General features: G+C 42.3%; 1 long non-coding RNA gene across 1 annotated transcript; it reads left to right on the top strand.

The window, feature by feature from the left end:
• Positions 1–32580: 32580 nt before the first annotated feature.
• LOC104080936 lies at positions 32581–36994 on the top strand. Its single transcript, XR_683568.1, has 3 exons — positions 32581–32772; positions 34266–34412; positions 36803–36994. It is a non-coding gene; the product is annotated as an uncharacterized LOC104080936 (long non-coding RNA).
• Positions 36995–54841: the final 17847 nt, after the last annotated feature.

Below are 54841 nucleotides of genomic sequence, written 5' to 3'. Positions count from 1 at the left end.
GGTGGGCGCCGGGCAGCCGCGATTTCCCAGCACCGGGGCCGCTGCGTGTGCGTGTGGTGCGCGCCCCACGCGAGCGCCGTCCCACCTAGGTCCTTCGTAGGCCCCCCGTCCAGCAGCGTAATTTTCGGGAAATAGAGGTGGAAGTGCTGGCTGCACATAATTAGCTGGTTGGTACAACGTGGAGAAGGTACTGAGTACTCGCTCAAAGTTTTCTGGTTAAAATGCAAGAGTTACGTCAAATCCACAGCTAGAAAGAGTCAGAATGAAAGTCTGGCTCATTATTTTGGCAGTGAAGACAAATAACCGTGAGAATACCTCACCTGGACACGGTGTACATCATCCACTGGCTGAGGTCTTCAAATCGGGATGGTTGTAAAACATGCTTTGGTATAACTAGTGGTTATTTGGTGTGAAGCAAAAATTAGAGCATGAGTGTTTATGAAAGTGATTATAAAAGAAGTTACGGTCACCACTTGCACTGATCATTTTGGCTTTAAAAACCTATGAATTGCTATTAAAGAATACTGGAACTTGAAAAAAATGATAGTGTGTGGATAAAGAAGACACCTGCCAAATTCATCTGTTACATGGAAGACTTTCTCTGGATTTCTGTTTCTTCTGCCCAGTTAGTCCCCTTTACGCATAAGTCCTAAAGCCATTGCTAGGGAAGGGTTTTCAAATTTCCATTTAACCGATGTATTTTTAAATACAGTACAAACCACTTGCCATCAAGCAGTCAGTGAGCCCATGTTACTTCATTTTGTTTAATACCTGAGCCCCCATTCTATGTATTATATTGTAGACTCCCAGATTTTAAGATAAAGGAATAATGAAGCCTGAACTGACTAATTCAGAATATGCTGGGCCAGGCTCTCAGCCAGTACAAATTGACGTTTCTTTGTTAATTTATCCCATCAGGAGGGCCTGGTCTTGAAGCATTACTTATTTTGTACCTATTGCCAAAGTAATCTTTACTAGGAGAAAAGTCTGGTCTGCAGTCCTTTCACTCCCCAAACTCCTACTGAAGTTTCTAATTTGAGCATCCTAAATTTCTGTCTCATGATCAGTAGCAAATGCATAGTTGGCTGTGCAAAGGCAAAACTCCTCTGAAGTCCGCTACAGAGTGCAGAGGATTGGGTCCGTAATTAGACATAGCAGACAATAAAAGTTCAAAAGCAAACATATCATTAGCAAAGAGATTTGTTTTTATTCTGATAAGAGCAATTAACAACAAGTTGCTTGTTCAGGTCCTACAAGAGAGATTAATATGTAGCTGAGTATAGACTAGCATACCAATAAATAAGAAGTTCTATGTATCTGCCAGCAATTACAGTTTGCTTAGGAAAAAAGTAAGATTAAGACAATAGTTCCAAAATATTTTGGCTGTGCGGGCCACCACCAACCCTTAAAACTTAGTACTGACAGTTGCGCACCTTTCTCATTGACCTTTTAACTGACGGAAATGAAGTATTATTTGCTATGGGTCCGTGAATGACCGGCAGACCATTTGCTATGACCCTGTGGACTACCAGTGAGCCACGGTCTAAATCTGGAAGTCGCTAGAATAAGCAAAGTGATAGAAAATTCTGCATTTGTAGCACAACTCCTACATTTGGGAGTAAAGCTATCAGTATGACTTAGTGGAACTGCAATTTGGATGTACAGCTACCGTGATGTGTATTATTGGTAGCCCATCAATATCTGACATTGGCAATTGCCTCCTGCCTTTTGCTGTAACGGCACGTTCGCGATACACGGCATTCGTTCATTCCTTCGGTCGTTCCTTCGGTCGCTCCTCCGTTGGTTGCTCTGTTGACGCGGGACTGCGGGTCTTCCAGCATTTGCTTCTGGTCACGGTCACGAGTGGAGGGTTCCACCCTGCAAACCCGCTGCCTCTCTGGCTTGGTTTGCATGCAACTACTTACGAACTCAAAATCCAGCAGATGCATAATAGCCCGTTTGAAAACATAGCTATATAAAATAAAACAAAACAGGAGAAAACTGACAAAACACAAACTGGTAAAATTACATCTTAATTTTTTTCATACCTTTGTGGAGGGTGTCATTCACATGGAGGTAAAATGTCAACAAGGAAATAGGAATTAGATTGTTAGTTAAAATAACACTGCATTTTGAAAGCAATTTTTTTAATAGTTCACCATCAATATATGTATTACTGATATCTATGTGTATGTTTAGGGCTGGCATGGCACAGATGGTAATACTGCACATTCTCTATATAACATAGGTGTTTTTACCAAGTTTTTTTAAAAGAAATAATTTAATATCTGAGTGCAATAATGTAAAGCAGAAGTTAGTCAAGCAAGCAGCCATCAAGTAAGCTGAATCTGTCCTTGGGCAGGATTAAATTATCCAGTGTTAGTTCTCTTTCAAAGTATTTGTATGCCGCTGATAACTTTTTTTTCTGTGATGTTTTCGCATTAGTATTGTCAGGGTAAATACTTTGCTGGTGACAAGTGCATCTTTTTTTGCAATGAAACTATATTTCTCATTTTTGGATGAGATCCTGTTTGTTTCAAAATAGACTGTAAAATTCCTACTGCAGTCATTAGAAACAAAAGCAGACGGAGAACTGTTTCGTCATGTTTTCATAAACTGTGAACGTATTTTGTAGAAGCGATATCTTAAACAATTAAATGTTAGAAAATCACTACCCATTGCTGCAAGCATTAGAAGTATTATAGGGATAGCCTGCTTGCGTTGGTTTTTTTATAACTCTATGTGCATGGAGATGTGTGCTTGAAGTATACCAGCTGCATGTGGAACGATATATGTTATTATCCTAAGAGAACTAAAGGACATTACAGACCAGTTCCCATTTCATACCTGGCATCTGAAAGGGTGATAATTTCGAATTTTGTTTCTTTCAGCTACTGAAGACATGCCTTACACTATTTAAAATTTATGTTAAACTGCAAATACATATATCACCGCAACGTCTCAAAGCCATTGACGTAGGATGGTATATCAGCAAATACATAAGAAGTCCTATTTCTCTTTGCAGGCAGAATAAAATATTGCTATTATTAATGAGATGGTTTTAGAGCTTGAACCTGCCTCCTTTGCTTTCAGTGGAGAAAGTCCCATGGACTGCACTGGAGCTGGAGAAGGCTCTTTTTCTGCAGGACCTCAGGAAACATTTTGAGTTTGGAAGAATTCCTGTGCTAGAGTACTTGCAAAATTGCATGATCCAAATATGTACGATACCTATATAGGAAAAAACAATGCTCTGTACCTTTCAAAACTGTAATATATAGCCTGCTTGGGAGGCAATATCTTCCTTAAGCATACAAAAAGAATAGCTATTTTACTGCTTTCACCTATTGAGCCAACTGAAGTCAAGAAAGTTAACTCTAAGATTAATTTCTTCTTTTAAGCTTTGTTATTAGCGTATCAAGCCTTTGCAAATCCCCGGTCTGCTGCTTCTTCTTGCTGCAAATTTTTCACTGAAGATAATGGAAGTTATGCCTAATAAAATCTGAGCTAGGACTTAAAAATCAGACTTACTCATTATCTCTTGCTTAGCATGCTCATTTTGCTTTCTGGTTAATAAAGCTAGTGTGCTGGCTCGACCACTGCTTTTTATCACTAACATTAATAAGCTGTCTACCATTTCATATTCAATCATTTAAAGACAGTGACTACTAGGAAAACTCATCCATTAAAACTATGGAGGTTCTTAAGAAGTTTTTTCCCCAACAGTAAATTGTCCCTTTTGCTCTTGAAATCAAATGAAAAGTTGCGAAAGCCTGGTGGAGGAGATACAAAAGCCAATAAAAAAATAATATTTTTGTCTCATTTCTAATTTTGGAGTCTGAACTATTCAAAATCACTTTGCCAATTTTTTACCAAAATAATGCAGAACAAAGCAATCTTATCAGATGACAAAAGGCAGCTGAAACCATGTACGTTTTTATACAAAAGTCTGTCTGTCTGCTATTACCACAAACAATGCCACAGATAAAAATATTCAGAGAATATTTATTCATGCAAAACATGTTATGGCTGTCAAAAAAAAAAAAGGACAGCTACAACTTTTTAATAAATAATTGAATAACTGAGCTTCTGGCGATGGCAGAATGATTACTTATTAGACGCTTTGTCATAATAAAATCCAACAGATTTTATTAATTATCACTTTAACCCTACTTTTGCTGTTAGCAGTGAGCAGTGTGATGAGCAACGCTACTTAAAAGGAAGGAACGATTGTACTACAGTTATAGGATAGCCGACTAATAAACAATTTTGTGTGTTTCGATTTCTAGATTATGAGCTATAGACCATGCATTTTAAAACGCTAGTGTTATTTACTTGTGTAATCAAAAATAGCACCCACTGAAGCAAAGGAGCCACAAAACTTATATCCCTCCAGTGCTGCTAGGGAAGAACTCAGCTATGGGGAGAGACATGAACTGGGAGAGACATGAACTGTGACGGCACTGAGCTCCCGCCTGCTCCGAGCAGCACCCCGGCATTGCGCCGATCCTTCAGCTCCACACAACAGAGTAATTAGGGGGAAGAACATAAAGAAATGCATATAGTGATACTTTTAAATGAAAGTAAAAGCCCGAACCACAGGTCTACACCAAGTTCTGGTAGCACACTGCTATAAACATTATCCTTTCAAGCTTCTTATTGTGTGTCAGTTTTATGTCCTGACACGTTTCATGTTTAAACTTGAAAGGTCCTAGATGGGATTTCAGACGTTTGATATTTCCTGCAGGGTAAAGCAGATTTTGGGGCACTGTAAAATAAAACGGGAGCTCATTGATGGGTGTCAGAATAGCAACGATGTGTGATTCCTGCGGCTTCCTGTAAAGTGCGAGGGCAGACACAGCAAGGCTCAGATCCAAGAACAGGACTTAGGTGCCTAAGGTGTGTCTGGGGCAGGATTTAAACACCTGAGTCCCTCACCTTCAAAGCCCTCACCTGCTTAATTGCCACCTCACCCTTGACGCACAGGCATTTCTCAGATGTTTTGTCATTTCAAATATGAGACTTCAGCTTTCTGACATTGAGCGTCCGCCTGGCATGGGAGACTTCCGAGCTCAGGTCCCTTCTGCAGAGACTAAGACTTTCTCTTAAAGAAACCCTGGGTAAACCAGGCAATAAATAAATCATAACAAATAATTAAAAAATAACATTACAAATTTCTTCGACAGGGAGCAAGGACTCTGCAGGCGATCGCTTACTGACACTGGAATATAGTCACGCAGATCCCTGCTCCCGCACCCGGGCCCCCCGAGCCCTTTCCTCTTCTGTGCTAACTAAAATGGTGCAAGAAAATGGGTGGAGATTACATGCAAATCCAGGTGATAAAAAGAGCAGATCAACACAGGCTACAGCCATGCTACATAGAAGAATTAATTTAACTTAGATTTTCAACTCCTGGCCGAATATTTTAGCTGCCAGGGTTTTGGATACATTAAGGGCAGCAAGGCTGCTGCTCCCTTCTTGATGTGTTTCAAAAGAAAAAGGTGAGGTCTCCTTTCTTTTGTTAAAGAATATATTGGCTTGCAGGCCTGCGTAACAGTGCCAGAGCACCCAAACCCCCCGGGCAGCCAGGATTTGAGACAGTTTCTGACCCCAGCATTTCCCCGTGACTAGGCTGAGAATCCCTTGTTCAGCGTCCTGGTTTTTGTCGATCCCTTTTGGAGGCGCCCAACTCTTCCCACCTACTGAAAGGCAACTCGGATGCCTCGCTCAGGGCTGCCAACTGTACTTTGATGGAGGCATTGATGGAGGGCATCGCTACACAAAGCAGGGATGTTCAGAATAGCATAAATCCTTTATCAAGCACCACCCCACTTCTCTCCAAATAACTCACCAGGTGCGCAGCTTCTCTGGTGGTAGTGTTTTGGTGGGAAGCTCTGCCAGTTAGGGCTTGAGCCCTTTTTCCTCATCTCCCCGATAAAGTGAGGTTCTGTTTCAAGGGGAAGGAAGAGAAGGCTCTCATGTGAACCAGAAACGTAGGAGCAACCAGCTGGTGGAACAAGATTTCCATTGCATTTCTCAACTAACATTTACAAATATCCACGTGAAGCACAGCTACTAAAACCTGACACTTTAATATGTTTACAAAGTTTATGTATGTTATCAGCACATGTAATACTCCCAACAGGATTTATTACAGGTTTCTTTAGCAACAACATTTTTTATTCATAACAGCTCAACTGGTCAGGGAGAGGAAAACAGCCAGTTTCTTCAGAGTGCGCCTCCCACGCACACTTGCCCAGCGTTATTGCATTGCTTATTTATGAAGATTACAAACACCAGCGTCGGCAAGTGTTTCATAACCTTGTTTCCTTTTCCTAGAATGTTCATAATTAATTTCACTTTTTTCTATGCCACTGAATAAGGAGTTGCTGGTTTTGTTTTACTTTATGTTACACTGCCGAGTGAAGAATTACCCCTCCAAAATAGAACCAAGTGGGACCAAAGGATATTTATCCAACATGGGAGTCAGAAGATGTTAAGTGCATGTATTTACCAAATACATGGAGATGGATGAAGATTCCAGAAAGTTTTAGTATAACACAGAACTGAAAATAATCAACTAAGATGAGACCTCCTTGTGCTGGGAACGATGGCCACAGAAGTCATAAAATCTAATAGACAAGATCTTGAAGGCAGGAAAGGTAAATAAATTACACGATTTGGTATTTTGCAAAAAACCAGCTTCTGTTTTGCAGTCCAAAATGAAGTCACATATTTGTCTTTTGTGTTTACGTTTTATGAAGAGTTGAGCAATTAGCGAGTTCCAGAGTTGAGGGTGTATTAAAAGTGAAAGTAGAATTCTGTACAAGAGTGTAGAACTTACAACTTGTGTTATGTCCTGGACAAGCATTTTTAAGCCCAAGGCCCTGGCTTTAGAAATGAAACAACTTAAATGTGCTATTTAAGCTACCCATCGAGGGGAAGCTTCAGTGGTGTAGGAATTTATCAGTAGGATTCAGTTGTGAGTGAATGTCAGCAAGAGGACATCCACATGGCTGCTTAGGTCATATATTATTTCATAAGAAGAGACCAAAGTAATTTTAAAGAACAGGTAAATATAAAAACAAGTTCCCCTGGACAGATTATGGACAAAAATATTTCCCTTTCTCTGTTGGCATAATTTATTTCTGCTAACAACCTACAAAATCAGTATGATTTGAGAATGCTTATTCTCTTCCATGACTGGGTACCACGAGCTTTCACCTGAGTAATTCACTGAGATACTAATGACACTTTAAACCCCCAGCTTCCTTCAAATGTGTGTCAGAACAAGTAAGCTGTTACATTACTAACTCTGAGTTCAGTATATTTCAGGAAATAATGTAACAAGTGGTGACATATATTATGGTTGTGGTCTCTTAGAGGTCAAAGTGGGCTCGGTCACTCCATGGACGTGAAAATTACGGAGGAGATTTCAAATAGGCTTTCTTTTACAATTTATCTATGTATTGTGGCTGGATACTCTGATGAACACAAGTCTTCCCAAGCTTTATGGAGGTTAGAAGCACTGGGTGGGGACTGACCGGAGTGGGGGGTCTTATTCCTATTTGCCAAGATCTAGCTGGCCACAAAGGAAACTGAAAACTGTACCCTTTCAAGAGGACAGGCTGCTATTCACCCCTTTCTGAAATCACATTATTTCCCAGCTACCCAGTAAGCGGAGAAGTTCATTTCTTCCTCAGTATAAATCATATCCGAGTCCAGATAAAATAGATTAATCAAAAGAGTAGTCTTCTCTTCCATTTCTATGCTTCATTGATTATGTAAAAAAGGATAGCTACCACTAAAAGACCACCAAGCATTATGAAAGTCAATCTATGATCCTTTCTGAAGCCTTGCATAATTTGTTGAAAAACAAGTTATTCATCTATGGAACTTGCTGGTTGAGCCTTCCTCCCTGGTTCCATGACTGACTGTGGTTACTGCTGTGTGCACCAAAAAGGGCCTGTGTTTTTCATCTGGAAGTATGCAGAGACCTTGGACTCGTCTTGTCCAAAAGAGATGAGCCACAGAAATTGTGGTACTGCATATAAGAGAGCTTATTCAGAAGAAGAATCTTCCATCTCATACTCTCTGAGTCCTATATAAGCCTTTCCCTGGAGCCCCCTAAGCCTACAGCTGTTGTCCTAGGAGTTGGAAAAACTCCTTTACACAGTCTATGCCCATGATCTGCTAACAAGACCTTTTTGACCATCAGCATTTATAACATTTGACAAAAGTGTCAGAAAACCGTAAACCTACAAAAAAGTGCAGGGTGGTGTTTAAAACCGTTCACAAAATATTGACAAAATTCATAATTTTGATGGAAAATAGAATAATACTTTATAAAATATAAAAACATAAATAACAAAAATGTAAATAATAAATAAAAATAATATAAATTCTCATACATTTAGTAATTTCTCCCTTCTCCCCTACATATGCATATCTATATCTGTATATACACATTCACATATATACACACAAATTCACATAGACACAAGCAAGAATTAAAAAGATCTTGATGTATTCTTAAAGTATTTTCACTTTGAAATTGTTTTAAAATATAGGTAAAAAGGATACTGATAACCCCAGACAGAAGTTTTGTTTCAAGCCACACAAAGCCCTTTGGTTTGTCTGAAGACTCCATCCCTTCTCTCACTGTTCTTACAGTCTGTTTGGTCACGGAAAACAAAAGAATTAGTTTTAAACAGGTTAAACCAAACACTAAATTTAAAAAAGAAAAATTGCAGTGGAAGCTTGGTAGGGGATCCTCTTCTCTTTCTGTTGACCTGGCATGCTTAAAACTATACCAGAAAGTTATATGGACTCTTCCCTTTTCGGTTGTGTACAGGTGAAACTTTTCTGGCTTTTCATATGACGTGTATGACTAGGCTGGAAATTTTACTCAGCCGCTGAGGAGGAAAATGATGTTCCTTAGGCTGGGCTCTGGGCAGGGGAAATTGGTGGTGCTAGAGAAGAAGAGTCTTTCCTTGCCCCCGTGACAAGCCAGCAGCACTACTGCTGACGTTCCGGGGGGGATGTCCACGCATATGGGTGGGTGTGTGTACCTGCATCTGTGCATGTGCGGAGCGAGCAGCGAGGAGAGTTAATATTCCTCTCTTTCGTCAGCAAACAGAAATGTCATGATCGTGAGGCACGTGTCAGACTAACAAGAGGTTTTCAACTAGAGTCTCTGCATTGTTTTTAATGGGAGTTGGTTTAGGCAGAATAAACATCTCATAAAGGTTAAGGGATTGATTCTGCTTCTAGTTACAACTCGTGTCAGGAAGCAAATAACTCACAGAGCTCTGCCAGCATAAAATTTGCATGTGCTCAGGATCCAGCCTGAATGTTTATACAGGCTATTAAAAAAAACACGATAGTTGGTGGGGGATTTTTGTTCTCACTCACCAAGAGAAGGAGCAGCAACGCAACCTGCACTTCTCTTTGCGAGGTGCTGGTAAAGGGCGTGAGGGTATTCCACCGTCTTTTGTCAGAGAGCAGCTGCAATTTGCCACTTGAAAGTGTGGGAGGGATACTCTTACTCTTTTCCCCATGCTGCACTTACTCACCCTGGCCAGCACTGTGTACTCATGAGCTTTCTCCTACTTTGCTGTCTGCTCAGTTACAGTTGTCAAGCTTCCCTCTTCCCTCTCTTCCTACAGGTATTGACCTCAGGCACTGTTTCTCAAAGTAGTGACCGAAGTAATTCGCAGAGTGAGAACACCACCAGAGTGAGATACACCAAACCAGACTAGCTAAATAAGGGAGCACAGGGATAGACCCCAAATGCTTCATTTTCTGAAGTGGCAAGTGGTAGAGGAACTCTACATCAGCTCCATTAGCCTGCCTGATTTAATACAGGCATGGTCCATGTCCTCTTCACTATCCATAACATGCCTGGATCCAACCCAAGCCCACTGGAAACAAGAACTAGCAGGTGAATGTAGTGAATCAGAGCAGACACACCAGAATTCACATGTGACAATGTTATGTAGCGTATATGATAATGTGCCCTTTGTCAAATGAATTTTTTAAATAATTTTTTTCTCACTGTCCTATCAATTCCTGTTCTTCCTTAGTGTCACCCCAAAGGAACACTCCCTTAGTGCTCCCTCTCCCTCACTCCCCTATTCGTACCTATAAGCAAGTTTCCTCCTTGGCTACTTTTCCCTTTCGATGCCAAGCCACAAGTTATTGCAACTTACAGTTCTGAGCCCAGGGTTTTGAGGAGAAATGGTGGAAAGAGAACGGATGCCCTTGAGCTGTGGTGTGATGACTTGATGATAGCAGCGGGCTTCTCGGTGAAAGAAAAGAAGCAGTGAACAGCTTCTCTGATTTACAAAGACAGATTGTAAAAACAAGCTATGAATGTTCGCATATACAAAAAGATGTGAATCCTTGGAGCCTTTGTCAGACATGGCCTGGTAGAAGTACGGAAGGAGCTGGAAAAGTTTGCATACTGTAATAGAGTATGTAGCCCTGAGGTCTCTCAAATACAAGAATATGAAGGGTGGAGTTTGGAAAGTGGTGAACTATTCTGAATGTGTCAGTTGACATCAAAGATGGCTATTGCTGTTTGACCAAGCACAGATACCAAAGTATTCACTCAGTTTGTCTACTGCTCTCCAAGCAGCAGTGCAGGACCCTTCAGAGACCAGTGGAAGAAGTTCACTGTTTGCAAAAATATTGGGGGGGAGGAAAGCCCCCTCCATAATGCTTTGCATTTCCCCACAACTTTGTCAGGGAACGTCACGATGGATGGCAGGGCAACCGGCCTCGATTTAGTACAACTTACAAACCCGTCCTCCTCAGCTGCAGAGCGAACTGCAATGCGCAGCACTGCTTGCTGCACTCTATAAGCAATTCCCAGCTTTTGTAATGCCTGACGGTCCTAACTTTCCCTATGCCAAGCCCTTTCTCCAACACATTTAATTCCTCAAAGCTCTGCACATCTCTATTCTCTCTTCTGACAGCAGTTGAATAATGTCTACAAATGGAAATATCTGCTCCTCCTCTTGGCTTGCTGTGGAGCCATAACCCCCTCCCCCAATATATTCAGTCTGAGTGGATTTACAGAGTTAGTCTGACAGTTTCTGAGACAGAAAACCTCTGGTTAACAGCAGAGCCCCAGCACTGCTCTTTCTATAGGCAGGCCAGTGCTTCTTGCTTCTTTTTAAGATGGACTCCCTCCAGTGACTGGGGGACGGAGGAGATACCACACCCCGTCCAGCCGACGGCCTCTTGCTGAGACAGCTATCACGACTGCCAGTTCTTTTTGAAGGCTTTACAATGCGTACAGTTTCAAACAAACATCAGATGAAAGCAATTTTGAGTCTAAACCAAGCACAGCCAGGTTTGCATTGGTGATTTATTGGTGAAAGTCATCAGCTCCTATTACCTATTTCTTGAGCCATCCAGTTCTTTGGCTTCCAGCCATTTCTAGGGCCCGATTCTGTTCCTATTGAAGTTAATGGGAGGTTTTGTCACTGATTTCAATAGGAGGCCATTAACTTTCCAACTTTCTGTCTATAGAGGCTTGAAGTGCTTCCAGGTTTCCATCATAGTCTGCGGTTCCCCTCTTTAAGTCAATTGGACATTAACGGATTGCCTGGGCCCACACCTTTGGATATAGGAAAGCTCTAGATCTGATTCAGCTCTCACTCACACACCAGCTTTATACCTCTGTGGAGTTCCTTCTGATTTATACTGGCAGGAGAGCAAGGTCCAATGTTACTTATGTCTGGGTCACTGCCAGCAGAACGCAGAGAGAATTCAAGTCACTTGTTATCCCCTTCCCTGCACCTCTCAATCACAGCATATACGTACGTATATATATGTGGATATATTAGAATCATCTGGACTCTTTTAAGTTATTCACCATCGAAACTGACTTCAAATTCAAGTTTTAAAGTTGAAATAACAAAGAAGGAAAAAAGAGCCAGAAGGGAGCCAGCTGCAAGGGTACTCACAATTTTCATCAGTCTACGGGACACTCCTAATAACATATTTTACTACTTTGTAGTGAACTTTCTTTGCTTCTGCCATAAATATATTCCCTATGCTGTAAATGAATAGCTTGCAAGCTCAGTAAAGTTAATATAGAAGAATAAATCTTAACTACCTAATGTCAGGTCAAAAATATAAATCTTATCTAATATGCCAGGTCAGAAGGAAAGAATACTCTTAGCTGAAAATAGCAAATACTTTCCAGTGCAGAGTAGGAACTTATTTTTCTCTTTAAAAAAATATGCTGTCCCTAATAAGATGAGTTGAACAGTCTCCTTTTAGAATCTCCAAAAGAAAAATAAACACATAGAGCAGAGTTAATTTATAAAATGCTCCAAAGTTTATCCTGGCAGAACAGTTTTAGGCAGTGAGATTTCTCTCCCTCTCGCACATGCATTCATACACATACACATTCACACACACACACACACGCATGCACGTGCACACACACACACACGTCTCAAAATTAGGACAGGCCCTTACAATAGCAAACACCGCAGAAAACTTCTATATCTGGATAAATTCACAGATCCTTATTCAGGCAGAGCTCTCATTTTCAAATCAATGGAAATTTTTCTAAAGCAAGACAATAATCCTTGAAGCTTTTTGTGTAAGTACAGGTCTGCTGTGTCACAGTGGGAGATAGTGAGCCACACGAGTGCCTCCTGTCTCGGGTCTCCTCCCATGCGTCGGCACTTCAGCCAGCTGTAAAGCAGCAATGCAGCTGCCGTCTCCTCCTCCTGCCTGCCCAGGGCCCCGCTTGTTGGGCACAGCTGGATAGCCTGGTGGGTGATTTGCCAGCCAGCTGCTGCGGGCACACAGGTCCCTCCCAGGAGCCACAGGCTCCCAATGCTGCCCATCCTCTTGTTCCTGCTCCACACCTCCTTCACACACATCTTGCACATGAGAGCCAAGGCAACTTCAGAGGCTGTGGAGGTGAAGCCCACCAAAGACTTTCTTTCAGCCTCACGGGCTTAGCTTTATTTTTTTTTGTAGTCCATATGCCTGCAATCAGCCTGTGCCGGGGAGCCGCAACAGGGGAATACTGCAGGCTCCAGATCTAACAGCCAAAAGACTGCCCCAGTGCAGGGTGCAATGCAGCCAACAGCAAACAGCACCGTGCCCTACGCTGACACCCCCAAACAGTTTGGAGCTCCTCCACCTCTTGCAGCAGCCACTGGCCTTTCAGACAGTTTATTTACCTCAGGGTCTGCAAAGCAAACAGTCACTGCCCTCAAGATTAGCAGGAATAGAAGCAGTTTACGTGGATGAAGCACAACTCGAGGCTGAGGCGCACACAGTTCTCTGGACCATCCTTGCTCAGTGCCACCAAGTTACAGAATGCAGACCCTGACTTACTAAAATCCCACAGAAGAATGCAAAAACACGCGGGTTCATTTTCTTTTCTCTTCTCTTCTCTTTCCTTTTTGGCTGCTGGGAAGTTGCCAGTAATTTCCAGCATTTGTTCTGACAACTGTTCTACTGTAAATATTTAGAAGAATCCATTAGAGATTAAACAAAGTGTAAGTAACTGCTCCTAAGTGATAGCTCTTATTAATGTTTGCAGCAATAGGCGCTTTACAAACGCGTCCTACCTCTAGGCTGCTTGTAGGAAAGGGTAAGATGATAGAAGGCAGCAGCCAGAACACAGTGTAATTTGAGCATCAGTGTGTTATCATTATAAATAATCAGTGCAGAGACAGCATTCTGTAATGTGTGCACCATGCTTGCAAATCTTCTAGACAGCAATGGGTAGAGTGCGCTGTCCTGACCAATGTATTTTAAATGATCTGTATCAGGTTGCAAAAGGACTTCTTTACCTTTCTCTGGTCTGCCCCAAAAATATTTAAAAAACCAAACAAACCAAAAACCCCCTCCCACCCCAAAATGTATCAAGAATTGTCAGGGGGGAAAGACAAGCACAGCTCTGGTGGAATTTGTAACTTTTATTATATTCTAAAATTATCCTGACTATACAGTGTCTGAAATGTTCACTGTGCAGTGTGATATTAGTAGCAGAGAAGGGATGAACACTAGCAGTGTTCTGGGGCTGATGATAAGACACTTAAGAAGTAATGCTGGCAGAGGTCACTTTCTAGTGGACTCAATTTTGAGGATAAAAAAGGCCGCATTTACAACAAACTGAGATGAATGAAGATATATAAATGCATCTACATTCTAGTCAATTTCTGTGCTGAAAAAGTATGTGATATTCTAGCAACACAGTGAACAGCAGATATATGTCTATGTATGCGCATATCATAGCAGAATTTTCTATCCCAACAAAGGTTAGTGATACTGATTTTTTTTTCATTTAAATTACATTATATATTGTCAGTTTGCAGTGAGTAGAGTGTGCTGGTTCCAACATAGAAGAGGTAAAAAATGGATCACAAGTCTTGGCTCCAGTGTCCACCTTGCGCTGGTTAGGTCCTGCAAACAAAAAGGCCTGGGGCTTACGCAGGCCACTCACGAGGCTTTCCTAGGGTGGTGTGTCTGATACTCAGAAGTAATGCATGTAAAGCATCGTTTCTAATTTTTTTAGCTGGCAGCCCCCTTCTACTTTCCTGTCCCCTACCTTAAAGAAAATGTCTAGATAGTCTCTAGGAGTTACCTGTGTTGTTCATCCTTTCATTTTAGTTCATAGCCACACCTGACTTTTCAAACTTAGAGTCACCACTTTCTGTATGCGAGTTTAGACCTTTAGTGAAGAAATAAATAAAAGCAAGCTGAGTAACTGGGAGAGTTGGGTGTGAGCTGCTGAGCAGGAACATGCTGACTTGGGTACTCCCATCAGTGATCGTGGTGGCTTATGGAGTTGCTGGATTCAGTGTCACAGCAGGGAAGAAGGATAAAACTTGTTCAGCTAAAGTCTGGTGCTGCAGGTTTCCCAGAGAAAGAAAAGGGGAAGATCCAACGCTTGTGATCACCTGAAGTAGGCCTCAGCAAGTTAAACAGAAAGGGTGGTGGCAAAAGAAGTTATTAACAGCCTCTTCACTAGTTCAGATGGTGTCAAGAGTGAAGAGGAGGGTAACATCTTGTCCAGCTTCTCCTCTGCATGATCAACTAGTACCCAGCACAAATGAAGTAAACCTGTTGTTATCACCGGTTCCCAAGCATGAGATGGACTCGAAGCACAGGCAGCGATGTGCCTGACTCCAGTGCATGCAGGTGCTGCTGAGACAGGGCCATCTCTGACGTTTGGCTGAAGTCAGTAGCCATCTGCCAGACAATGACTGCTACAGGCTGGGTCTGGCCTTGCACCACACATTGTTCATGTCCAAAAGCAGGAGACAGAAAGCCATGAAGTGTTCTTTAGGCCTTGGTCTTTCTGAACTTGTTTATAGGCTTCCAGGTGCCGACACTCTTCCACCTCCAGAGCCAGTAACCAGCTGGAGGAGAAGGTGAGGGAGCCATCCTGAGCATCTTGACAGTGGCAAGGATGATGAATGTCAGGTAGGATGTAAGGCAATCTATCTTCTTCTGTACCTCCATGTGTGCATACATGGGAGCTTCAGGAAGTCAGGCAGAAGAGATGCTCATGCTCTAGAAAAGCTACAGAGGTGCAGACTAGATGGTCTCTTCAAGGAAGAGGAACATTAGTAAGGAGTGTTTCTAAGTGGGCTTGGATAGCTGAGAGCAACTGGAGTTGTTCTGCACAAAACTCCCCTAAGTGACTGTATTCATCTTAAAATAGTAATAATAAGAAGCAGCGGCAAGAATGCACCTTTCAAAACCTGTACAAATAGCAGTTCATTGTTCATATTAATCCTCTTGACAGGTTTGCGAGAGGGCACTGTCATAATTTTTCAAAAAGCGAAAAGGAGGCGGATAAGTTGTCTTCTAAGACGAGCCAACAGCAGCGATCTCATTTTAAGACACACAGATTGCTTACTTGCAAATCTTGCTGGATTCCAGGCGGTCAGACCTCTTATGTACCTCAAGGAACAAATCTTCCACTGGATAATTTGGCAGGGCTCTGTTGATTTTTACAGGACAGTGACATTTGACCCAAATAAATAATTTGACCATATCCCTTGACTGCAGGCATTGAAAGTATAAACACCAACAACTGAGCTAGTCATTGGACATTACATGGCAATTCCCACACCATCTCATCCTTAGGCAGAGGTTTAAGATAGTTCAGATGGACTGAGCCCTAGAAGTGTCTGTTTGCCTCCAATGACTACAAAGGCTGGTGTCCCCACGCCCAGAAGATCTCCCCCTCTCTGTCCATAGAAGAATTAAACCCAACAAGACCTATGCTGATGCTTGAGGAGCCTGGACAGCTGGGTCAATTATGGACGTCCAAATCTTCAGTGCCTACAACCAGGGGTGATGAATCCCAGCATGGGTCCCTAAGTGCAGGCACCTTAATTTTTAGATAAAAATAGATAAAATAAATTCAATAAAAATATTTCAGAGATGCTAAAATGTAGTTGAAAGGGAACTGAACCTTCAGAGCGCTTAATTCCTACGCTGGAGCCATGCTTGAATGTTGAGGGGCAGCAGACACTTTAATTACACATCATTTCAGAGGGATTGCTGGGATATCATTTCCCCTCAAGTTTGTGATGCTGTGGGCCATTCCCATTTATATTACAATGTAATGATCACGGTGAATTGTTTCTCAATTGTTTCTCAAAATTTGCTATTCCATCGCTGTATGGTCGGTGGCAACATAAGCACATGCAATCTGAGTGTGAAACTGCTGATTAAGAATAGAAGCACTTCACAGCCACTTAGCCCAGATGTGAATGCGTACCCCGGGGTCAGCAGGATGGGGGATCCAGCCCTACACTTCCAGAGCAAGAGCCGCAGCGCAATGGGGATGAAAGAAAAGTGTAAAAAGAGAGGCTATAATAATAAAGGTGATTTTTCTTCTTTTGCTCACAGCCATGCTGGCTGAGGGAATATGCTGTTTAAGGTAATGGTGTCTCCAAGTTCAGTATAAGACAGCACCTTAAACACTCCTCCCAGATGCTAGTTTGAAGAAACAAAGTGGAATGTATGCTGTAGTTCAGAAAAGACAGGAGCAGTGAATAACTTGGCTTGTTATTCCTTCTGCTTTTTGAAAGAGGAGAAGCATTCCATCATTTCACTCCATTTTTACATGAAAAAACATTCCGTCTTTACATCCTTTTTAAAATACTAACTTATTAGTGCTTTCTTAATTTCCTCTGATATAAAGAATAAACAAACTGCGGAAGAGACCATATTGCTGAAGAATTTTAGATATGTGTTTAGGTTTTAAAAAATGAAAAGGTAGTGTTAATTTTCTTTTGTTTTGCCAGTAATTTCATATGAATGTTAAACTGTGTTAGACAAGCAGCTAAGACACAGAAAGAGAAAATTATGTGAAATCAAAAGGATACTTTCTTGAGATTCTCCCCTTCTCTATCCTGCACAAATATATCGTGGTAAAATCAACAAGTCTCCTACCATCTGTTTGCTTACACTGATGCCTCATCCAGCAGATATGCTACATTGAAACCTTATGAGACATAAACATCCAATTTTGTTCATAAGGCAACAATGTGGAGTTTGTTTTAAGGAAACTGAAGTTTATTTTATTTCTGAAAACTCCTGTGAAGCAAGTACTTCTCAAATCACAAAGAAAATATTGGATCATCACCCTATATGAAAAATATGGCATTTTTATTTGCTTTTATCCACAATTATTTCATTCTCTTTTTTTATGTCGTCAGAATCGGATTGATAAGCATAATACAACTCACTGCGAGTAAGAAAACGATGTTATTGCTGATGCTATCTTAAGGCAAAATGCTAACAAATGGCTGGCTGGCCAGCGCGTGCAGCCCCTAGCCAGGGGTGCAGTGGCAAGGGATGTCTGCAGGTGCCTAGCAAAAACTGTAGGACCCACTCAATGGTTGCTTTCTCGGGCACAATAATTTATGGTTAAACTACAGCATGCTTTCAGAAAGATGTCTGACCTCTTATTTGAAGCATACGTGCAACTGAGATGATACTGCCTCCCTGAGACTGCCGCAATGATTTAACTACCAAGGCTTTCTGAAATTTGTCTTGGATAATGCAGTTGAGACTCACTGATGCCCATTTCCAACCATTGATCTGTTGTATCTTCCAGTAGCAGATAGCTTTACAGCATCTGATATTTTAGGGGGAACACTTAACTACAGACTGACTTTTTTTTCCACTTAGAGAAAGAGGTGCTGTTGTAGAGTGCGCCTCAGGCCAGGCTGGTTTTGGAGAAAACACTCCACAAAGCTAGATGCAGTTTTTACCATGCTTTTTTATCTCTGAGAACAGGCATGACTGAGGCTTTAATGCATCTGATCTCAGCCCTGTTCTATGCCAGTGTAACTCTTTTGGTGTTAAACTTTCACGGAGCTGTTCTTCGCTGATAAAGTCATAACAGAAGAATTGGAGCAGGGTCTACAACAGTGCTGTTCCTATGTTGTGACCAAGCAACTGCGTTCCTGATGGAAGCGAAGACCATGTGCCACTTTCCCTCATGGCTGTGCCCCACCTGCCACCAGCAGCTCTCAGGCATTATGTAGCGTCAAGACACTTCAAAGCTTAGAGATCTTCAGAGGAAGAAAACAGCAGTGAGGTGATGCACTGACCCTTCTGAATCCCTAGTAGTGAACTATTGCTTCAGCATGGGCATTGGGATGGCTACGCCTCCTCCTTGCAATATAAAGCGGAATAAGGCCAATAGCAATCATGCTGGGTTTGCTGGTAAGAGCCACAACTTCAGCCCTGGAGGTTCCCCAAATGTCTCAGTTCAGACTAATAGCAACTATCAAACAGGCGGTGCATTCCCTTTCTTCTCCAAACATGTGTTGTTAAAGAGCTGCTGCAGTCACCTAAGAGAGAGGTGATATGACCCCTAAAGCATTTACTTACATCATGGAGCTGCATCTTAGTTGATTGTTATAAAGTGCCTTGAGGACCACAGGGTGAAAGGTCCTACAGAACTGCACATATATTTGGAGTCTTACTGTTACTGCTGCTGTTGCTATCTGATTATATCGTGTTCTCAAGGGTTTTTTAAGGATGGTTGAAATCACAATACAGTTTGCGATAATTATATTTATTCTCTTTTTCATATGCCCGTGAAAAACTTTGCAATCATTTTCCCTGATCATTTGGCCTCCTTTTCACTTGGCTTCCCTTTGAACACCTCTTTCTAATTTTCTGTGAGAACACCTTTGTTGTACTGGCTTTTTTCCATATGGAGTGTTACATATGATGTTGGTATGGAAAGTATTACATAGTAAACAGCAGACTTAAGCTGAAAAAGATACTTTAGAGATTAATGAACGGGCTTTGAGTCTCTCCTTTTATAGGACACCAGTTTGATTCTTACCAAAATCAAAGCAATCTGTTTTCCTTCCTATCAGGATATAGTTTAGTAGCCCCTTATAAAATTATTTAATAATCTTAAAGTTGAAAATCTTTATGTTAAAAAAGCAATGAAATAATCATCTGTTTTGGGTGTCCTGCTGAGACACAAAGAAACAGGGCTGCTAACTCCAAGCATTGTAGGAATCTTACTCCCAGATATAATGTCAGTGATTTAAAATGCATGAACATTAATTTTTAAAAGTTAATAAATTAAAGTAATAGTAGAAGCCTTTCATAAGCCTCTTGAATTCACATAGCTATGCTTTTCTCTGCAGAATTAGGGAAGAGAATTTATTTTTTTAATCTTTTAAAAAAGGAGAAAATAACAATGGTTTTGCTCTCTGGAACACCATGAAAACATAGTCATTATGTTGAAAATATTTGATATTTTATTTTCTCTACTACAAAATTACCTAAAAATATTGAAAAGTTAAAAAATGAAAAATAGTTTAAACGTTGAATTAGTTAACAGCTGAGAAGTTCAAGGCATTTTTTTCAAAGTTAGTATGTTAAGAGTTAGGCTTTTGCCTACTTCAGGAAGATATGTGTCTGCTCCAAGCACAAGAACCTCTATTCAAGAATGTGTCCTTAATTTTAATCAGGTATTTAAGTCTAATTGAAGTCAAGGGGTCTGTAACACATGTGTGAAGGTAACCATATGCTGATGTGCTTTTTCAAATGGGGAGGAATTCAAGCATGGGCTTACACAGTAATTGTTCGGGGTTTTTTTCAGTTGGGTCTGGGTATGCAGAAAGTAGCATAAAAGGGATCAACAAACATTGAAGCTTGTTAACTTGGTGCTCAGTATAGAGGAGAAAAAGGACCTTTTATTTCCCTGAAATTTCTGACCTTTTTTGTTATTTTTCTTCTCCCTGTTGCTCTTTGCTCGCCAACCACAGCTCTCGTTTGCTGTGGACAATTCCCAAAGGGAACATTCCTTGCTGGAGTAACTTACCCAGCTCTTTTCCTTAATTTACAGTAAGTACAGCACCTCTTGCAGAATGCATAGCAGACCCTTTGGCTGCAAGCCAGTGCTAATAGCATGTTTTCCAATAATCTAATCTCTTCAGTCACAGAGCAGAAATCAGAAAGTTAAAAGAACTGGCTTCTCAACTTGTCTCGGTCCGCCTTTGAAATCTGTGCATGGAAGGGTTGTGCGAGTGACTACTATAAATTGTTACAACACTTGCACCCATGACTCAGTAGTTGGGTTCATAACAATCATCTGATGTATGAGAGAATCCCGTATAAAGCAAGGTTTAATGCAGTGCCAGGAACAGAATCGCACATGAAGGCTTGCATTTGCAAAGAAGCCAGGAATTTCAGCCAAAGCTGAGGACATATTGTAAACACCCATGAATTAAACACCTCAACACTCCTAAGAGATAGGTATCATTTCTCCTCTGCGGAAGAAGAAACTGAAGCCCAAAGATGACAAGACCAAAACTTTAAAGTTTGACTCTAGAAGTGAAGCAGCAATCGTTTGATTGGACTCCTAAATAAATAGCTGCTTTTTCAGACCTCTGACCATCTGCATCTTCCACAGGCACTCTGAAAATCAGGTTATGTATGTAGGAATGAACCAGGAGATTAGTTGTCTCACTGGAGGTCCTGGGTTTGAAAATGTGGATGCTAATACTTTTAACTTTCCAATGCTAGAAGGGGACCATAAGCAGGCAACTTCACCAACCTTCAAATCCCCAAAGCCCTAGCTTTCTCCAAAAGCCCATAACTCAGTGGTGCTGTCAGGGGTAGACAAAGTTACTAAATGTTGAAAGTTCGCCTGTTGCTTTTGTTTTCTTCCATGCTGTTTGTTTCTTTTTTATCTGTACTGGACTGTGTAAATGTTTGCTTTGGGGTTGGGGAACTGATACCATCGCAATCATTTTTCCTCATTTCTAACATTATGCAGACCTCTGGGGGCCTACAGATTACAGGTTGATAACTGGGTCCATCACTCTACCCCAGGACAGAATCCCCTACACGTACAATTTTGCCTGCTGTCACCGGGGGCATGTACTTATGGGGAACGGCTACCTCTCTCTGAGAGCAAATTGCTTGACTTGCTTCATGCAACTTCATGAGGTCGAGTCAGTTAAGAAGGATGTTTTCATACGAGGGCACAGTTCAACCTTTCCTTTCACTTATTCCTTTTTGGCATCTGCTTGTGTCATTTTTTATCACAATTTTTGCTGCAGCAGCCCAGCATTTGGAGTGGTGGTGTTGCGGTCATCTCATATCCGAGCCCTGTCTCATGGCAGCCCAACGTGGTGCCGCAAGCCACTAGCCACCAGTCCAGCTGCCAAATATTCATCGTATTGGATGCTTTAAAAATAACTGCTATGATTTCATGTTTTTCTAATATCTAGGCGATGTTTAGTTTTCACCGAAGCCTAACTAATTGTTGGTATAACTTATGTTAGACGGTTCTATTTGCAGTAACGGGTTCTATTTCTATCCTTTATTCTGCATCGCCTTAAGTTAATTATTTTACAGCGTGACAAAACAGAACTGAACAGTCCTCTCTTCCTCATTACTGTAGTTATTAGAAAAATGTTCTTCAACAGAGCACTGTTGCAAAGTGCCAAGGATATTTTGCAAGCTGGCTAAGGCATCCGAGAGCAGAAAAAGCAGCGCTCTCAGGCCACGAAACAGCAAATGGATCATTTCGTTGTGCAGCAGGTTGGGTAGGAAGAGGCATCTCACAAATTTGTACTTGCACGTGCAGCGTAAGGTTAAATATGTGCCCTCAGGATGCTGCTGTGATCCAGCCTAAATTGTGTGACTCCTACCATTGTTATTGGTGAAATACTTCAGCAAAAGTATATTTTTAAGACCACTTATTCAATTGTGCATAAGAAGTGTCAGATACCACTTTGGATGTGCATCAGCAATATTAAATAATGTATCAGACAAATAAAAACCAGTCATCCCTAGAAGTTATAATAATTAAAAGTTATAATCTTTCCAAATGTTTTTGTCTTCAGTTTGGGTTAAACTGGTTTTAAAGACACGTAAGGCGCTTTTTTCCTTTTTTTTTTTGCTGTTGTAGAAAAACATTAAAGTGGCTTCAAAACCTTTGATTTACAGTTCTTACTATAAAATGTTTAATAACACTCATAACACTAACCCTAAATTTCCTAGATATTTAATTCTTGGTTTTGTATATAATGATATAAATTTGTTTGTTTTTCTTTACCTAGTATTGTCAACAGGTGGCCTCAGTTTATTTATTTTTTTACTTTAGAATTTCCTTTTTCTTTTAAATCGAAATTCTATATCTTACCATTCCATATCACCTTTATGTTGTTACTATTATTATTTCAAATTAAGGCCACTCGGAGAATCACTGACAGAACAAAATTCCGTCAGAACACATCACTCTTTAAAAATAGAAATATTTTTTAAAAAAGCTTTGACATAATTTTGTCAAAAATTCTTTAAAATAACTGAAACCAAGTACTCCCAACAAAGTGAAACAGATTATCTTTTAATCTTTTGTGGAATATTTCATAGATTTTTGCATTTTATGGCAATTTTGCATTAGTCCCACTTTTGAAAATCCTTGTGAAATAGCATTCCTGTCACCCCCTGTAGGTGTGACCCTTACAGGCAGACATCAGAGCAGAGCAAAACATTCATAGAGACCTTTAATCAATTAAACTGATTTCCCGGTTGCTGCACATCCTCTCCAGGGCATCCTCAAGATGCTGGAGCAGCCTGGCAGCTTTCAGCCTTAGGTTGCAAGGGAGGTGGTGGCCATGGGGCTCCTCTTAGCGGGAAGAGTGTGGGTGAAGGTGGGTACGGGGGACCTGGCTTCATCCTGAGTTGACCCAGCAGCCGCAGGGGGTGTCTTCTAGGTTGGAGGTGGCAGCACGGGGACAACGGGGCATTTTGGCCTCTGCCCGGACCTCTTTGTGCCACTAACGCACACACTAGGATTGCTGCAGGCAAATCTGTTGTGGAATAGAGGGAAAGCTGTGACCGCTGAGGTTGTAATGGTGCTGCCTGCCGTCTACCTGCGCGGCTGCACGGAGCTCACCCGGTCTGCACAACCGCTGGCTGCAACAGTCACTAACAACCCCGCGCAGCCTGCAGCTTCTATTTTCAAATACACCCTGTGCATAAGCTTTCAATTAATTTAACTATCTGGAAAGTTTGATGTGTCAGCGTTATACTGTTAATTGGTTTCGGGATAAAGAACGTACTTTTACAGATGTTACATTAAAAAAAAACCAACAAGCCGTTTTAATTCCTTTTAATTCATTCTTTCTTGCCATCAACTGAGCTGATTGGTGCACAAATCCTTGGAGAAGTGGTGGTACACCACCACATGAAAAATGAACTGTATCCCTGCTTAAGCACAAAATGGACGGGAGCCTTGATTTCATCACCAGCACCCCAATAATTCAGCTCAAATACTTCCTAGCATGGCTTTAGCTCAACTGTAAACTGCCTGCTGTGTATCACTGCAGTGATGTTAGATGTATTACGGTTTTGGGGAAGTGAATGATGCTTGGTGTGAGCGCTAAATTTCTTTCATGTGGGTCAGCGTGTGAGGCAGCGAAGCCGGTTGGGAGGGGAAGGCTCAGACTTCAAAGGGAGGGCAGCGCGCAGAAGGGGTGATGAAATAAGCCGTAACTACGTGCCATTCATAGTTACTTCACAAGAAGAGCCAGGCACATGGAGCTGTTGAACTGAGTCAGTTCCTCAGGAATCAGACGCCTTACTTAAATCTCGCCTGTCCTATTACTTAATCCCAATCAAACCAGGCCGTCCAATCACACTGCCCTCTAAAAATCAGATAACTGTACTCCCAACCGTGGACTACCCTAACGTCGATTAACAAATTAGTGAAATCCTTACCCCCGTCTCTTCGTAGGAGTTTTGCCGTTGACTTTGGTGGGCCAGGACTTCTGTCAATGAGTCCGAGCTGACTCATTGATGAAGTCTCTTGTCTGTTTTCCATCGGAGTTGAATTTGATTTCATATCATACTGTTCATGCTTGCAGTCAGAAACCCTTGAATTCTTTTTTTAAGACTGGCATGGGTCCCAGTGGCATGAGGGAAAGGTGAAAATAGTTGGGTCATGACCATTTGCTGAGTGTTGACAGCATATGCATCACTACACAGCACTACAGGAGAGAAGCAGTCACTAGAGCTAGTATTTTAATCATTAATTTAAACTTGGAATTTTGGACAGTATTTTGTGTCACTGACAGATGGATGGTCCAGTCAGCCTGGAGAATTTACCCTTTTTCCTTTACGAAAATTTGAGATCCCTTTGTTACAAATTGTAGAAAACAATTTTTAGAGACCTTCCAGCACTGTGATACTCCTTAGTATCTATACTCTGGGTTCAAATCTTGATATGAGACTTGAATTTAAAGAGACGGGTTCCGCTTCCATGTTTGCAGGCATCAGTCCAGAACAGTTCCACTGCAAACAATATACTTCGGGGCTTTTAGTTAGCTTCAGTATGGCATGAATTTAATCGTTACACAGAAAAAATTATTTCATTCAGTACAAACTTTTGATCAGTTCCACTTAGGAAAATATACAAAATTGAGAGGATATTAAGTAATTGACCAAAGGCACATCAGAGCAACACCAAGGCAGTGGGCTGGCTTGCTGTCTGGCTTATTAATTTTTTAACGCTGTAAACATGGTAGTAGAAAATCATAGCTTCGACATGGGATTACAGCCTTTTGCTGTCTAAACCCTTCTCCCTAGTCCCCAGCATGGAAAGTAAAATCTGTTACATCCTGCTGTTCTTTCTGTGGTTTCTGAAACAAAACTTTGAGAGAAAAACTCTGGTCTCAAAAGACCCTGTGGGAAACGAGAAACTTGCAAATGCTACTGTAGTTGTGTAATGTTGACAGTATGAGCTGAGTGATCCTTATACAGCTTGGAAGTACACGAGCATCCCTGTAATACGCAACAATAAAAGTCTCCAGTATGTTAAAGGAACAAGGAGAAGCAAATGGGGGGGACAGGCTCTGCTGCCACCGGGGCAACCTGAGCACCAACGAGCTCTGTTGGAAACACGTAAATGATAGATGGAATGCTAGCATCAAGCAGAAAACCAAGTGGAAAGACTGCATATTTCAAAGAATGAGCGTGTGCAATATACAGCTGTGCTTTTTTACGTGATAGAAGTATGCATCTCTTGTAGGGAAGAGATTGGGGAGGCATGGGAGTCACAGTGACATTGACAACTTTGTTTTTAGAGTTCTGTGTGCGTACGAACAGCGTAAAGTCAACTGGGGATCTTCATGACGGCATCTTGCAGGATTAGAGTATTAAAATACTGTCTAAATATATGTGCATCAAATATAATCTCTTTCCAAAACTCACGCTTCCTTTTTTCATCTCAGCACAGATGCTTTATTTGCAAGTAGCCGAGTCTGACAAGTGTCATGACGCATTTGTTATACAACTATTACTTTATACAACTACTAGATTACTACTCTTTATAGATGCCATACTTTCCCTTCTATAACAGGTCATCTTACGTAGACAATAAGGAGGAGATAATGTAATTCAATTTTCCATTTTTAGAGAAGATTCATTATATATAGTTCTGAAGGTTGGGTATTTGGAAACAACTACAGCTGACTCTAAAAGTAAGATCTGTAGTTGCTTATAGGATTTAGAACTTGATGTGAGAAGGTATTGCGTGACCTGGTCCCACCTTTATTATCACTACCAGGGTGCTTAAGACAACTTGCCTGAGGGATCCTTTTTGGTTGCTATACTGGTTAAACTTCCTGGATCCCTGAATTTTGGTGGTGCTCCATAGTACGTGGGAAAAAAAAGTCAATTTCCCTTCTCTCTCCATGAAAAGAATTTTTCAGTTTATTTACAAAACTCTCTGGAATGAGAAGGAGCCATTTGTGGTTGCTGTGGCTGATTTCTGTTGTGCTGAAGATGCTAGGAGACTGCATAAAACTCTGCACCCCTGGTGAGATTTTTCAGCCTGTTGATGCACTTTCTAACCAATTCAGGGGAAATGTGTTCTGGCAGCCAGTATACTTAATTTTCAGCATCACTTTGCCAGACATGTGTTTAATAATGATTGGCCATTTGGGCTGAGGGCCTCCTTGCTTGTAGACACCACTACAAAATGGTTACAGATACTCCCTGAGACTGTGGGACAGTCCCATACTCACGTTTCTGTTGCTCTTTAGAACTGTTGACACTTGGCGAACAAAATAGGTTGGTTTCTTTTCCCTCAGACGGGAAGTGCCTCTTGAGGAGGAAAATATTCTGTCAAGCCAGGCAGATGTTTGAGGAAATTTTTTTTCAGTCCTTACGGGATCTTTTCCTTCAAAACACAGGAGGATACTTGAGGATCTTCTTCGTTATGTGTTTTGTACCATAGAAGGCAGCAATGCTCTGAAGTAAAATTGAAGTCAGGCAAATCTCTGGAGGAGTTGTCATCCTCTTAGAAAGAAATCTTAAAGAATTTGTGAAGCACAAATCACAAAGAGAAACAGAAGACGTTAAGCCTTTAACAGTTGACTTTTAGACTAGTTTTTCCTCTTTGCTCCTTTTGCAGCTGCCTCTCCTTTCTAGGCTGCCTCAGACTCCCGTAGATCCAGGGGAGGCTGGACGGAGAGTTCACCTTCCTCAGCTATCACCACTGGTTCAGCTGCATCCCAGAAAACTTATGGCCAATCCAATATAGCAATTGCCGTGTACGGGTTTATCTTCCCCGCAGAGCTCAGCTGCTGCCCCATCACGACACATCAAGTCCCTTGCCTCCCTGTGGGTTATTCAAGGCCAAGCGATCAAGCAGAGCTTAGCCTGCAAGACTGAGCTCAGGTTTCATCTTGGCCCAGGCTGGCAATCTATTTAGCAGTGATAATACAAACCTACCAAACCCATGCGTACTTGCTCTCCCAGTGCGGTCCCACCACTCCTGGGCTTTCTCCTTGCTCCACACTGCGTCTTGCCTACACCTTCATTCAGTGGTTTTGCCCCACCATTGTCTGTTCCGCTTCTAATGCATTTCCATACAGAGAAATGCTGTCCAAGAAAGAGTCTGAGGAAATACGCTGTGGTTTGCAAACTGAATTCCTTAATGACTTTCTCATTAGAAGAGCTCACTGCCAAATGCTGTTTGCGTTTGCCTAAAGGATGGTCCGCAGGATTAAGAGTAGCTCTGCTTTACGTGAGGTATTGTTTTCAGGCCACTGCCACAGGCAGCTGCTTCACACTAGGCGAGAGAGAGAGAAATGAACGCCAGCGAACGCATGGAGCGATCAAGCGACACGAGAACCCAAGGGATATCCCATCCCAAATCCCCCCACCACAAGGGCTAGTGCCCACGTGGGTGCCGTGCGGTGGGTAAAGCCGAGGCAGGGCCTGGGTCTCGCGGCGAGGGGCAGCCCAACCGGGGCGGCTGAATTCCAGAGCAGCTCTGCTGTGAAAATATTTCCTGTGAGTATGCGCAAGCCTGAGAAACCAGGAGTAGCAGCAGCTCTCTAGCAGGGATGGATTTCATTTGTCTAGCACATCCATTTCAAGAGCGAGCCTCTAAATGGACATCTCGTCCTTCAATATTGGTGATGAGACAGTGCATTTCAGCTGCAGCAAATGGACAAAGAATATTCTTCTACCCCAAGCTTTTCCCGGCTGTCAGAACATATGCCCACCTGGATTCCTCCTGCATTTTCTTATTTTCTTTTTTTGATCCCATAAATTTTAATCTATATATAAAATAAAACTGATAGAAAAATTTCATTGCAAAGGTTTTAGAATTTCTTTGTTGCATGCCGTCAAAATCTCCTATCGTCTCGTCATTGAAAGTTCAGATTCAAATTCAGCTCCTTGTCCCTAACTTTCTATTTTTAACAGAGAGACCACAACTTATTGTTTCCAGAGCAGGGCTTTGGAAAATATTCCGAGAAAGGAAAATCCCCAGTGATTTCATTTGCTAATGAGGCTTAAAACTAATATCTGGACAAACAGCTTGCACAAAAAAAGGCCTCCAAGCCAAAAAGGGATTTTGCCTCCAAGCCAGGCAGGGGAAGAGAATAGTTCAAGATTAACTTAGTGTCTTCTCTGATCTCCAGTATTTAGGTTTTATAAAAAGAAAAAATGGAGGGATGGATTCTGGACCTAAAGCCAGTCACGAGCCTGCATGTACATACTTTGTACCTGATGAGTCAGGAAGTCTGGCTGATGCTTGTGTAAGAGATGGGGAAGAACTTGTCTGTGGGTCTCTCTGCTCCCACCACTTGCTTTGCCCATTGCTGTGCTGTATTTTCCATCCTTGAGAGTCTAGGATTTCAGGGTGCTCAAAGAATGTTTGAATACAAGAAGGCAGACTGCTTGATGGCTGGTAGGGTCATCTCTAAGGGTAGACACTGCTTCTAATAGCCCATGCATGGAATACTTCATCCTAATCGAAGTCAGTTCTGAGGGTTGTGGAGAATTTTTTATATTTCATTTTATTTGTCTTTCTAATGGAGCAGGTTGCACCAAAGACCACGTGGTTACAAGCAAGAGCATTTCTTGGACCTATTTGCGATGCTAAAGCCCAGACCTCCTGGTTCTGCAGCCAGTGCCTAACCAACAAGGCCACAGCGCCTGCCCCTCTGCCAAGAGACTGGACCTCTCTCTGCCTCACTTACCGCATCTAAAACTTGTGGCTAACAGGAGTGGTCTGCGCTCTCCTAGTGCTTTTTCGCCTGTAGACTTCAAAGTGTTTCTTAAAGTGGATATACATTACTTACCCACTTCTACTGCTGACCTAAGTATAGAAACTTGACGTAATGCTTACACCAGGCGTACCGTGACCAGATTTCACTGGATGGGGTTTATGTTCCCAGCTTGTTGCGGCACATCACTTAAACTCTGAGCTCACAATGTCTGACATGGGGAAAAAAAGGGGTAAAACTTCTGGTTGCTTCCTCGTGGTTATGGTGTGCAGTTGCTGAGGTGCTTGAGATCTGCAGGCACTAACGCCTTGCTGCAATGCGAGAGGAATAGTAAGGGCCAGTTCTGTACCCAGCAGTGATAAGTTCCCCCCCCCGTGGCAGAAAGATATTTTAGAGCCTGAGTTTGCCCCGTTTCCTTCTGGAATCCCTTCAACCCCACTTGGTCTCCGCAGGAGGGGAGGGACTGGCCCCTACACTGCAGGGATCAGGCAAGAGCCTGATCTGAACCAGAGAGGGAGGAGGCTGAGAGGTAACTGGAATGAGATCTTCAGCTGGAGCTTGGAGATGCCTTATTTCAAACATGCTATCTCATTTTCTAGACACAAATATTTCTCCTCCACCATCTATTTTCTCCCAGGTTCAGTGACAAAGCCCAGTGCTGTGCTTTCAAACAGTACCAATTGCTGGAGTGCTCAGCTGTCCCTGCTCTGCTTCTTGCCTGAGCCAGAATAAGGGCCCACCTAGCATTCAGAGCAAGCGCGGTGAGAGACAGTTTCATTACACAGATACAGGGCTCAAAGAAATGCCAGACACAAGAGGGGACTATCAAAAAAGGATCCCTTTAATAGCTTTTAAGATAAAAAATGTCCTTCTTCATTTAAAACGTCAATTCTGACTTTTCAACGAGACTTTTGCTCTATGCATTTCCAAGAACAGGAGCTTGTTTTGCTTCACACGTTGAGTTATAACATGGCATGAAATCAACCTTCAAATGGAACTTGACTTACATATTTTAACTTATTCCTTGCTCTGTAATACTAACAATACGATTCCCCATTCAGAACTACAGGCTTTCTTTTTTTGCCATGTTTTTGTATGAGATGTATCTGGGATGCATGAAAGGAGGCAGAAATTGTGAAAATGGCTAGGAGTACATTTTATTTTATACTTAATACTTCTGGAGTTAAAGGGGAGATGGAAATTGGCCATGTAATGGATCTTAGCTATAGAGAATTATCATCTTTCGGTAATAAAGTATTGCCTGTCTCAAGGGCTCACACACACAGCTTGACCTCAGAGCAGTTGCACATAATGTTTTCTCTGTCAAGAAAATCTATTCATAATGACGTGTCACAGGTGCTCACACATAATATGTTTCCCGTCAAAAGTGATCATCAATATTTTATATAGCAGCTTTGATGACAAATATTTTGTACCTCAGCTGCTTTTTCTTCCCTCTGTCAGACTTAATGAAGGAAAGTCACGGATAGTTTTTAAATAATGTCAGCTTCTTAGATCACGTTACTGTGTCTGCTTTTGAAAGCAGCTTCATACAAGAGCCACAAGACAGGGGAGAGAGAGACAAGGACATTTTCATTCACTTAACCTTAAAAAGAAAGACAATTTTTCAGGCTCTTAATTTCAAAATCAATGTACTCTGTATCTTTGGAATCTTCTCAGAAAAAAATACACTATACTTATTGAGCACTCATTATTTTGAGAGTCTAGTGAAAGCAAGTCTGATAACTGAATCGGGGTTGCAGCTTCTCACTACTCAGAATGCCGTTTATTCTCATTGTAGTGGTGTGTCCTGGTGGTAAAAACACTTTTCTCCAGGTTGTTCTACAAAGTGAGTGCCTCGAGGGGCAGAGACAATTGGGTTCTTATATTCTCATTGAAATTGTTTATCTGCAGCAGGGCCAAAGTTTGCTCTTCTTCTACATGTTCAGCCCTACTGAGAGAAACAACCCTCATTCCTCATTCTATTAATGAAAGAGGAAAAGTGAACTTGAACTCCCTTTGAGGTTTCTCAGATTGCTGGACTGGTCATCGAAACCTCAGAGCATAGAGGACTGCTTTTCCCATTCACGGGCCATGTCTTTTCTGCCAAAACTGTAAGTGAACAAAGTACAGAGGTATTCCTGAACTTCCCTGCCACCAGGCAAATTCCCCTGAGCTAGCAGAGAGTGGTGGCTTTCAACCTGTAAGCCATGGATTCATATAGGCTCCAAGGGATCCACAGAAGGCAGCTGACAAAAACAAGTTCATTGTGTATGCAAGCTATTTAGCAATGTCTCAGATAAAAATAAAACACTAAAATAGGCAATCAAAGTATGGCACATGCATATTTATAAAACTTTCACTGGCCTGAGGAGCAGGCAGAACAGGAAGCCAATAGTATTTACAAATAGGATTTACAAATGTATACGAGGACTGGATCTCTCTTACATACGAAATACAACCAGATATCTCAGGTTGAGAGATGAAAGCTTACACTTAGAAAAATGCCTAGGTTTTTCATACAAGACGAGGCCAAAAAAGAGGGGACACAGAGTCTGGAGCTATTTGATGCTTAATTATTTTTCAGAGCCAACTCCTATTTAAGAATGCAACCAAGAAGGAATTAAAAGTAGGTAACAGCTTCTAAAGTACAGGAAGATGCAAAACATTATTCTCTGAGAAGTAATGCACTGAATAATGTCTGCTACTGAAAAGACAGTCTGCTATAGCATCCTCTTTGCTGCTACCCCCAAGCCCCTAAAGAAGAACTGAATAGTCTTAAGCAGTGAGTGTAATAAGTTTTCCTTTCCTTGTCTGAAGAATTAGAACAATTCAATTGAAAGGCAAATATAATCCTACCTATGCTCCATTCTGGGACTGGAGCAGCATAAATGCCACAGTTAAGTCTGAACATCAGGTTGTAATTGTTAGAGATTAAAAACATGCCAAAGAGAACATTCCAGGGAAAGAAGGAGGGTGAGAAGGATGGCCCTCCTGTGTCTTTTTATTAAGGCAAATTAGCATCAGATCTCATAAGGGCATATTCCTGCACAGCAGAACTCAATCAAATGGCATTTAGTCAATGAAGGAAATTATACACTAGGTTGATTTTTAATCATCCAGCTAAGAAAAGCAAAGATAAGTTAACATGTATTTATCTGCTGAGCCAAGTGCATATAAGGCAGAAAAGCCACTGAAAATAACTAAAAGAAAAAGAACTGTTATCTAGGATGCTGCTGTTCCATAAAATCTATTTCAAATATAATTTGCTGTTAGCTATTTCTGCAAGATGTGAGCACATCAGCTGAGCTTCTCATTTTTGTGCAGATGAAATAATCACTGAAATGAAATGTCAGGTCATAAGAGACACAAGAAAAAATGAAGCGATCTTTAAGAGCTGTCAGAGAGGTGGATGGTCCACCCTTCCAAGTACAGAGGAACCTTATTTCATGGTCTTGTCTTATATCGTGTTCTCTCACTGTTGTTTTTTTCTTAATGCTTGTCTTCTCAGTGCATCCTAACGTGAGCCAGGGTTGCCAAGGAGGGTGTGCTACGTGTTCTGACTACAACGGATGCCTGTCATGTAAGCCCAGGCTCTTTTTTGTTCTGGAGAGGATTGGCATGAAACAGATCGGAGTATGTCTTTCCTCATGTCCAAGCGGATACTATGGGACACGGTATCCTGACATTAATAAGTGTGCAAGTAAGTGCTGGGGAAAGGGGAAGCGTATGGATTTGTTTGTTCTCTCTTGAATGCTGTGTCCCCGTAGGAGTCAAGTCAACAGAGAAGCAGATGGACAGGCCGTGTCTTTATTTGTTCACTTCTTTTATAGTAGTGCAGTAAATATTAACCCGAGCAAGAAGTTAAGGTGAAAGATCACAAAACGGCCTAAAGCTCAGGGATCCCGGCTCTGCGTGGCTGACCTGCCTAGGACCCACGTGATGGTCTCCTCCTCCACAGCCCCACGCGAAAGGGAAGCGCCGGTGGGCGCCAGGCACTGCCCTCCGGCAGCTCTGAAGAGCGGGGGCCGAGGGATGCTGAATCTCGGTGGCTGGAGCCGTTCAACCCACTGCCCTTTCCCGCCTGACCCCTGCAACAAGGAGAGAAGATGGCAGGTGGCATTCTTTGGAGATGCGGTTTGCCCTGGTCTCTTTATAGCTTGTCTCACAGTCAGTGTAGTCCTCTGAATGCCTGTAGCAGCTGGCCGGGTTTCAGCTGGCCAGGTTTCAGCCTGATTTGGGGGAAGTGACGGACTCGTGTTGCCTCCGGGCTGAGAGACAGAGAACCCAACTCTATTCTTTACCGCTCGGGCAACATTTTGACCCCGCTGTGTATTTTGAACCATAAATGAACTGGAAAAGATCACAATGTCCTCCCCACTCCTCTTTTTGTTGTTGAATTCACTGTTTTTAATCCCGCAGGTGATATAAAAACATAAGAGCGACGGCCAAGCAACTCTCCCAGTTTTCACCTGGTAATAAAAGTTATTTAATGAACGGACCCCAGAGTAAAGTCTTACAGAGTAACTTGACACTGAAGAGTATTTGCTCACTTTTTAGCAGTGTGTGGCCTTGCATATCAGACATGAGCTGTACCATACACAAGTTTTTATGTATTTCTTGTAAAAATATCTGAGAACTGGAAAATATACCACTCATGCCAATTTGGGTAGTCATATAGAGAATACATTAAATACTACAGGACATCTGATTGAACATCAGGGAGTCATTTAAAAAAAGAAAAAGATGTTGATGCAAAACAGTCTTAAGCAGATTCTAAATTCTGGCATATTTTTATTTCTCCTGGATGAATGGAAATAGATAGTGTGGAACTGGCCCAGTACCTGTGTCCTATGGGGTTAATTAGTACCTATGCTGTGTCAGCGTAGGGCAGAAGCAGTATATTGTTATTCTGATGTGCTGTGCTCTGTCTTCCGTTTGCATAGGTCTGCAAGAAGACAAGCAGCGTGAGGCCGTTCAGCATCAGGCCATCCTTATTAAATCCTCACTCATGCCAAGGTCACTTGTGGCTGGCCTCACTGTGTGCATAGGCCATGAAGAAGATCTAAATATAATTTGCTTCCTTTGAAGATTGTTTAACATTGCTAGAATTGTGTGATTCTGGTATATGTGAGAGAGCCCATGGCGTTTCGTGGCAAAGAGCAACAACATTGTTGTTTACTGTTTGCTTTTCAGAATGTAAAGCTGACTGTGATACCTGCTTCACCAGAAACTTCTGCACAAAGTGTAAAAGTGGGTTTTACTTATACAGTGGAAAGTGCCTTGAAAAGTGCCCTGATGGGCTGGAAGCCAACAATCACACGATGGAGTGCACTAGCATTGGTAAGTCCGGTCCCCCTGTGTCCTGCCTGGTTTTCTCACAGGGGATGGGGGATCTAAGGAGGGCATGAGTTGCAAGATCAGTTACACCACCAGGGAAGTGCAAATTAAAATGGAAATGTTCTGCATCACAAGGTGTATTCCCTAGCACAACAAACTCAAGGTATTTCCCAAGTCTGCCATCTCACAGGAGGCACAAGCTTGGTTGTGCCCCACAAACACAGCCTTGATGCTAAGGGCAATTCTGCCTCAGGAAATATGGCCTCTTTGGTCTGCCCTGAGGTAGAATGGCATCCATCTGTTACTTGCTCTGTTACGGTGTTGTGCAGCACCGCTAACATCAAAGGTTCAAAAATCCTGAGCCAGACCCCACATGTAGTTGAAAGATTAAAATACTAACTGCTTTGCTTTAGCAACCTTGTACTACCTGAGCCTTCAAAGCATGCATGCGTCAACATTTTGAAGCTTGCCTTCACAAAGGTGAAGGCTAGAAACTAAAACATCAAGAAAAAAAACCCAAAAAAAACCCCAAACCCCCAAATGGTATATGTGCATAATCACCTGACTCCAGAAACTGAGCATTAAAATACAACACCAAATAGTGTAGCACTGTCACTGAAGGAGTGAGATTGGTGACGCTGGTCCTGTGACTCACTGGCTGCGGAGAAGAGACCTGCTTTTGTATCTCTCCAGCCTCTGACTCACAAGTTCCGATTATTCACGTCGGGGCAATTTTGGAGGTCACCACACCTAGCTGTCTGCTCCATCCCTCTGCCACCCCTCCGGCTGAAAGGAGAATGAGTGATATATTTGCCTCTGGGCTGCTGCAGTTGACATCCCCTGCCATGGACAAGCCGAAGCTGCGGCAAGGTTCAGCTTATTTTAGTACGCCGGCTGTGAATTGTGGTGGCTGAGGGCTGCGAACTGCGGTGGAAGCGGTAACCTCTTCAGCCACCAGCAACCAGGGAGCACTTAGGCACAGTCTGGCCATGATGGAAATCTCCTCCCCCACAGTATCATGCACATAGCTCTCCCTGGCATCACGTGTGTTAGAGGGGAAGTAATGCAGGAATAAAAATAATGTACAGTAGTTTGGCATTTTCCTTCTCAAATATATATTAGTTCAGGTGGTAGTGATGGCTTTTACGGTTTTATTTTCAAGCAAAGACTTTACTCTTTGAAAGAAATTCAAGGCATCCTTTTTGTTTCTTGATGGCTGTTTCCCAGTGCTGTAGACTTAGCTGCTTTAACAATGAGTCAGTCTCAACTAGGAAAAGCCATTTAAAGCTACGGAGGAAAAACAGAGCCTTTTTGTGCACGTGAAGGCCAATTATTTTAACAGGAGAGCTCCAGTGTAATATGAAAAACAAAATGACCCACATGACAATTCACTGGAAGAAAGCTCAGAGATTGCCTGAGGTCAGTTATATTTTCAGGTTTTGAAAAATTTGGAAGTAAATTCTGGAGCTGGAAAAATGTTGACTTACAAATTCCTCCTTATAGAGGGGCTGGAAGTCTTTCCTTCTTCAGTGGTGGTTTATAGCCTTAAGCATGCATGTGAACATAAAGTAAATATAAATGTTTACTACCTTTTATCAAGAGAAGGATCTTGAGGAGATGGCACAAAAGATTAAGAGCATGTTGTTAAGCTTCCAAGGTTACTCCCATTTTTGTCTACGCTGTTTGGACAAGTGTCCAGCTGTACACCTTTTGAGTTCCCAATAGTAGGGGATGCGCATTCAGATCACTGTGATTTATAAACTGTAACCCGCACTTTTCTGAAAAGCTTGCACCCCCCTGACCCGAATTCTCCTCTGCTTTGCCTACTTACAGCTTGTATATGCTACAGATGATGGCTCTTTCACTATTTAAGCTGAATACCAAGCAGCAGATCACCAAAGATACTTAATTCTTAATATAATGCCTTTTGATATCAGTTAGTCCTTTATAACTCTATTGATTTCCAAATTCAATACCTTTGAGACCAGCTGCAGCAGCTTGACTCAATGACTTCACTCTCCTTTCACATAGGCATGACCAAAGTTTAATTCCACTGAAGCTACAAGGATTTATACCTCTGCAGAACCAAAGCAACCTCAGAACATAACCCAGTAACCGGTTTCATTGAGACCAATTGTGTTGTTATCGCACCGTTTCAGGAATGGAATTACGAAACACCCAGTACAAAATAGTAACTGACACTATTATTTGACATTATTTTGTGCAGTATATCCTCAGCAGTCCAATTTCTGTCAATTCATTGCTGCAAATCCTGATTAATTCCATTAATTCTTGCCACCTTTTGGCTGATGCAGAATAAAATTAATGTACCATATGCATTGTGTATACAAAAAGATATTGGCCAGGCTCAGCTTGTCCTATGTTTATTGCAGTGCACTGTGAAGCTAGTGAGTGGAGTCCATGGAGCCCTTGCACAAAGAAAGGAAAAACATGTGGTTTCAAAAGAGGAAATGAAGTAAGGGTCAGAGAGATCGTACAGCATCCGTCAGCAAGGGGCAATCCTTGCCCAGCTACAAGCGAGAGCAGAAAATGTATTGTACAAAGAAAGAGATGTCAGAAGGAAGGAAAAGGTACCACGTTATCATCGTCATAATATGAGATTGGTATTGTGCTTGTTTAATAACTCACATCTGAATTCCCAGGCCTCGATTGCGGGCTTCACCAAAGCTCCCACTGATGTGGTGTTTTTTGGGCTGGAGAGAACTGTGTCCTTCCCTGGAGTAAATAAAGGCCTAACGCTGCTCAAAAAATGTGCTTTGCGTGATCCAGAGAGGTCAGGGCGGGCTGGATGGGAAGGCACATTCTCTCTCGGTTCTGCTGAAAGAGCTGCCAAGATGAGGGGTTGCATGTGTAGCTCAGAACAAAAAGATCCATCGTAAAACGTCATGGTCAGAGTTGTTTGTTGGGTGTCAGGCAGCCAAGTTTCATGCTTCCACCATGGGATTCCTCCAAACCGATTCCTATTTCATGCTTCCCTACAGGTAAGACCATAACTCTTGCAATTGCAGCGCTGTGGCCTCTCTCCCACCCTGAACTCTTTCTGCTAGCTCTGGCTGAACAATGTGGCCTGATCCTGCCATCTGCACCTGGCTCATGGAGTCCCAGCATGGGAGAAAGACCACAACACTGCATGGCAGCCAAGGGAAACTCCACTTGGTTTCACCCAATGAGCAAGAGTGCCAGCAGAAGCACCCCTCCATGCGAGCCAGCTTGTTGGACTTATTCCCCATCACGGCACCTAGTGAATGACATCCCACATGTTAAGAATGGGAGATGCTTAAGAAGTCTATGAAATAATAATTTATACAAATTCCACCCAGTAGAGATTATTGTTCCGTTGTTCCCTTTTCTCCCCTTCTTGCAGCAGGGAAGTTACTCGCTCTGTCCCCGTGCAGTTACTCTGGTTGGCACAGGAGTGTCGATGGAATGTTTCCTTTTCCTCCCAGTTTCCCCATCCTTCCCATTTCCCCCTTTCCTCCCAACTCAAAAGCAAGGTTTCACCCCTTTTGAGGATGAGTGGAACAGGTGGAGCAGCCGCTCCCTGTGTGAACATCTGTGAGGCAGCATGAGCTGCTGGTACCAAGCAGTAACTTACTGTTTCCTTGTTAAATGATCGCTAGGGTTGCTGCAGATTACTTAGAGAAAGGATAAAGGGGTTTGGAGCTTGTAATCCTTTTGAAGGTTGGCTTGTTCCCTAGGAAAATACTTCATGAGAAGGGAAATAATGTTAGAAGGAGGATCTTATGAACCAGACAGCTACAGGTGCCTGCTCCTCACGCAAGAACTGGCTAGACCTACTGATTTATGGGAACCTACGGGGTAGATGTCACCTCCTCCTCCTTGTGTCAAGCAGTGCCTTGAAGAGGTAGAGAGGTGTATCTGCCCCAGGGGAGCAGCCAAGACAAGCTATTTACGGATTCCCTTATGCTTAGAATCTATGTCCAAAATGTCCATGTTTGCTTTTGCTCCTGCATAGTGGCACAACTTGAAACACAGCCTCTCACTAGCCCACTGTAGCTGGGGGAAGAGTTCTTTTTTTTCTACCGAAGCTAATTTTGCCAGAGCTGAAAACATAGGACTGAACTGTAGTTTTGGAACCGTGAAACTGTTTTTTTGAGGTGATAATGATGTCGTGTATTTGCTTATGGCAATTTGGCAATGTCTTCAGATTGGATATTTCCCTTTGAGAAATGCCTGCTGTTCCTGTGTAGTAAGTACTTTAGAAGAAACTACTCACGTATTTTACTGTCAATTCTTATTTTATGGGATCTGAGTCAAACCATACTTGAAAAATACTGCGCACCACAAGAATTCGTTCACAATCATGAATCTTTTTCTTTCTTTTTTTTTCTGCAATGTACATAAAGGTGGGGTTTTTTCTTCCTTTTGAGCAAGTCATAGACTATAGCCTGTTTTACACTCAGTAGACAATTCCTTCGAAACCAATGCAGGCAGATGGAACCTATGTTCCAACTCTACCTGTGCCCTTGGGATTTGTATGTGTCTCTGTCTGAGAGCTATTTTTTTTAATGTTCTGAAATACACCACTATATACTCCTCAGTATCCACAAAAGTCTGTCCCATTCACTTTCATACACCTTCACAGGGAGATGAATTTAAATTTTTTTTAAAAAAGATAATTCTTAATAAAACTGAGGAAACTCACACATAAAACATTAGGTTAAAATAGCTTTAAGGGATGGATTATGGTGACAAGCCGGGAAACTGAGAATTGAGCTAAAAGTTTTCCTTCTGTTCCTACTGGAATGGGGAAATGAAGCTTTCCAACTTAATCTCCAGGCAACTTATCTTCCCTACTGCCACTGTCCCTTATTACACAGACAGAAACTTCTGTTCCCCTTTGAACAACAGAATAATTGCACGAGAGACCAAGCCAGGCTCTGTTCTTATGGCTAGCTGCGTCCAGTCAGTGAGTGCAGAGGGAGGTAACAACAAAAACACTTTGGGAAAGGGAAGGGAAAGTAAATATGTTTGTATTTACTGTTAAGAAATATTGAAAATGCTCTTTTGTGTTGTACGACTCCGCATTGCTGCTCAGGCATTGCTTTGGAGTTTAGCTTTCACGGCATCAGCTTTTGAAGTCTAGCAGCAGACCCAGCAGTTACCAACAGTGCTGCTAATCTTTTCTCCACGGCCATGAAGAGAGAGTTAGCTCAGTCAGCCTCTGCCGTTTCCATGTTGAATAGATAGATGTCTGTGGCCAAGGGAGTTAGGGCAAAGACCACATGATGACGGGGTATGCTCGTCACAGATGCCTCAACGACTTTGCTCAAGAAGTTGAGGTCAGAGACAGGATGTTAGTTAAGTCGCTGCTATCGCACAGAAGCAAGGACATGTTTCTGGAATGGTTATGCAAAACGAGATAAAAAGGATGAAGAGGGGCTTTTTTGTTTCCATCTGCTCGTTTGTCATTAAAGCTGGTGAGATCTATTACAACTCTTTTTTTCCCCTCACTGACTATAAAATGAAGTTTGACTGGGAGAAGGTGCTAGTATTTTCAGAATGAACGCAAACAAGTGGGAATAATGAGGATACAAATAGCCCTAGCCTAAAAGGTTCTTTTTACTCATTTGAGCACTAAATTAGTTGATCCCAATGTGTTCTGACATGGTAATTACCATGTGTTTCACACACAGGCTTCTTTTATAGTTCCATCCCATCCAAACCTCACCGTAATTTATTTCATAATTCTCCTCTTTTAATCCCATGATGCTGAGTTCTTTTTAGTCTGCATGACTACATGATTTTAAGCTCCAGTTTCTTCTTCTTCCTTTCTTTCCCTCACACTTCTTGTTTTGTTCCCCCAGTGCAGCGCACTGTTACTTTTACCTTCCCACACTTAACATCTTCTTGGCTCCTACCTTTCACTGACAGACATACGTTGAGAGTCACATGTTTCCTGTAGCCATGTCCATTAATGGCAAATGGCAAATAGACGTACTGGAAAAGTGTAACTTGCAGAGCTCTTCAAACACTGCAAATTATCCATCAATATTGTTTCTTTGCCTTAATAAACGTGCTCTGGCCAAACACAAGTCCCTTTTGACTGCTGTCTGCAAATGTGTGAGATACTGAATTTTACTGGCCAAAAGACAAATATCAGAATTGCATACAAAAGTATTTTTGGGGGGAATTGCATGCATGAGTAACTCTGCCAAGAAAAGAACATTCACCACATGACTTTCTGTTGAGTCCCAACTAAACCCCGCAGAGAGCAGACAGTTTTAAGTGCTTTCAGAGAACATGTTCTGATCAGTTCGAAGAGACTAAAAACACTCACCAAAAGAGTAAGTGCATAGTTATGAACAAGGAAGACATCTTAGAAAGCTGGGTATTATGCAAGCCAATAGATAGGCTACATTGGTTGCACAGTTGTATTGTTGTAAACAAATAAATAATACATTTCAAGTGTTGCTTGTTCATATATTGATTCATTTGCATGCTGGTGGCATTTAGATGTTCAAAGGAGAGAACGAATATTAACTGCGTCCTGTCCTGTGCAAACACAGACCAAAGAAAGTTCCTGTTCCTGACAGGCAAGAATTAAAGCATTAGACAAGAAGACGTGGTGAGATGAATATAAAATAGCATATTACTTTTTCACTGTGGAGTGTAGGAATTGTCACATTGTAGAGTCTGAAAGCAGGATACTGTTACGAAAGGAAGAGGGGTAATTTTAGTCAAAATTCACAAGACTGCAACCCCGCGGAGGCAAGGTAGCTTGTCAGTTAATGTTTTGTGCTGAACCGAGATAGAGATATTATGCTGTGATTCTTTTTTTAGTGTACAGCAAGAATAAGAGAGAAAGCAGTGTCTTTGAGATGAGGAGCTGAATTCTAGATGCAGACTGGTGAACAGAAGGGAACCACGGGAACAGGATTTGTTGTTGAGCAGTTTTAATGAGGAAGTGTATACAGTTTGGGGAAATAAAGTAAAATAAGTGCTTCTATTCTGCACTGCATACATGTGAATATAAAAATCCAGGTTTGATTTGAATAGATCAGAAAACTGAGGCTCAGGTCATCTCTTATTTCTTTGAACTAGCTCCTCCACCTCTTATTGCTATATGTCTGCATAATGCTTCAAACATATTAATCAGATCATGTCTGAAAATGTCTTCAATTGGCTATGGTTTGAGGAAGGAATCCTATCAGGCATCCATCAGATTTCTAAAACCACCACTCAGCTAAAAATCCCAAGCCATTAATCAAGAATTTACTTTAGCTGAAAACAATGTAACTTAATACTAACAAACTCAAAATATTAGGCAATAAACTAATTTCACTCACTTAACTTAAACTCATTCAGTTACCCACTCTAATGTACACACTCTGATGCCATATGGATCCATGTAACAATGGAGCACAGAGGGCTCCGGAGTCTAAACTAAGTCGCCCCTTTAGTATTTCTCACAAAGAAAAGTTTCTGCAGTTGATCTCCAGTTGAGGTGCACCAATTTCATTAATGATCAGTTAAGCTGTCCCAGGCAAAACAGAGAAAGAAAAAGAGAGCCCCTACTAAAATAAAAGATGTGTAAGATGCATCACATTTTAAAATGTATGTGGAAGCAGAGTAGTGAAGGAAGCCATTTGAAATCAGTGGGAGTTTCACCACTTCTTTGTACAGGTTTTGAATCATGGCACATAAAATCAGGGTTTCATGACCTTCACAACCCATAGAAACTCCACTTAAGACTTGCATAAGTATGTGCCACATCAGTGTGTTTATTCATGCCGTAATACCCATTTTTCCCCAAAAATTCTGGACTGCCAGGCCTCTGGAACAGTTGCTTGTGCATTTTGTTGAGCACTGTTGTCACACTGGACAATCTGAATTTGACGTGGATGCGATTTTCACAGAGAGGGTTTTGCTATGGGAGAATTCAGACAAGGAATGACAAGCTGGGACTCCACTGAGCCTCCGTAGGCTTGGCAAGACTGTGATGGGATTCACTGCACTTAAGCTGGACAGCTAAAGATTAGCTGGTTTTGTCAAAGCAAGGGTCATGTTAATGGTGGGGTTAATACTGCACCTGGGGAGGGGGATCCATGACACTGTAAGATAGATTCTAAGAAGGGCAAAACAATTTGCCTCCTGAAAGTGCCTATTTCTTTCCAATGACTGTTAAGGACAGCTTAGTATGAGTGATCTGGACTTATACCGTCTAACTTTTAAATTAAAGGACACATTTTCTCCATCTGCACAACAATGACTTGCAACACTGCAAAATCTAAACCGAGGTTCACCCAAGCTGACTCTGTAAGCAAGACAAGCATGTTTCAGGGGATCCATGGGCCAGCCACAGTAAAACAAAAAGCAGAGTTGAAAAATACTCACTCCCAATACTAATTTCATTTAGCGTTGGCAAAATCAGGGTTAGAGCAGCATTTTGTTGTTTGTTGATAAACATCTAGTAATGGCTGTACACCTGCTTATCCAAAGGTGAATTGCCCTTTACAGAACAAGCTATGAATAGTCTGTCCCTATACACTCCACACACCAAAGATAAAAGTCTCTTCCCAGGGCAATGGAGGCCCACACCAGTCCAATAATTCCTCAGTGTACTATTTTTAAACATTTTTTTCTAATTTAAAAAAAAAAAAAAAAGAAGGAATTGGGGGAAATTCTGGATATTTTTGGTACTGAGTATTTTTACTTAATCACATTTAAGTCCTAAGCATTGCTACGTGGCAAAGTAAGATATTCCAATCACAGCTCATCCCAAAAGTCATGTACAGCTCAGTGGCATTTAAAACAAGAGGGCTGGAGCATGTGAGCCGGGGAGACATCACAGTGCACAGTTCGCTCGTATAACTGTGAGAGATGGGGTGTCCTGTGTGAAGGTCACTAGTGTGGTTATGGTTAACAACCTTACTCCATGGCAGGTCACAGGACTTCTGAAGCCTCAAAATGAACACGAAGCTAATTACTGCATCCCTGTGTTTACATACTGCATACGCCAACGGGTCATAACTCTGGCCTTTGCAGGCCTGAGTTACTATAATTGAGGAATCTGTCTTGTGAAGAGTTTGGTTGTTTATTTTCTGTTTGTTGCTGCCAAGAGGACCTCTCATTTCCTTTCCTTACAGGGGTTTTGACTCTTTAACTTTAACACATTTCCAGCCTCCAAGAGTAAGGCTGTTGAGACTGGGAATCCACTAGTTGCAACATGAAGTGAAATGGCGTCCCGGGGATACCCTGAGCAAGGCAGGGCAGGGACAGCACGGGGCTGCCCACCGCCGCGGGCCGGCAGACAGAGATCTGGGTGAGAAGGGTTAAGAGGGGAAAAATAGGACCGATATGAGTCAGAATGATTTGCGAATCCAAAAGAGCTAATAGTAGAGAATGTACTGGCTCTACAATTCAAGGGATGAAAAGGTTGGAAAAAGCCATTTTTAAACTTTAATCATAGCATTTTCAAAATTTAATCACAGGCAGTTTTGAAAGACTTATTAGGTTACTACCTGCAGACTGAGACCTTAAAACCTGAACTAATTAATGGTAATATTGCGGTTTGCTGCAGGTATGTTTATTTTGTTTGTGTTAGTGTGAACATTAAATTCTCATCATACCTCCCAGTTCTGACAGACACGTATCAACCGCACAAGCAGGTAATACATACATGGTGTATGCCTCTGTACATATGGTACTAGACACGTATGCACGCACTGTGTACATGTGTACTGTGCCAAGGTCGTATTCTCTGAATAATATGCATCTCGATGAACAGTCGGGCTGAAAATGGCTGTGGCTATACACCAACCTGTCAGGCCCTCGGGTATCAAAATTGGTTTTAGCCTCGCAGGGTGCTGAGCTGACGCTGCCTCTGTGTTCCTCGGGAGATGTTCTCCTCTCCTGCTGCCAGCTCCTCTCTTGCCACCTTCTGTCTCCTCCCTGTCCTGGGGGGCCTGGGAGCAGAGGGGAGGTCGCTCAGTGGCCCTGAGGTCCTCTGGAGCATGCTATAAAAATGTGCTGGACACGCTGCTGGTAAACAGCATCTACCTCGTATTAAGAGGAATGGTGTCAAAGCTGAGAAAGAAGCGTGTGGTCAACTGCTCCTGTAAGGGAAGTGAATCAGAAAAAAGCTGATTGCATTCTTCTGTTAAAGTGTGAACGATGTGAGAGCTGTTCTCCTCAGATCACTAAACCAAATAAGGGATAGAAATCAGCTCTTCTTCTCTTTCTGATCTTCCCTTCTGGTGCCTCCTTGTGCTCCAGAATTGGCTGGCTGACTATCTTTTAGATGCCTGAGCTCTGTAGGAAAAACAGGAGGGAATACAAACCTCTCACCAGCCCCTCTTCCTCTCTCTTCCAAAGTGCCCACTCAGCACCACATTTCCAGCACCTGCCTAAAATCTTCCCTCTTGAATAAAAGTGAGAGGAACAGCGCCAGCTTTAGAAGGTGAAATCCACAGCTACGTCTATACTGCTACAGAACAGCAGGCAAAGGTCCGTCCGCTCCTCAGCCACAAGGCCAAGGGCCACCTTCTGGCTTGCATCCAAACGGCTATTCCCTTCGTAGCAGATTTGACTGGGGAAGAGGGACGGCTGTTGCAGGTCAAACAGTCCAAAAACAAACTACCAGTTATACTGTGCAGGCACGCAGGGGTCTGCCTGCTCTCTGGCCTTCTTCCCTGCTACAGCTCCACTTTACTTATCCATGGCACCTCCACCTTCAGCGACTTCACATTGTTGAGTTTCAGGGAGAGGCAAATAGGAAACTGTGGCTACTCTCCCCCTCAGCGCAGGGCAGAGGCCACGTGCGAAAGAGCAGAGTATCGTTCCCTCTTACCCACATCACTTCGTTGCTCTGCTGGCACATCCTCGCGTACCCGTCTTTCTCTCCACACCGGACTTCTATCACTTCTCGCCGTCGATGCTTCCAAAGTCCTTGCCCTAACTTCTAGTGCTTTAAGGAGTTCTTTCTGAGGGAGGGACATGTTTGCCACAGCTGGAAGGGGAAATGAGCCTCTTCCAGGCTGTGTGCCGCAGCAAGATATCTTGACAACTTCTTTCTCTTGAATCTCCAGAAGACCACAGCGAGCTGTTTTCTCACCTTTGGGCAATACTACCACAAAGTAAAGGCAAAGGGAAATGGCTGCTGACAGCAGGGCTCACCCGGCCCTCGCCACCTGGAGATCTGAACCCCTTACGATTTTGGCCTGGAAAGAAGAACAAATGCAAGAGAGAAGTTTGCTAGTACTTCTATCAAATTTAGTCCAAGAATGCAAAACATTTGGGGTATGTGAGCTACAGAGTAAATCAGGCAGTGGGTGTTTTAAGTCCAATGGTGACACATGCAGCACTGTTTAATCAGCTAAATCCTGGGCTGTGGAACACTTCCATGTATAGCAATGCTGCTATAACACTGCCAGTCGTGGACAGCAACGGCACTCATTCGCTATTGTACTATAGCTGCCCTTCTTTTAAAGGGCCTGCTCCAAGACCCACTGAAATCCCATTGATTTCAGAGTGCTTTGGATCCAGCCGTAAAGAAGAGCTTTTCAGCATTCCTTTGTAACAAAAAAGAAGCACTTTTTGGCTGCTGTTTCTCCTCATCTTACTGGATATTTGCCTGTTCTTCCCCACCCCGGCAGCTCTGTTTGCTTTTCCCCACCCAGGTCCCTGCATCTCCGGTCTCATCGTCTCTTCTCACCTCACTCTCCCTGCCAGCTCTGACACCTGACATAGCCTTTGGTCTGCTCAGGCTGCCACCTCCCAGCTCTCTTCCAATCTCATAACTTTGAAAAAGAAAACACTCACTGTCATAACTTTCCTTTATAAAGGTCCAAAGGAGCTTCAGAGTGTTCCCAATCAGATTATAACATCCAATATTATTATCAGAGATTGTAAAGATCAGGAGAGAGGTTGTGGGAATCTCCACCATGGAAGATTTTTAAGGAGGTTAGACAAACATCCATCAGAGACAGTTTAAGTATAGTAGTTCAGCTTCATAGCCTAGTAAGGGACTAGATAATGCTTTGATAAGCGTTTCTAAAATTGCTACAAAATTTCCACAAAACTTTTTCTTGCCTGTTGCCTTCTGTAAGACTTCCACAGAAAGACAGCGTATTACACATTTACAGAGCACAAATCCAAGTATCTGTCCACTGACATCAATATAAGGCCTCCTGCTGTCTTTACCAAGCTCAGACTTTTATCTGGGCCTGAGTCAATGAACTGAAACCAACTTTCCTTTCATTTTGTCCAGTTTAGTCATTTGCACTGCTGAGATATTTGTTCATGTTCCTCTTTGCATTCATCAGCTTTGAATGATTGTTATAGGAAGAGCATAGCGCTGGGTTTTCTTACAGAAAATCTGACTGATTCACCAGAGATATAAGCTAGCACCTCTCTACCAATTAAGCTATGTATATTTTAAGAGCAGATGAAGATGTGGCCCATGAGGGTAAAACTGCTGTATGTTTAGGCCTGAAAAGAAAAAGAGCTAATTTTAAGGACTAATGCAAACAAATACTATTTTTCAGTAATTTCTGTTGAAGCAATTTTGCAATGGCAAGAAATTAAAGGGGAGGAAAAAAAGTAAACATTTATCATTTAAAGATGTAGTGGCCACTCAAAATTCAGAAAAAGCATTTCCTAAATTTTCTATTTTTAGTTTCTTGAAATCCAAAATGGTAGCAAAAGAATTAACCAGCCGTCCATGTGTGAAACATATACAGGTGATATTAAGGCTAGAATTTAACAATTAACTGTGGGGATTTTTCTATTGTTTTTTGGTTTACAAGCAAAATGACCCAATAATGAAATTTCTAAATTCTAATCTAATCCTCCCCAATATCTACGGCAAACTGTAGCCCCAGTATGGAGATTTACAGCTACAGTTATGTCTCTGCTTTGTTCTTAAGCATGTATTTACTTCTGCCCATTTGCTTTCTGAAATTCTCTCTCTCATTTGTCATCTGAAGAACTCCATTTAAAAGGAAAACAGGCTTCAGACATGAAACACAGCTACATTCCTGAAACATGAGATGAACAACCTTTAATTCACGCAACCTTTCATTTACAGTAATGTTTAATGGATGGGCCGGTTTCATTATGGACAATGCCTCTCCTTGTCATTAGCCTGCAGAAAGGTCTAAAACCCTTAAGTATTTAAAGGAACGCTGTTTCAGTACTCTCTCCTCCCCTCCCTCCCCTCCTCCCCATCACCCTTTCTGACTGCCCTTCTTTTAAGTGCGTAATCTAAATGCTGTACTCTGCAAATTGCACTTACTGTTGGCTTCGAGCTTCGAAGGACCCTTCTGAACACTTTTTATACAAATCCTAACAAGGTCAGAGTTGGAAAAATCTCAGCTGGTGGACTTGGATCCCATGAGCTAGTGACCATTTATAATTAATATTAATGAATGGCAGATGACAGATGTTTATTGCTTAAGTAGAAATATGCATTGCCAAACCAGAAGGATTTAGTTTAAATCCAGAGGAACTGACTTTATTTCTTGTACGGATGTGGGTGGTAGGAGCAATTTTGCCAGTGGGTGATCCAGCCCGCTACCTTTAAGCATGGGCAAGGAAACAATACTCTGTAAAGAAGGATCCTGAGCTCTCTATTTGATTGAAGCATGATGTTTGCTCCTTCAAAACATTCACTGAAGTAAGAAGGAGTCTGCCCACTTCAGTGGCTTTGATTTTCACCAGTAGTGGTTTTCATCTGTCGATCCCAAAGGACTTACCAAAATTAAGGAACTCCATAAAAAATCTCCATTTTACAGTTGTGGAACCTGAGGAAGTCATATGAAGACTGTATTATAAAGAAAAAAAGGCTCATCACTGAGATGAAGGATCACATTCCCAGCTACAGTCTATTTTATCTTGCTGGATTTTTTTCCCCAGTGATCTTAAGTCAAACTAAAGCTATGACGGATAAATCTCTTAAGTTTAAATGTGACACAGTGGAAGACACAGTATGGAGATGGAAGAGTCTCTGTGAATCCTTCCAAATACTACAGGGCATATTCAGGTTTAAGGCTGATGGAACCTCTATTTTCTAACTGAAAGCAACTCACTCTTTCAGAGCACATAAATTAGCTTCCTGGACACAGAGACGTCTTGGGCAACATTTTCAAAAGCACATGAACAATTTTAAGTACTTTCTTAGAGTTCATGGTTGAGGTTGGGGTAAGGGTCTATTTGCTCCTAGGACCTTTTTGCAGCCCTATAATTCTCGGCTCCTGTAACCCCCCGTATGGGCTGCGCACACCCCACAGGTACACCTGGAAGTGTAAAGCCTGGGATTGCTACCAGTTTACCAGCACTGCTGTAGCACTCAAGACACCAGCCAAGCACCAAGCAGAAAAATAAAACACGCCTGCAGCAAGTTCTGCTGAACTGCCATTGTATACTGCTGGCAGGAATGGTGCTAGACAGGACGCAGGGCAGATCTCCCAGTGGGGTGGCTACGGGGTTACAGATTTTCCTTAGCACTTGGTGGTGCCTTCTGCCATGAGAGGCTGCTTTCCCACCTCGGTGGGGGCTGCATCTCCTCTAACCTTTGGGCCATCCAACCTTGTTCGTATCCCATCTAAATGGCATGGTGGTCAGTTTGTAAAGTATACTAAGTGAAGCGGACTCCAGTGATGCACTGTCACATGGCATACTCATTCTTCACATTCCACTTCAAGCTACTCATAAAGCCGACTGCTCACTTCAGTGTGCAAAGCCTGTGTTACTACAAAGAGCTCTAAATGCACAGTTCATTCCCAGAGGGATTTAAAAAGAATAAACTTATCACATTCTTGGAAAAAAAAAAGAAGACAAGAGAGGAGCCTGGATAAAATTTATATGGACAATTTCTATCTGTGATTCATTTTAAATTGAAGACTTACGGGCAATGTTAGAATATTTGCATTCAAGTTTTTTCATGCATGTCCTCCACGACCCCTACTTAGAAATCTTTTTTTAGTATTTTATAGAGCTGAATTTTCCAAAGGAATGGAAAATACCAGATTACCAAAGTCATCACACTTCCCAGAAACTTGCTGATTTCAATGAAGCCCCAGTGGAAAGTAAGCAGGTTTTGAAACAACTTTGTCTTTGTGTTAGGTTTCTGCCTAGTATCCTGACAGCTTGTCCATTGGGTTGGCCCTTGGAAACCCACCTGGCAGGCTGACAAGGACTCGAGAGCCTGAAAACCTGAGATCCCTTTGACAGTATCTTGGTCACCCGAGCTCCCCGAGCTTCCTAGGATTAAGCCTTGAATCACTTTGGCATAAAAATTTCGTGAGCCTTTTTCAGAGGCAGCCCAAGAGTTTTGGTCATCCCAATCCCCTCCTCCACAAGCTGCTTTCTACCTGGTAAACTGCCAAGTATCCTCTGAGTAGGTGAGAAAAACTCTTCAGAAACATACGGAGATGGCCAAAGTGGTATGTCATATCACCCTTTTTGAAAGGGGACCTTTGGAGTCCCTGATCTGTATGAAATTTAGAAACCTGACCTGTCATTTTAATCAGGATGAAAATGTATTTGGAAATATTGGCACTACCTAGGGAGGGGAAGATCAATGCTTTGGCCAGCTGAAATAGTACACACATATCGGAGACATGAAACAGAAAGAAACAGTCGTTTTTCAACACCTTGTTTTGAAAAGTATCCTTGAAAGCAAATTCTCCCTTCATTTACACCAGAGACCAACCTTAGTGACCTCCGCGTGTTTAAGCAAGTACAAGAGAGGGCAGAATCGGGCCTCCGGCGAATTTAAGTAATAGCACCCTGGCTCTGGGCTGATGGCTTTGCTGAGTAGATCCGTCAGGGGCTGCCGTCCCCCTGCGTCTTAGCTACTGCCGACCGGCTGATCCATCCGTCAGGCTGGCCTGGGTTACCTGTGGGACACGCACGGGCTCCCGTCTACCTGTCAGCACAGGTGTCACCCCAGGCGGGAACGCAAACAAACCGAGCTTAGGGCAGAGGGGACAAGTGAACCGTGCAGAGCGGGGCCAGAGGTGCATCCTGTTGACTCCTCATCTTCCTTCACCTTCCTGGCACATCAGGAACCTTAAGGAGATGTAAGGAGGGGGCTCCAAGGGGGAGGGTATAGCTGCACCTATACCAGCAAATGAAACGGTGGAAGATGCCCAGGTTCCCTGGCCCTGCCTCTAGTACCGAGGCAGAACTGCTGGCCTGGCCCAAGCGTTAGAGTCAGCACTCACAAATCCCCTCCAGGATCCATACTCAATCATCAATACAGTCCAGCTCCAAGCCGTGGTTGTTTAGAGAAAAAGGCATTCTCAGGGATGCATCCAAACATTGGGGTCATATGAGCATCTTCTGAATTGGCAGGTTACATTAATGCTATTGGTTTAAGCAAAGCCAAGGAAAACGGCTTCTCTCATTTATCCCTGCCTTCAGAGCACTCCGATTACAAATTTGAATACTAAAGAAACAAGTTTCTTGGGGTGTTTTCTCCTTTTTACTATTGTACTAGAAAGAGTTCAAATGTCTGCTGAGGCACTAGCATCTGTGTCTTATCATGTATAACTTTTCTTGATTATTTCTAGAGAGGCAGACTAAACATGCGGCTCTGACATAATGCAGCATCACATTTTTATTTCTGGTTTGCTCAAAAGCCTGCACCAGCTGAATTAAGTCTCTAAAAAGGACTATATTTATGACCTCAATCCGGGCTAATGGGAGGGCTTGGATCATTGATGCCTAAAAGGAAAACAAACTATTATAGATTTCTGCCAACATCCTCATGGTCTAACAACAGGGCAAGTTTTTTCGGTACCAACCACTGCTATCGCCAATCTTTTTATTGGCATCTGATTCCGCTAGTCTTAAAAGAGGCTCGTACGGTGGATTTGGACACTCATCTACCTTTTCGCAACTCTTAGGAGAGTTGTAAAAATTAAATCCCATTCAGAAGCCATTGTTAAAAATCTCAAAGCAAGCTTGGCGAGAAAACACCACTTTCCTAAATACCAGTATGGTGTATGTCACTTCCCATCCTAAGCAACGTGGAGTGGTTTTCTGCTCTGCTAAATAGCCATTACTTTCCTGTCTTTGGAAGCTGTGTTCAGAGTTTATAAGCTGCGGGATCTTATAAGATGAAAACTGTTATGTAATTATAAAATTGCTGTTGTTAGCACAACATTAGTCCTGATTAAAACAAGGCTGCTAACAAATTCCCTTACTCCCAACAGACAAGTGCAAAGGAAATAAATCCCCACAGGCTTTGGTTTGAAAAGACAGCAGCAAATGTCGCCACAAACAGCAAACAGAACTCATTATAGAAATCCTCCTCCTCTGGCTGCTTCTTTGACTGGAGGATATTATTGTATTTTCAGGCACTGGCAATGTCTTTTCTATGGCACAGGAAAGGCAGATCCAACCCATTTCTGTTGCAAAGAGGTCATCACAAGACAGTTAAACCAGGGACTTTCCATAAAACTTGCTTATGAGCTCATGAGTAGCAGCGTCATTTCCCAAGCAGCCCATGGAAGAAATTATCCCTTCCTACTTCCCATACATCTAATGGGATACAACTTGCTCTTTATCTGCCACGGCAGCAAAGCCTGATGTCTCCTGTCTCAGCAGAGCTGATCTGCTTAGCCTCCTCTCTTTCCTCTCTGCCTGCTTTATGCAAACGGCTGTTGCGCAGGCCTGACCTATTCCTGTATTTAGACACAATGTTCTCATTCCCCCAAACGTGCCTGCCTCAGCAATGCCCTTTTCTTGCAAAGACAGGCTAGCACACACGACATAAATAAGAACATTTTTCAAGTGAATGCAATTTAGTAGTCCGGATCCTATTTTCAGAGGCAAATGAAGATCAAGGACCCCAAATCTCATGGAAAGACTACTGTAGGTCTCAGGCTCCAACATCACCTAAAGTCTGCATCTAGAGAAGTATTTCCATTTTCAAGAGGAGATAGGCACATAAGTGTAAGTTAGTCACTAAGTCCTCTAATGCAGTTGCTCAACCATAAGTGTCGGTATCTTCTGAAGTATCTTGGGTTATCTAAGATCACCACATAGGACTGTGGATATGACACATCTTAAGACTTGTATCCATCTGGACTGGTATGTGGAAGTCAGGTAGGCTGTTCTCATGCATCTCAACAGCAGGAGAATCTATATTTTGCCAAATTAATTGCTCCTTGAATGCCTTTGGACCTTAGCGCCCTTAAAATTTTTACCCAGATTCACTTCAGCAGTTGGTGCATCTTCAAGACTAAGGCCAGGAAATGCACTGAGCTGTGTAGCACCTAGGTAATTCTGAAGTTGTTGACCCTCACTATTTTGGTCACCTGAAAATACGGCCACTATAACTAGGAAAACAGTGATTGCTGATAAGAAGATTATGCCGTTGAAACTTCAAAAGGATGTACCAGATGAATCAGCCACTAATGGCTTGTGAATGAAAGGACAACGTCCTTTGCATTACTGGGCAGTTGGGGGTTTGAAGGCTTGTTATCTTGGCAAGTAGTGTGAGTACATGCTACAGCCTGTGTTCCAGGAAAAAATGTGTCACTTTTCTTGAAAATGAGACCTACTGATCTACTCATTTGCATAATATGTCATGACTGTATTGTAGATGGAGCTGTAGCAAGTGGTTTTAGAGCCTGGGGCATGCTTCTCTTACTGGTATTTTTGCTCGGCACACCTTCTTCTGGGTTGTCATGCTGTTGTTTCCTCACGCGTTATGAGGAAAGGGTGACAGACTTTTAGTCTAAGAGGACTAAAAAAAGTCTCTGAGAAGGGTGTGGATAGGTGGGAAGGAGGGCAGCACAGAGTGGTGGCACTTAGCCCCCAAGTTTTGTCCCTCTACCTCGTGGGGTACGGAGGTGTTGGAGCGCTGGTACCGGAGCACCGGTGCTGCCAGTGCTTCAGTAGCTGGGAAAGTGCTGAGAGGTCAGCCGAGGCTGTGAGGGGTGTAAAGAACACTGTGGCGCGTTAACAGCTGTGGCTTGTGGTCTTTTATTATAGCTCTTCAGCTTATTACAGTGTAGCGGGGAGGACTTTGTGGTCCGTGGTGACACGCACAACAGAAGCGCCAGGACCCTTCCAGATAGGGGCCTATTACGTCTGTGCCTGCAACCCTGCCAGGCGCAGTTCAGTGACTCCGCTTGCCCCTTCTGCTCTCCCAGGGTAAATTTCTTCGTGGGAGTGATCTCTCCAAAAGAAATATGATCATCCCAAATGCCTGACGCCAGATTCTCATCCCTCTGGGGTTTCCACGAGACCTACCCTGTGACACCCCCCCCCACCACCAAAGCAAAGGAGTTTGCACAATCAGATTTTATGCCTTCCTATAGTGGTTTGGGGTTTCAGTGCCCACGGAAGGGAGAAGTGAACAAATATGCTGCCCTGAGCTCCCTGTGGTAATTACAGCTGAATATAATAGGGTGGGACTAAATGACAATGCCTAAAGTAGATGAAGTCTGGAACCTGTGGTAGTTAACCCACGTCAGCTGTGATTTCTTCAGTAAGTAACTCTCTCTCACATGGTACTCTTAAGTACCAAGTTCTAAGTCATCACCAACCCTTCCTCCCTTTACTCCATAAAATACAGCTATAGGTCTAGTGGAAACACCGCATCTGATGCAATAATGCAAAGACTTCTCTGAAATACTCTGGCTTGCATACTTAAAGATGTATTCAGACATGGATTGCATAAATATAGATGCAGGGATTTCTTTGACCGGGGACTATAAATTAGATTAACAAGAACCCAGCACCTGTAAGCTGATTTGACAATATAATGTAATTATATTGTTCTCTGAACTAATATCATGTCTACATTTAATTTGAACTACTGCACTTCTCAAAATTATAGCATGTCTGTAGATTTTCTTCAATATACAAAGTTGCTATTATTAGAAGCAGTAAAGTATCCCCTATCGACAAGAAAATTCACTGGACAGTGCCTACAGACTAATTCTTCCAGTACAGTTGGCTGTACGAAGTTTCAGTTCTGGAATAAAAGCTATTTTAATGCCAAATAATTACTTCACAGAACTATTAGAATCTCATGAATCCACATGTTCAAAACATTTTCTTGGAAAATGTTTGACTATCTTGTATTTGAAGAGACTTACCCTCTTTTTTTTTTTTTTTTAATTTTTAAAGGTTTTATTGAATCCATGAGAAGACATAAACGTTAGTAGCGTTAGTGCACCACTGTTAGAGAACTCTGTAACCCACCAGGAAAGAATGATATTCCCATGTTGTGGCACAACACGCTGCCTTTTTTATATCCTCTTCCTGGCATACTAAAAAAAGTTCTTTGCGCACGCAATATAAAGCAAAGACAGAAGATGTAACAGCAGACAAAACGCGGAGGAAGGGAACTGGACGGGAAGGAGTCCTTCCTAACTCCTCAAAAAATAACTGGAGGGTAGGGAAAAAGAAACCTCCACGCCTGCGGA

Source organism: Fulmarus glacialis, unplaced genomic scaffold, assembly GCF_000690835.1.
Source record: "Fulmarus glacialis isolate BGI_N327 unplaced genomic scaffold, ASM69083v1 scaffold43908, whole genome shotgun sequence".
Lineage (NCBI taxonomy): Eukaryota > Metazoa > Chordata > Aves > Procellariiformes > Procellariidae > Fulmarus > Fulmarus glacialis.
Note: the sequence above shows the minus strand (reverse complement) of the source record. Positions and strands in the feature narration are given on the sequence as shown.